This window comes from Balaenoptera acutorostrata, chromosome 2 (assembly GCF_949987535.1).
Source record: "Balaenoptera acutorostrata chromosome 2, mBalAcu1.1, whole genome shotgun sequence".
Classification (NCBI taxonomy): domain Eukaryota; kingdom Metazoa; phylum Chordata; class Mammalia; order Artiodactyla; family Balaenopteridae; genus Balaenoptera; species Balaenoptera acutorostrata.
Genome location: NC_080065.1, coordinates 135,795,262 through 135,848,906, shown reverse-complemented (window position 1 = coordinate 135,848,906; position 53,645 = coordinate 135,795,262). Strand labels below are relative to the sequence as shown.

The 53,645-nt window shown below is 51.8% G+C and overlaps 1 protein-coding gene and 1 long non-coding RNA gene across 10 annotated transcripts; one reads left to right on the top strand and one right to left on the bottom strand.

Moving 5' to 3' along the window:
- The first annotated feature begins 1,103 nt into the window (after positions 1-1,103).
- On the top strand, positions 1,104-53,375 carry TNIP1 (TNFAIP3 interacting protein 1). 9 transcript variants are annotated; one of them, XM_057539946.1, is made up of 18 exons: positions 1,104-1,241; positions 22,515-22,686; positions 23,871-24,005; positions 25,685-25,770; positions 27,519-27,599; positions 30,252-30,443; positions 34,962-35,056; positions 36,687-36,807; positions 40,524-40,613; positions 42,273-42,338; positions 42,501-42,644; positions 44,996-45,124; positions 47,341-47,472; positions 48,640-48,765; positions 49,312-49,377; positions 49,761-49,952; positions 50,808-50,898; positions 52,594-53,375. In XM_057539946.1, the coding sequence occupies exons 2-18, from the start codon at positions 22,551-22,553 to the stop codon at positions 52,626-52,628; spliced, it is 1,917 nt and encodes a 638-aa protein (XP_057395929.1). In that variant the 5' UTR covers positions 1,104-1,241; positions 22,515-22,550; the 3' UTR covers positions 52,629-53,375. The 9 variants fall into 9 exon arrangements, with proteins under 9 accessions (XP_057395929.1, XP_057395935.1, XP_057395932.1 ...); XM_057539949.1 differs by lacking the exon at positions 1,104-1,241 and adding an exon at positions 7,129-7,286 and having other exon boundaries at positions 42,501-42,632; positions 50,812-50,898; XM_007188627.2 differs by lacking the exon at positions 1,104-1,241 and adding an exon at positions 7,129-7,286 and having other exon boundaries at positions 42,501-42,632.
- Positions 8,265-19,067, bottom strand: LOC103012441 (uncharacterized). Its single transcript, XR_451576.2, has 3 exons — positions 18,534-19,067; positions 11,020-11,117; positions 8,265-10,706 (listed from the first exon to the last, which is right to left on the bottom strand). It is a non-coding gene; the product is annotated as an uncharacterized LOC103012441 (long non-coding RNA).
- Positions 53,376-53,645: the final 270 nt, after the last annotated feature.

Here is a 53,645-nt window from a genome sequence, read left to right as displayed (position 1 = left end):
ACACTTGACTGTAGTTACCTATTGATTTGCCTGCAGCCCCCAGAGCAATGCTATCCAATAGAACTTTCTGTGGTGATGGAAATATTCTATACATGTGCAGTCTAAGGTGGAAGCCACACGTGGCTCTTGAGCACTTGCAGTGTGGCTAGTGCCACTGGGGAACTGAATTATTAATTTTATTAATTTCAACTAATTTATATTTAAATAGCCATGTACTGCTAATGGCTACTGTACTGGACAGCGCAGCCCAGAGCCTGTGAGCTCTGAGTGGGCAGAAAGTGGGTCTGACTTGTCCACTCCTAGGTCTTCAGTGGTCTATAATGTTGTGCAAGAATGACGAAACTCCAGAACTGGGAATGATGGAGAAAGGCCAGCTCATCCAGATGGTCCCCATCCATCTCCTCCTTAGGCATCTTTTCAGCAGATAATGAACTGAGACCTTACGTTTGTAAAGGAATCAATAGTTTACAAAGAATGTCTGTAAACTATCATTTTATTTTAATTACCATCGCAGGAGGTGGGCAAAGCAGGACTCATTATTCCCATTTTACAGCAGGGGATCACTGAGGCTCAGGATGGGGAAGTGAGCCTCAGGAGTTAGTGCAGAGCTGGGCTGCTCATTGGTGGGTAGGTCTCTAAGGCCCCACTCAACATCCCAATGAGATCCGGCACAGAGGGAAGGAGTGGGCTTTTTCCTACCCTGTGGAGAAGAAACTAAGTGGAAACAGATGGGAGAGGAACGGGGAGGGGGGATGGGCAAGAGGATGTGCGCTGGGCGGCTGGTGATTTCAGCCAGGACCCTGGGCGCTGGAATCCCCCCACCTTAGGCAAAGGAAGAGATCGAGGTCCTCGGGAGAACCCCACACTGGGGCAGGGTGGGCCGGCCGGGTTGCCTCTGCCCCTGGGCCAGTTCTCAGTCCAGCCACAGAATCATCAGGCTTCCGGGCGGGCTCTTACCCAGAGCCCCCTCCCTGCCCTGGAATTCACAGCAAGCGACAGCCCGTCTGGGAAGTGACAGGTGGGGAACTGACAAAGAAGGGCCCTGTGCTCTGCCAGGGGGCGGGATGGGCCTCAGTCGAGTCTGCGGGGCTGCCTGCGTCTCCGTCGTCGTGGGGAATTCCCCTCCTGCCTAAAAGTCAGCCTGGCCCAGCTCTCCTTCCTGCAGAAGCGCAGCGAGCCGAGGAGCCTTCTCGGGTGGCAGCCCCGCTGCACAGACCCCGTCCTCCCCTGCCCTTCCCCAGGTGAGTGACCCGGCACGGGGGCCGTGAGCCAAGACAGGGCAAGGGCTCACCGCACAAGACTGCCGGGGCCACCAGACCCTCCTGGCTGAGCCACGAGCCACCTGGCCCCCCTCCGCTTTCCTGCCAGCTGGGATCTGTGTCTGCCCCGGCCCAGCTCCCTCTCCCCCAACGGGCCTGGGCTCTGGGCCTCTACCTCCTTGCCCGGCCTCGCTCTCCTCTAGCGTCTCTCCCTCCATTTCTTATTTCCTCTTCCTGCCCTCCTCTTCTTGCTCTGCCTTCTCAGCCAGTCTTTTTCTCTCTAGTCGCTGCCAGTTTTTCCAAAGGGAAGGAAAAGAAAGGTCTGTTTTTGTCTTATCCTTCTCCCAAGAAAAGGGGGTGGGTAGGTTTGCAAGTGTGAAGGCAGGTGTGTGTGTGTGCATGTGTGAGAACGTGTGTCTATGTTTGTGAGCGTGTGTCACGTCTCCCGAGGTGCCTGTGTGTACGACTGTGTGAGCAAAAGCGTGTGAGCATGTCTATGTGTGTGTGTGTGTGTCCGTGGGCATCTGTGTCTGGGTCATTACATGATTATGCGTCTGTGAGTTTTTGAGGGTAAGTGTTTGGGCATGTGTTGGGCACTTCAGTGGTCTAAAGCTAGATAGGAAGAGACCAGGTGGGAGTCTGGCCCCGCCTCCCTTGGGAACATGGTGGAAGGCTAGGGCCCTCCTTAACACCGGGGAGAAAGGACGTCTGGAGGGCTCTCCCACCTGCTCTCCTCCAGGGTCAGCTGGACCTTTATGTGGTTGAGCCTTTAACACAGAGAGAGCCCGAGGCACTAGGAGTGGGTGATGGGCTGGCAGACAGTGGTGATGCGGCCTCGTCTTTCATCACAGTCAGTCCAGATTTTCCAAAGCTGGGCAGAGGCCCAGCCCAGGGAAGTCCCTGGCTAGGAGGGGCAAGGAGTGGAGGCCAAGTTGCTGTCACAGTGGCTTCTGGGCTGGAGAAGAATGGAGGGAGAAGTGGGAGGGGCCCTAGAAGAGGGTGCATGGGAGAGGACTTGGGGCGAGGCTGAACAGCACCATCAGGGCTTCCCAGGATTAGGAAATGCTCTGGTTCCCATGGGTCTGCCTCATTCAGGGGCTGGGCTGAGCCTGGCTGACCTCTTCCCACTTCCAGGAGGATGACAAGGGGCAAACTTGGATCCAAACCCAGATCCACTTGACATTCTGAGCTGGAGACAGGAAGGCCAGAGGGAGAGGAGCTGGCCTGGGGCTCCTAGGAACTGTGGGAGGGGCCTGGCTAGGCCACGTCTGCTACAGGCGGGAATTTCCCCCACTGTCACTTTGCCCTTTCCTCTCCTCCAGCGTGTGCCCTAGAAAGCCTAGAGTAAGAGGCAAGCCCAGGGACGCAGCGGAAACAGTTGGGATGAAAAAAAGAGGAAAACAGGAAAGACCCTGGAGAAAAAGGAGAAATGCCTTCTAGGCCTGGTGTTTCCGAGAACACTTTGTGAAGTCTAGGGCAAGTTCCTCCACAGCTCTGGGCCCTGAGGTCCTCACTGGAAAGAGTAGATGAATAATCCCTGCCTACCCTATAGGGCTGATCATAAGTATCATTGTTGCCTCTCACTGATGCCAGGTTCTGTGACGTTTCATTCTTTCTACCCTGTGCATTGGGCACTGTTTTAGCCTTCTTGTTATTGATGAGGAATCTGGAGGAGAGTCATCACAAGGTGTAAGTGGCAGGACTGTGATCTAAGTCAGGGTCTATCAGACTCCAGAGTCCACCTCCTAACCCTTGCATGACATGCCTCTTGGAAGTGGGGCAAACTGTTAATATGAAACGGTTTAATTCACTTTAAAGTGCTGAATGAATGTGAAAAGTTATGGATTTTTTTAAATAAATTTATTTGCATTTATTTATTTATTTTTGGCTACGTTGGGTCTTCGTTGCTGCGCGCGGGCTTTCTCTAGTTGCGGCGAGTGGTGCTACTCCTTGTTGCGGTGCACGGGCTTCTCATTGCGGTGACTTCTCTTGTTGCAGAGCACAGGCTCTAGGCGCGCAGGCTTCAGTAGTTGTGGCGCGGGCTCAGTAGTTGTGGCTCAGGGGCTCTAGAGCGCAGGCTCAGTAGTTGTGGCGCACGGGCTTAGTTGCTCCACGGCATGTGGGATCTTCCCGGACCAGGACCCGAACCCGTATCCCCTGCATTGGCGGGCAGATTCTTAACCTCTGCGCCACCAGGGAAGCCCAAAAGTTATGGATTTCTTAGCGCCATTGTATCCATCCTCTCATGCAGTTATTTGGGATGTAGATAGAACTAAAAATGCTTTCTGGGGCTTAGGGTGGGAAGCAGACACCATAAACTCTGCTCATTTATTTACTCTTTACCCCCAAATACGATTACCTAATACAATTTCAGCCAACACCACGTGCTTGACATGCATTTCTCATTTATCACTGAAATCTCCCTCTCATATACACACACACACCCAACACCAGAAAGCACCTAGAATCCATCGTAGGATTTTCCATTCCTGAGATTGCCTCCGGCTATGGAGACGTGGGACTGGATCTAAGGAAGGGACCCAGACCCAGGACTGCTCCTTTCTTAGTTCATTAGCTGCTCATCACCCCTAGTGAAGGCCCAGACTCACTAATTCACCTATCAGAGTGAGGCACATGTTCATTTGTCTTAGAAGCTCTGTTTCCCATGACTGAGGTGTGTGGAAATAGCATTGCTCCGGGAGCAGGAGACTTAAGTGCTATCCCAAACTTGCTGTAAGACTTGTGACAAGTCCCTGGCCCTCCCTGGCCCTCAGTGGCTTCATCCCTATAAGAAAAAGGCTGGGTTTGATCCTTTCTAAGGACTCTTTAAGGACTGGCATTTTGAGTTCTGTGCCTTGCTAGCTGGCAAGACTCCACAGCATAATGCTCAAGAGCGTGAAGGGTTTAAGAGCCGGGATCTTCATGTTCCAGTGATCTGTTGCTGCTGAAGACCTTGTGGAAGTCACCTAACGCCTCAGAGCCCCAGTTTCATCTGTGAAGTGGGGGTGATAATGGTTCTGACCTCAGAGGCTGGTTGGGAGATATGTGAAAGTGCAGACCTAGCACACAGCAAATATGCCATAAATATTACCTTCTAATGTTTTTAATATGCAGCTTTCACTCCTTTTTAGGCCCTTGATTTAGAGCTCAGTCACTTATAAGTTGAGGGTTTTTTGGTATGTTTTTCATATCCCTCAAATGTGGATTTAGGTGTTAACTTTGGAGCAGCCTTGGTGGAGGTGGTGGAAGGGGGCGGGGGAGTGGTAGAAAGGAGACTGGGAAACCGCCTGCCTTAAAACAAAACAAAACGAAACAACGAAACAACGCACAGGCCTTTTGATTCTCCTGCCAGGTGGGGCTTTGCACGGGTGCTTGTCCTCACTCTGGAAGAGCAAGAGGTTCCCAGCTGACTGAGTCACTCAGTTCTCAGTGTCAGGCCCAGCTTCCCAGCTTGGAAATTTCCTTCCAGGGCTGTGGGGAGAAGGGGGTGCCAGGCTAGGGGGCCCATCTCCTACCCTGCCTAGCCCCCAGAGTCTAGGGTCCCAGAGAGTTTGTGGATGGTGGGACGGAGCCTGGGGAGGTTGCATTCCTGGGTTTAACAGTGAAGTTCTACTCAATGCATGCAATCCACATCTACAAACCACTATCTTTTCTTGAATGCTTACTGTGTGCCAAGCTTTGGGCTTTACTTGCATTATCTCATTTATCCTCATGATCACCTAAGGGGTAGGTAATCATTATCTCCATTTTTCAGAGAGGAACAGAGACTTAACCCAGGAAGGCAGTGGTTGAGTGGTTAGAACCCCATTAGTTAGGTCCATAGCCTACGTTCATCATGAGTGTTGAGTTTCTGTAAGCAAGAAAAATCAGGACACTGTAAAGACAACATGATGCAGTGGAAAGAGCACATATGACCGGGAGCCAAGGACCTGGGTTCCAACCCTGGTTTCATCACTCCATGTGCGTGGCCTTAAGTAAGTTATTTACTACATTGAGGACTCAGTTTACCAATCTGCCAAATAGGGGATTGTGATCAACGGTCCCATGGCCCCTAACATGGAATGTTTAGAACTCAAACAGACTGAAATGGATGGAAGAGGTGGATGTGGTCATGACTTTGAAGAGATGCATCTTCTCACACATTGCAATTGTTAAGAAAAATTATCCAAAAGGAGGGAATCAGGCAAAAAGATGACTGTGTGACCTTTTTGTACCATACTAGAGCATTGTCCAACAAGCCCACCTCTAGGAGTCACCTGGCACTTTGGGGAATGAAACCATTTGCCTAATTCTCTAAGGTCAACATTTACAAAAACAGCTGAAATAGTCTGGAAACAAAATGCAAACAGTTGGAGACTCTTCATTTTTTAAAGTAAATTTCAGTGTTCATGAGAAGGACTTTGGTTGGGATTAGGAAGAGTGCATTCCAGGAAAAGGCAAACTGGGAATTACAGACAAGAGCAGGAAGAAAACCAGACAGGGCAGGGGCGGTGCACAAATGGGTGAGGTGATGCCTGAGAGCTGTGGTATGAACCAGTCCAAGATCGTAATCTCCCGGTGATTGGTGACACTCAGTGGTGCTTTGTTTGGTGTTCGCATCCCTCTCTCCCTCCCCCTCTTCGAAATATGTGTACTTATTTTCATAATTAAAATGAACTAGAATTAATATCGTTTTGAGACTTTGATAACCCCTTTGAAGTAACTAAAAGCATCCCAGGATGTCACAAAGCCTGAAAGGAGAGTTCTTGGATTAGGCATATAGTTGGGTAGGTTGTGTGTGTGTGTGTGTGTGTCTGTGTGTGTGTGTGTGTTTTCACACAGAGTCACAGTTAATTTACAGAGCTCTCCTGTAAAATGAGGGCCTGTATGAAATAATTCCCCAAATCCTTTCTGAGGATGAGGGCCTGTCAATGACTAAGTTTTCAATAGTTCCGGTGAAACGAATCTTTTGGAATAAGTTTTTCATAAAGCTATATTAACCCAATTTAAAGAGCTGTCCTATATTCCAAGGTTAGGACTTCCCACTTTTTGAAATTAAAATTTACCCTCTTTTAAATAAAATGGTGGGCTTAAAAAAACAAGTGTTCCCAACCTTAAACCAAGTTACTGCTCCTTCCTGGTCTGGGAAATCTCACAGCCTGTTTGCATGATCTGGCCCACATATAGGTAGACAGTGTAGAAAGTGGGCTACGGATTTGCTCACTTGGGTTTCAGTCTTGGTTCAGCCACTTACTGAGGTCATCTAACCTCCATGCGCCTTGTACATTAATTTATTTATGGTAAGAAAAAAAAGGGGGGGATAAAAACCATCTCACTAGGGTGACTGACCGAATTGAATAAATAAAGCATGCAAAGTGCTTACCAAGTTTGGGGCAGTTAGTATGCAAAAAATGTCAGCTGTGACAATAAGATTCTTTAAAGGTACTTTCACCTCAGAATTTCTGTGAGCTCTGTAAGAAGTCCGGGGGAGCCCTGGACCGAACTCTAGCTCTGGCTCAGCTACAAGTGCTTACATGCCTTTTGGCAAGTCCCCTCCCCGCGCTCCGGCCCCTGTGCCCCTCGGCGCAAGGAAAGGGTGGGTGGTCTCTTCGGCTCGTCTCTACTCTGAAATTCCGGCTTTCAGGGTGGCCCCAGCCTCATTCCGGCGCCCGGAGTTTCCGCAGCAGGGAGGGCCCCGAGGGACTGCCCAAACCTGCAAAGGCTGCAGCCCTAGGCAAAGGCTACCCAGGGACCGGCCTGCTCCGGCGGCGGCTGTTTACCTCTCTGCGTCCCACCCCGTTGGCTGCGGACCCGCCCAGATGGCGCAGCGTGATTGGGCGAGCGGCCTGTCAATCGCTGGGGACTTTCCCAGGGGGTGGGGCGGCCCGGCCCCCAGCACTTCCTAGTCCCCGGCCCTGTTTCCTTGCCCCGACCCGGGATCCTGTGCAGTGCTGCGGGGCCAGAGTCTGGCCCAGGCCTCTACCGCGTCCCTGGACTCGGGCTGGACGCGGAGAGCGGGGCGCGGTCTCCCAGGATCCCCACCCTCAGGTAAGCCGGCCGGGCAGAGCGGGGATGGAAAGGAAGGGAGTCTGGGGCTGGGCCGGTCCCAGCCTCGGTAGTCCACCGGGCGTGGCTGGGGGGAGGTCAGGCCCGGACTGGTGGCCTGGGCTTCTTGGCTCCTGGGCTCCGGCGCCCGAGGTCCCCGGGCGCAGGGCACCTCCAGGGGCGGCCGGGTCCGGCCGAGTGGGGAAATCCCTGACCTGCGCGGAGGGTGGTGGGCGCGCGTGCGCACTGAGTGGGCAAGCGTGTCTGGGTACTGCAGGCGGGCTGTGTGCTGGGTGTGCGGACCCGCGGGTTGGAGGGTGTGTGTGCGGGCGTGGGTCCGTTTATAGTGTGGGAGACCAGTTTTGGAAGCCGTGTGCACACGTATTGAAGAGGAAAATAACTCTTATTGGGCGCTTTCCAAGTGCTGAACTAAGCTCTTTACATGTATTAAACTCGTTTAATTGTCACTTCCATCCTCAAAACGAGTATGATTATTATTATCCACATTTTACCGGTTAGGAAACCGAGGCCCTTGGAGATTGGGGTCATACAGTTAGAGAGTTGCAAAGTCAGGGTTTGAACTCTGGCGTTTGACTCGACTCTGTGCTATACTGTTTCTGTTGAACATATTTTGCCCACTGTCGGAGACAACATTTGGGTGCATTTGCAGGGTAGCTGTAGTGAATTTTGGGGAGCGATTTGGGGTGTGGAGTTTCTACATATGCGTGAGTTTTCTGCTGTAGAACATTTGTCTGCAAGAGTGTGTGAAGTTGTGTGTACATGAAAGTGATTGTATTATATATTCATTAATTGTATGGGAATTTTGTGGGTGGGAATTTTGTGCAACTGAGTGAGACTTCGTGTTTTGGTTGGAGGGGGGGACTTTTGTGGATGATGCAGAAGAATCAGCAACGTTTATCCCCACCCCCTTGCAGAATGACAGTGCAGAGAAATCTGTGGATTCCTAATGCATCATTTTTATTTCACAGCATTGTCAAAATAGAATTTAATCATCTCTTACTCATTTTCCAAACAATGCGGTAGGGTAGAGGGGAATTCAGCACCTGATGAAAGATTCGGAAAGAGGACTCTCAATTTTTTTTTCATTCCTGACAATGGATATTGCATTAGGAGGCTGGAATATTTATTAGCACAAACTCATAGCAATCCTATGATGTATTAATATCACTATTTTACAGCAGAGAGAACTGAGGCAGTGAAAAACCAATAATGGTAATAATAACAGCTTCCAGTTATCAGCACTTTCTGTGTGCCAGGCACAGTGCTTTATGTTTAGTATCTCATTTACTCTTTTCAGCAACCCTAAGAGAGAGTCACTAGTAGTAGCCTCAATTTTGAGGTGAGGAAACTGAACCCCCAAAAGGTTAAGACTTGCCCAAGACTAGTAAGCCTTGAACCCTGGGCCTTGTCTCCTTTCCACTATCCTGGCTGTGTCCTGGAAAGATAATGTGATCAGGGCCTGGCACTTCACTGAAGCACTTGATCATGTCCTTCTGGAGGCTGCAGCCGTGAGTGTCTTGTGTTCTACATACTTATGTGACCCTGTTTTCTCCCACCCATGTGTGTCCGTGGGTATGGCATGGCACTCATGCTGAGGGTTGCTGCCTGCCCCTATTCCCACCCCAGGGCCTTTGGGGCCCCAGGAAGCCGTGGGGTCTGACTCATACGCTAACCCCCAGTGCTGCCTGTGCCTTGGGCCCCGGATGTTCTGGGTTGGGTTGGCCAACCTGATTTGAACACCTCAGAATTGTAGGAGGTCGGTTGTCTGCCCCCCTCTCTGGGTACTACTGGGTAATATTTTATTCTTGCACTCACTGTGATTTAACCACAGCAACCTGCTTTTTTTCCCCTTGGACAGGCCAAGTTTATTCTTGCCTGAGGCCTTTGTATGTACTGTTCCTTCTGCCTGGAACACCTCTCCCCAGCTCTTTTCATGGCTGGTTCTTCCTTATCTGTCAAGTCTCAGCTCAAATGTCACCTCCTCAGAGGGGCCTTCCCTGACCTTTCTATGCAAAGTAACCCCTTTTTTCACTTTCTGTCATATTACTATTATATGTATTTTTTAATACATTCATCATGCCCTGAAATGATCTTGCTTATTTGCAATTGAGAACGTATGTGTGTAGATACTGTATGTGTCAGGCATACAGTAATTTTTACTGCTTGCTTGTTTGTTGTCTTCCTCTTTTCCTAGAATAGAAGGGAGAGAGCAGGGACCTCTTTAGTCTTCACGTGTGCGTTCCTGATACCAGATAAAGAGTGTCTGGGGTAAGGCTTTGCTGGGTTTGTTCAGCAGATGAGTAGAATAGAAGCAACTAGAATAACGGTGCATTTCACAGATGAGAAAACTGAGTCCTAGAGATAGGAAGGCTCTTGTCCCAGAGAGGTAGTGGCAGAGTCAGGGTGAGAGCCAGAACTTGCTTCCCAAGGCATTTGTCTTTTCTTCTGATAGTCAGCAAACACTTCCTGACAGCCCTCTGGCCTGGTGTTGTGTGGAGTGGCATGGTACTCAGGTGAATAAGGTACTGGCTCTGCCCTCCAGGAACTCGTTGTGGACTGGGCAGAAATGTGCCATGAGCGCTAGCTGGAAGGCATCGTGTGCCAGCAAGTGCCCGGTAGTAAGTCTGACTGGGGTGTGGAGCAATTTGGGGGTGCCAGATGGTCAGGGGGGCTTCTGGAAGGAGGTGACTTCAAGGCCGGGCCCAGGCAAGATGCTGAGGTGCAGAGCGGGGCCTGGGCCCCTTCTGCAACTTAGGGTAAGAGGATTTGGGCTAAGGCTCTGCTGCACTGGGGGAGCTGACCAGCTGGGCTAGGAAAAACCCTATGGTCTTGACTACCAGGCAGAGAAGTGTCAGTTTTTCCCCGTCAGCAGCACTGGGAAGCGATCAGAGCATTGGCAAACCCAAGCGTGCATGAGAATCCCCTGGGTGGCTTGTAAAATAGATTGCAGGGCCGCGCCCCCAAGCGTGTCTGATCCAGCTGGTGGCAGCGGTGCTGATGCCGCCGGCCCAGCTGCTCTCTGAGAACCTGTGGTGTAGTGTGCCTGATTTAGGGTTCAGCACACCTGGGTGGGTGCTGCGTCTGCTTCCTCTTCTATAGGATTACGTGACATAAGTGCTACTTCCAGGGTGGTGTGAATTAATGAGACAGTGTGTGTCAAGCACTCAGCACAGGGCTGGCGTGGGGTAAGTGATCCATCGCTGCTGGCTGCCGAACATCGTTAAATCTTATTAATGATGCTGATCATGAGGCTGTTGAAGGGATTTCAGTGGGAGATGATGCAGATGGTCTGATTTTTCATGCTTCGGGATAACTTGCCTTGAATCCTCTGCCACCTCTGGACCATGCTGTGTCCTCTCTGGATGGGTCATCCTTTGTTTTGTCTCAGATGTCTTTCCATCCCTGTTTGGAATAGTGGCAGTAGACGTGTGGGAGGGCCGCAGAGGACATCTGGCCCGAATTTCCTCAACAGCACCCAGCACCCCAGCAGGTGATCAGCCAGCCTCCGCTTGTTGACCACCCCCAGTGCAGCGTCAGGAGTGAACTGCCTTGTAGGCGGCCCCTTCCAGTGTTGTTACAGGTGGCTCCCCGTTGTGGGCCCACCTCCTCTCTCATCCCTCTTTTTTCCCTCACTGCTCACCTGACCACTTGGAGGGAGGGAAGCGGGACGAGAGAGAGGGAGGGCAGTAGGAGGTGTGATGAAAAGAGCACGCACCTGGCCACCAGAAGACTGGGTTTGCTTCCCCTCTGTGTCACCGCTGTCCCTGCAGCCTTGGGCAGGTCCTCCTCCCTTTGCTGGCTTTGGTGTCCCAGCTGCAAAATGAAGGGATTGCAGTGGCAGGCGTCTTAGGGCGTTCTCTTCCAGAAAACTGTAGCCCGGTGACTGGGCCGCCCTCCCTGGCTCCAGTAGTTGCCGAGTTCTTGCCACTGGGCCAGGCCTTTCTGTGCCCACCCTCCCGGCTTCTTGCTGCTGCCCCCCACCCCCGCCTGCCCCTCCTCTTCCTGTTCCTCTTTGGAGAGTGTCTGGAGCCCCCTGGAGAGTGCCCAGAAGGAAGGCACAGGGAAGCAGGGAGAAGCACCCCTCATCCTGTGGGAAGCAAGGCTCCCTGGGCCGCAGAGACAGACCTGGGCGGCCGCCACGGCCTGGCCTGGCCGCTTGCAGGAGGAAGTCCTTGATGTTTTTCCCCGTGACCGGCCCCGGACAGTCGCTCTTCCGATAGGAACGGATGACTGGGCTGAGGAGCTCTGGGCTGAGGGGCGGCTGGCTCTTTGTCTGGGGGCTGTCCCCGGGCGGGGCTGAGCTCTCCTCTCCCCAAGGAGCCCACCCCGAGGCTGTTGCCTGTGTCCTTGAGCACCTGTGGGGTGGAGAGACCCGGTGGCCCAGGCAGATGTGTGAGTGTGTGTGTGTGTGTCGGGGGGGAGGGGGCTGGGGGCTGGGGTGTCGTGTCACCAGGGAGTCATCTACTCAGAGACCAGAGCTGGTGCTTTTAGGGCAGGCGTGGGGGTGTCCCATGAGTCAGGGGCCCTTGGTTTGGTCTCCACCCGCAATGGAGGACGCCTGTACCGCTCTCACGCTCTCAGCTGGCCAGCACACCCTGGTCCTGTGCCTTCCTCACGGCCAGCTTCATCTCAGTGGTCTGAGGGACCCCAGTTCCTGCCACACCCCCACTGCTGCCTCTGAGGTGCTGCCACCCCCCACCCCCAACCTCTGGGAAGAGGAATGGGGGTCTGAGGACGGCAGCCCTGACTTCTAGAAAACACGAAGGAATCTTTCAGACACAGAGGGTAACACGCAGACACTTGGGCATCCACCCATCCAGCTTAAGAAGGAACGTATTTTCTGTTCATGTGAAATTTCTCCCCGATCATCTCCTTCCCCACCCCTCCAGAAGCAAACAAGTGTTCTAAATTTAGAGCTTATTCTCTTGTATTTCTCTACAGTTTTATTATTATAAACGTATACATATGTATTCAATATTTAGTATTGTTTTGTTTGTTTTCAAATGTTATTTAGATGCCATCATACTGCCTGTGTTCTTCTGCAACTTGCTTGTTTCGCTTAGTGTTATATCTGTGAGATTCATCACTGTTTGTGTCTCTAGCTCTGGCCTATTTGTTTTGCACAGCTGTATAGTATTAGCATTCCCTGGTGTGAAATGGCTTCGATGTCTTTATTCATTTTCTTCTTCATTAGGTTGTTTCCAGCCTTTGCTATTAAAATAGGACATCTCCGGCTTTTATCTGGGCGGTCTTGCCCCCGGAAGCTCTCTTCCTAACCACTGTGGCTCCTGTTGGGATAGTCTACAGAGTGTTCTCTGGCTCCCAGTGGGTCCTCACAGCATTTCCACAGGGAGAAGAAACCAGGAAAGTGAGGACTGCTCAGGCTCACTTGGTGAGGGAGCAGAACCAGGAGTTGAACCCATTAAACCCTCTTTTCACCATATTTGGTACGAGGGGAATTCTCAGAAGTTGTCATCTTCCCCCTTGGAGGAGGGAGTTACGGGGCTGGAGAAAGCCTTTGTTGGATAAACCAGCTTTGGGCATTTTGGGGTCAGGTAGACAGGAGGACAGTCGAGTCTCCCTTCCCTTTTGTCCCAAGGTTGGGCCTAGTGCCCTTTGTCCCTGTGGCTGATAGTGGATGTGCTCCTCCTAGGTTAAGAGAGTCACAGCTGCTGGGAGGGAAGCCGGGCTTCTAGGCGCGGAGTATTTGCACCTGTGGATCCCAGGAGCTGTGAGGAGGCGAAAGAAAGCGGGCTGGGGTTGCTTGGGCTGCCTTGTCAGCCCTTCTTAGGGGGCTGTTGGCAGTGGGGAGTACAGGCTGGGGACTGATGATCAGGTGGGGCTGTTCTCCTTTGTCCCTTGGGAACCTTGCCACCTTGAGCCCAGCTCTGCACCTGTCTTGACTCGGCTTCCCCTCCAGCAAAACAGGTATAAGGCCCCGTGTGAGGGCCCACAGGCAATGGGCGGGAAGCTTCGCCCTTGTTTCCAGCACCAAAGTCTGGTGCTTTTCTTCCCGCCTTTGTCACCTCAAGCCCAGCCCTGACCTTCCTGAAGCCAGATCCTTTCTGGCAGGTTCCAGGTTGAAACTCTCCTTTACAGTTGCCAAGTCTCCATCTACCGAAGTCCTTGATGAGAAAACTTGTCCCTGGACTTTTCCTCCTTATTTATGATTCTGTCCCTATAGCCTGTCTGTCCACGTGAAGCAGATTCATAAGGAGGCTCCCATCCCTGCCTGCAGCCCTCCAGCCTCATTTGGTGCCAGAACAATAGCCCTTTCCTATTGTTCTGGCCCTGTCAAGCCACTTAAATTAAAAACAAACAAACAAAAAATTAAACTCTCCCTTTAAAAGTGTTACAAAATAACATGTATTCATTAGAGAAAACACTCCAAAAACTCAAGCAATACTAAAGGTATAACGTAAAAAATGAAAGTTGTGTTCTTTTCTCCTTCTCTCCTGCCTGTATTTTAAAATTAATTTTAAAAATAGAACAGGACTAGATTCCGTTGTAAAGAGTTAAAAAACTGTAGGTAAAATAAAAGTTTCTTTTGATTCCAGTCCCCTAGCCCAAGTCCTTCTCTAGATGTGTCTACTGGCAGCAGTTTGGTGTGGATCTTTCCAGACCTTTTTCTGTGCATATTTAAGATTTCATACATATATGTATATACACACACACACACATATATACACACATAGTTGTGTGTTGTTTAAAAAATAGTATCCTAGGGCTTCCCTGGTGGCGCAGTGGTTGAGAATCTGCCTGCTAATGCAGGGGACACGGGTTCGAGCCCTGGTCTGGGAAGATCCCACATGCCACGGAGCAGCTGGGCCCGTGAGCCACAATTGCTGAGCCTGCGCGTCTGGAGCCTGTGCCCCGCGACGGGAGGGGCCGCGATAGAGAAAGGCCCGCGCACCGCGATGAAGAGCGGTCCCCGCACCGCGATGAAGAGTGGCCCCCGCTTGCCGCAACTGGAGAAAGCCCTCGCACGAACCGAAGACCCAACACAGCCAAAAATAAATAAATAAATAAATAGATAAATAAATAAATAAGAAAATCGTTAAAAAAAAAAAAAAAAAAAAAAAAAATAGTATCCTATTATACATATAAATCTATACTTTGGTTTTTTCCTTAACAATTTTTTTTTATATAAATAAATTTATTTATTTATTTATTTTTGGCTGCTTTGGGTCTTTGTTGCTGCGCATGGGCTTTCTCTGGTTGTGGCAAGCGGGGGCTACTCTTCATTGTGGTGCGCGAGCTTCTCATTGCAGTGGCTTCTCTTGTCGCGGAGCATGGGCTCTAGGCACACGGGGTTCAGTAGTTGTGGCGCACGGGCTCAGTTGCTCCGCGGCATGTGGGCTCTTCCCGAACCAGGGCTCGAACCCGTGTCCCCTGCATTGGCAGGCAGATTCTTAACCACTGTGCCACCAGGGAAGTCCCCATAACAATATTTTATGGGCACCTTTCTGTCATTGCAAAGCAGTCTGCCCCATTCTTTTTGATGGCTGTATAGTAGTCCATTGAATGAATGCACCATAGTTTATTAAACTAGTCCCCACTTGATGAACATTCAGGACATTTTTGCTGTTACAAAGTGTGTGGCAGTGCACATCTTTGTCCAGTCTCTGTGTACAGTGATACAGAGATTCCTAGCTTACTTAAATAGGCAATTACCCCAATCAGTTACCTCTGACTCTTTAGATAGTTGAAACCTCCTCAAGCATACTTTTCTACAAGAGAACTTTCTTCTCAGCCAATCAGGCATACAAGCGTGATTGTTGATGTCATTGAGAAAGGACATTCTTTAGTGTGGGCAGCCAGCTATAAGAAAAGCAAATGTCCACAAGGCGGTGAAACTTCCTCTCTTTGGTCAGGCAAACCACACCTGGAGTGTTGTGTCCAGTTTCAAAGCCAGCTGCAGATAGGGTGGGGGTGGAGGGTTGAAGGGGTGGATGGGGAGGGGTCTGGAAGCCAGTCCCTACAAAGGGCGATGCAGGGAACAAGGGCTAATCTGCTTTGAGAGAATGCTGCAGGTTCCAAATCTCCTCAGGGCTGAGATGGAGAAGAGGGTCATCTTGTTCCTTATTCTAGGGGACCCCAGGAAGCAGAGCAAGGGTCAGTGGAAGCAGAACTGGGAATAGCCTAACTACAGCCAATGCTGGCTGCCCAGGGGAGGCTCCTTGAGGAGGAAGTTGGTCTGGGTCACTAAAGATGGTCAACCAGAGTCCCCTGGCTCCCCTGGGGACCAGATAAGCACAGGACCGAATTTCCCCTGAGCTTCCTTTCATCCTGAGAGTCTAAGCCTTGTTGACTGCTGGCAATCAAGAACAGACTGGTACCTGATGCAAAGTTAGCTATACATTGAGGTAGGCACCTAGAACCTGGGGCATATTCCAGATAGTGGGACAACAGGCAGGCCTGGTGTCCTCCTCATGAGGCACAGAGCCCTGTGCCTCTCAGTCAGTGCAGGCCAGTGGAGAGGGCACCGATGTTGGAGTCTGATAGATCAAGGCTGGATTCTTTGTTCTGCCACTAACTAACTAAGGCTGTGTGTCCTTCGGCAAGGGACTTAACCTCTCTGAGTCTGCTTCCTCATCTGAAAAATAGGGATTATGCTATCTAGCCGAGAGGATTGGTTTCCTTGCTGGAAAACAGGGATAAGAATTTTTATCTCTGTGTGGTGAGAAGAAAATGAGGTAATAATGTTGGTAATGATGCCAGCCTAGTGCCTGGCATATGGTAGCACACAACTGTCAGGCCCTCTCCCAGCTTTAGTTAGATGCTCTTTGGTTGACTTATGCAGCGTTTCCAGCCAGCTGATGGCCCTGGTCCTCCCCACTGTCCCTAGGCTGATAGTGTAGAGCCTGGGTCTTGGAGGCTAAGTGGGGGCAGTGGGACTCCCTCTGTGGGTGAGTCAGTGGAGGGGTGGGGGGAAAGAAGGACACAGAGACGTGTGCCGTGTTTGAAGGACACAGTTCTCAGGCTGAGCTGGAGAGCCTGGGTGCCGACCAGAGAGGAGGGCAGGATCTGGGGAAGGGCTGCAGACATCATCCAGGGGTTTCTCACTGCTCTTGGGGAGGCGACAGCACCCCTGATAGCACTGCAGGAGGATCGATGAGGCAGGGAAATCTGCTTGGGCATGGGGAGGGATTGGAGCTGGGGAGAGCAGGCTTTTCAAAGTCAGAAGGTTTTAGAAAGGGATGACAATAAATTGCAAGTTCTGGAATGTTAGAACTAGAAGAGGCCTTCAAGTTTGTCCAGTCTTCCCCCTTATGTCGTATTATTGCTATTGTTGCTAACCTCTCCTTTTAGAACACTGAGGCTGGGTGATGGAAGATATTTGCCTTGGTGTACCTTGACTGGATCCTATGATTCCTGAGCCCCACCTGTTCCTGATATTACGCCCCATGCCTGCAGCCTCTTTATTACTGAATTGGTTGGAAAGACTGATTAAATCTTTGGCTCCTCACTGGTGGGGATGCTAGGGCGGGCTCCCTGGGTACAAACCATCTAAAGTAGGTGCTGTCTCTTTGCTGACAGTCATCAAGAGGGCACCGCCTGCTCTTTGATGGTTGGACCTGGAGCCCCAGTTTCCCTGATTGTGAAATGGGTGAGGAGGACTGGTGGTCATCACGAAGTGCAGATGTGGACAGATTTTTGCTTTAGTTTGCGAGGTGCTTTCATGGTGCCTCACTTCCCGTTAGCCCTTGGGGGACTTGCAAGATATTCCCATTTGCAATTGAGGAAAATGAGACTCAGATGATTCCTAATCTTTCATGAGCATGGCCTTGGTCGATGGGCTTCTTGTAGCTTCAGCTTCACCAGCTATGGTGTTGTCCCAGTGTCCCTGCTTAACGATTATTTGCAGTTCACAGAAATTAAGTGGCTGCCACAACCAATCAGCTGGGCACAGTTATGGGGCTGCCTCAACCTTTTAGTAAGAACCTACTGAGTGCCAGGTACTTAGTGAGGTACTATTATTATTATTGTTTAGGAAATTTTATTACGAATTGAATACATTTCTTTGTTAAATAAACAATTGGGAAGTAGAAAGTGAGAACTCCCTTCCAATTATACATGTATTATTTCATTTAACTTCCTTAATCTGACGTGCAGTGGATTCTGTTATTATTCCTATTTTGCAGATGAGGCAGCTGAGGCTCAGCAAAGGTGAGGGGCTGGTGCAGTATCACACAGCCTGCTGGGGTGGGCAGGGGTGGGCAGAGCTTGACCAGGGGGAGGCAGGTGCAGGTGAGGCCCCAGGTGCAGCGTGTAAGGAGGGCTCCCGCTCAGGGTCGCTTGCGTGCACTTGGGCGCCCCCTTCTGTTTTGCACCCTGCGTGCCTCACCTGCTTACCCCCAGATCCCGCCCTACTGGGGCCCTTTCTTCCTGACTCCAAGGCTGTTTTATCTCCAGTGTGCTGGGTCCCCTCTCTTTCCTTGCCTTGTGGCTGGCTCCCAAGCCAAGGCTTGGGTCTCCATGGATCCTTAGGCCAGTTTTAAGTCATCACCCAGTTTCTCTCTGGTCCAGGCTCCTCCCTGTGCCTATGCGGGAACTGAGGTACAGAGAGTGGACAGCTTGCCCATGGCCATCCGAGCAGGCAACAGAGTAGACATCAGGACCTCTGATTTCCTGTCCTGTGCCTTCCTCCTGAAGACCCCTTCCCTTCACCACGCTGTCACCCCCACCCACCAGCATCCCTGCCAGCCCCTGCCTTTGCCTGGGGAGGAGGCTGCTGGCCACCGTGACCTCCCAACTCCCAGTACCAGAGATCTACTCAGGAGTTTTCCTCTGGTCCAGGGAGAACTTCACTTCCCCCAGAGCTGCAGGGTCTAGCTGACCTCAGGATGCAGCCAGTGCCCAGTGGCATTAGATCAGACTAAGTTCCCAAGTGGTCCTCAGTTTCCTCATCTGTCGAACAGACATCAGCCATGCCTTCTTTCCAAGGCTGTTGTGACAGAAAATCAATGCTTGGGAAACTCTAGGTATTTTGCAAATGTTACTGGCTATGCAAATTCATATCATTCATTCATACCTAGGAGCCCCTGCTTCTGGCACCAGCACATGGCTGATCGCAAGGCAGCTTCTGATGGGCTGAAGCATTTCAGTGCAGAAGCTGGCATGTAAATTTAATTCTGAATCTAGCCTTTTTCAACCGTCATCGTCCTCTTGGGTGGAGGTTGCGATTTGGGCCCATGTTCCCACCCCCCCATCCCCTTAGCTGCTCACCTGTCGTCCTGTCATGCTGGCTCCTCCTCCTCCTCTTTTGGGCTGGTGGCTCCTTCGGTTTCAACAGGATCACCTCCGTCTTTTCACTCTGTGGTCGTTGCCTGGCCTGCCATCTCTCTGGGCCCTTTTTTGCCCCTAAATTGGGACTTTCTGGTTCCAGTGGGCACCCCCAGGCCTCTCAGGGTGGGCTGTGGGATCCCACTCCCCTGCCCTGAGCCAAGATCTTGTCTTGGAAGAAGGTCAGAGCTGGCTGCCTCTTCCCCACCGACGGTTTCTGTTCTTGGAAGGCAGGTTGGTGTCCACTGCTGGTGGGTCACCTGATCTATAGCTTTAAATTTAAAGGAACCAGGCCCAGGTGGGTATGGAGTCTAGGCCAGACTTGGCAAGAATGTGGATGGGGCCTCTGCTTTGCAGTGGGATTGCAGCACAGGAGCAGAAATGGAGGGTGGGGGCAGTGGCAGACTGGAGAGAGAGCAGGCACCTTCCAGCTCCATCCGGACGTTTTGTGTGACCTTGGTCTTCCTGCTCTGGGGCCTGACTGCTGCCCTCATACCATGAGGGAGGGTCAGATGAGCTCATGCCCCGGGACGCCTAGGCGCTGAGCTACCCCGTGCAAGGCGTGTGGGTGGTCAGCGCCTCCTTCCCCTGTCCACACCCACTCCTGCGGTCTGTGACGGAGGGGAAATGTGCTGTCAGCCGGGGAGGCAGGACAGTGATGCAGCCTCGCGTTCCGACAGCTCTGGGGCGCCTGGTAACGGGCTTGGCCTTGTTGCCCTTGGAGATTCCTGTCCAGCTCTGTCATCCTGGGAATGAGTCCCCTCTCCAGGAAAGGCCTAAAAACCACACAGACCAGGAGGAGAGTTCCCATCTGCCCGACGGTCATCCTGGAACTGCCGCTGACCATCTGGGCATGAGGTCAGCAGAACGTGGAAATTCCCCATTCCTCTCTTTGTGTTTCTTTTCTCCAGAAGTCCAGACCCTCCCTGGGGCAGCTCCTCTGATCTCCAGAGAGGACTTTCTCACAGTAGACTGTTTGGTCTGGGCTCCCTCTGCCTGTAGCCTGTTTCTCCCCCTGCCCCCAAGCTGCCCAGGCTGGAGTCAGGAGAATAGCCCTGCCTGCCCCTCCGCTGCTTCCCGTGAGTCCGCTTCCCTGTTGGCTCCCCAGTGCTGAGGGAGAGCATGCGTGGTTTGGAGGATGTGGAGGCGGGGTTTCAGTTCCTGTATCCTGCATCCTGCTCTGTCGCTTGGCCTTACATCTGGGCATCTCTGAGAGATTTTGGCTGTGCCAGCCTCCATTCTAGAAGTATATGGTTGTCCAGGTGCTTCTGGCCCGTGGATCACGGTTAGGCTGTCAGGATGTTTGCACATGGCCTGTCAGGAGACAGGCGTAGGGTCAAGGGCTCCTCTGGCTCTTTCTGTCTCTCTGTTCTGATTAGAGATTTATTGGGGCTCTATTCTGGACCACTCTGAAGATACCCTGGTAGGCCAGGTGATCTCGGCCCCTGCTCTGATGGAGCTTCTAATCTATTGGGCAAGCCAGATGTGGAGTAAAAACATTCCCAAATCATCACATAATGTCAGCTGTGAGTTCCATGTAGGGTGAGTGTGGAGTGGTGAGCAGGAACCCAGACACCTGCTGTCATTTGTCACCAAAGGTGGCTACGGCCCCTCCGGCTCTTGGTCTCCCCATTTGTGAACTCCATTCAGCTCTTAATCACGGCTCACCTCCCAAGTGCCAGGCCTGTGCTGGCAACAGAGATGAGGAGAGCATGCTCCTGCCCCCAGGAGGTTCTCAGTCAGATGCACATAGGCTTACCCCAGTCATATATATTCCATACTGGGCATAAGGGCTTGCTGGAGAGGCACACAGGAGAAAGGGGAGCATAGAGGAAGGACGCCCCCAACGTCTACCAACGTTTCAAGCTCCTTGCTATATGCCAGTCATTGTGCCAAGTGCCTTACCCACACTGTCTTTTAATTCAGTGACCACTTCAAAGCTTTATTGCTCTGCTGTATAACATTGACCTTTCAAGTTAAAAATAAGTCCCCCCTAAGCTGACTGGTGACTTTTGTGTTGGGTGTGTGGGCAGCTGTCCTTTGCCTCTGTGGGGCTCAGCAGGGCGTGGGTGCCTCTCAAGTGTGTGATTCTCTTTTTCGTTCGTCTTTGGCGGAAAGGTCCCACTCGCCAGAACTTTGTTTTTCCTCCTGGCTCATGGCATCGCATGGTAATGTGGACCCTCTGGGCAAAATCCTTGTTTATCTCTTGTGCTGCAAGGCAGGGGAAACAGCCCAGAGGGTACCCGATTTATAGCCCCATGTTACCCTACAAACAGGCCTGAACTTGCATTTTGCCAGTCTGGCCTGAGTGTTGGCAGCTGTGTGAGGATAGCAGGTGATTAGCTCGGCTTTCTTAGGTGGAACTGGATTTTCATCTTGGCCCTTACTTGCTGGCTGTGTAATCCTGGCTGAGTTACTTAACCTCACCAAGCCTCCATTATAAAGTGAGGATAACTTACTATGTATTTTAGGGTTGTTGTGCAGTTTGAGATAATGCATCTGAAGGGCTTAATGCAGTGCCTGGCAAGTAGGTTAATGAATGGTGACTGTTATTATTAGTCCCTTTTTACTCTTTTCTTGCAGTGAGCACTTGTGGGTGCTCAAAGGGCCTTTGAGGACTCGTGACTGAAATCGTTTTGGCCCTGGGGGTGGTGATCTTGGGAGGGAGGTTTCGGGGCCTCAAGTCCTTCTGAAGTCCCCGGTGGAGGCCTTTGGAGCTCTTTCGTGGTTAGTAAGCTCTTTGTAGGGCTGGAGGCTGAATCAGTTTTTCAGCCTCAGGGCCTTTGCACTTACTAGTCTCTCTGCCTGAAATATTATTCCCCCAGATATCTGCATGGCTAGTTCCCTCACCTCCTTCTATAAAGTCCCTGCCTCAAACTTCCTGCTTAATTTTTGTCCATAGATGTTTTTATCACCCCTAATACTATGTTCATCTCTCTCACTATGTATCTATTTATCTACCTCCATTACTAGAATGTAAGCTCCAAGAAGGATTTTTGTCTCTTCTGTTTGCTGATAATTACCTAGCACCTAGACTAGCACCCAGCACAGAATAGATGCTCAATAAATAATTGTGGAATGAATGAATGCAAGAAAGAAGTTTCTCTGCTAAGTCACAGAACTCGGATTCTGAAATCACTTTGCCCAGTGGTTTCAAATGAAATAAAGCCGGTGAAATTGAACAGAGCACTTGCTGCACAAGTAGATGGTGCTTTGATGGAAAATCCATCTGTTCATTAGAACTGGAAGGAGGAGGTTGACAGTGTCAATTCGTGTAGTAAATATTAGTCAGGGGGTTTTCTTCTTGTTCTTTCTTTTAAAAAAGATAGTGCACATATAAATGGAACTTCGGATTGGATTGACTTGCTTATCCCTTTGGGCACAAGCATTTCATTTTAAAGATCACTGATTTAGTGTAAGACTTTCATTCCCCCTCCTCCGGGAGGGGAGGGGACTGCCCACAATTCCACAGTGAGTTAATAGCTAGACTATTTATTCATTTGATAAGTGTTTATTGGGCATTCCTGTCATAGCTAACACCATGCTGGACGCTGCGGATGCAGTGATGCAGGGTCCTCTTCTTCTGGACCCTGTCAACAGGACACGAGCTCAAGTGTTTTGACTCCAAGGCCCAGTGCTCTTTCTTGTACTCCACATTGCCCCTCACAGTTGACTGCTGTTCCAGATGAACCGGTGGTACAGTGAGGCTGCTAAAAGAAACTGATGCCGTTCTTAGGTTGCATTAATAGAGGCAAAGTTTCCAGATCAAAGGAGGTGACTGTTCTGCTCTGCTGTACTGTGGCCAGCCAGTCTGAAGTGCTGTGTTCTCTTCTGGGTTATGGTGACTGCCTTCTGGGGCACTGATTGACTAGGACGCCTCAGTGGCTTGGCCAGCCCCCTGACATACTGCTGTTGTCCTTACAGCCAGGCGGGCACCACGGCAGGGGCTGAGCCACCATCATGGAAGGGAGAGGACCATACCGGATCTACGACCCTGGGGGCGGCGTACCTCTGGGCGAGGCGTCCGCAGCTTTTGAGCGCCTAGTGGAGGAGAATTCCAGACTGAAGGAAAAAATGCAAGGGATAAAGATGTTAGGTAAAGCAGACCCTGCACTCTGCCTGCAAGCCTCCTCCCTGCAGCCTGCAGTGCCAGCTGGCATATGCTTCTGCCCAAGTCATCCCTCTCCCTCCTGCCCCACAGCTGTGTCTTTGTGTACTTCTGTAGCACGGTGGCAGTATTCCCAGCCCTGAATCCCTAGCACCCCAGAACCATGATGACAAGACTCAGAATACCTTGAGGGACTGAGGAGGAGGCCTGGGGTGGCGGAGAGGGAGCTGGCAGGCCCAGTTAGCAGACAGGGAAACAGAATGGCCCATCTTCCAGAAGGACCAGAAATGGGGAGAGCTGGCATCACCAGGGCAACCAGGGTACGATCTCCAAGTGTTAGAGCAGGGAGCTGAGCTTGGCTTGAAGCAAGGCGGGAGGAGGCCCCTTGGTTTCTCTGTTCCTGGCTTTTCCTCAACCTGTCGCCACTGCTCAGAACAAGCCTGCTTACCTCCACATGACTGACTGGTCCCCATCTGTCAGTACCCAGCTTAGATGCCATCTTTTCCTCCATGAGAGGCTTTCATTGATTTCCCCATCCAGAGGGGACTCTCTTTCCTCCAAACTCCTAAAACTCTTCCTTTGCCTTGCTGCAACATTCTCCGGGCCTAGGCTTTGGGGGTGAGCACAGCTCCCGATTTTCCAAATGCTTTCTCCTTGCTTGGCAGATCTCTCCTTGGAATGGCAGATTGGGGGAGGAGGGATGGAGTTTCCCTGTCTCCACTTACAAAAGAAGGCAAACGAGGCCCAGAGGGGTGGCTGATGTTATGGAGGGTCTCCTCCCTTCAGGCAGTCCCTGACTGCGGGCCGTAGGCTGTGGGTAGCCCCCCGGGACCATGATGGTGGGCCTAAAAGAGCCCCTGGCTTTGTGGAGTCCCCAGCCAGGTGCTATGGGAGTAGGGCAGGAAGAGGGTGCCAGGGACCAGGAGTTTGTTTTAGATTCCCCTCTGCTCCTTTTCCCCTGGTTGCAGGGCTCTTCCTTATCAGGCCTGTTTCTGGTTGTGGGCTAGAATGACGTGTGTCCCACTCAGCCCACAAGGTGATGCAGGGAGTGAAACCCAGGGCCTGCAGCTCCAGAACCCAGGTAGAAGCAGGCTTAGAGGCTTGGGATGGGAGAACGAGCACACTGAACTGAGTAATTCCTTTTGTTCCTCCTTGCCCCATTGTCTCCCCAGGGGAGCTTTTGGAAGAGTCTCAGATGGAAGCGTCCAGGCTGCGGCAGAAGGCAGAGGAGCTGGTCAAGGACACTGAGCTGCTCCCACCGCCGTCTCCCTCTTTGACCTCCTTCGACCACCTGGCTGAGCTCACAGGTACAAGAGGAGCCCAGGCGGTCCTCTGCCTTGCCCGTACTCCTTACTCTCTAATCCCTTAACCGTGGACTCCCTTCTTTTTTTTTTTTTTTTAATTTAATTTATTAATTAATTTATTTATTTATGGCTGTGTTGGGTCCTCGTTTCCGTGCGAGGGCTTTCTCTAGTTGTGGCAAGCGGGGGCCACTCTTCATCGTGGTGCGTGGGCCTCTCACTACCGCGGCCTCTCTTGTTGCGGAGCACAGGCTCCAGTTGCTCCGCGGCATGTGGGATATTCCCGGACCAGGGCTCGAACCCGCGTCCCCCGCAGTGGCAGGCAGATTCTCAACCACTGCACCACCAGGGAAGCCCTGGACTCCCTTCTTAATCAGAAATCCACCTCTCCTTCATTTACCCTTAGGCCGCAGGCCATTCTCCCAGTCATGTTCTGGCTATAGAATCCCCAGAAGGTCAGATTTGGAAAGGACTTCAGAATAACCTTGTCCAAAAATAGCTGGTGACTCAGGAGTCCTGAGGCCCTGGCAGACATTAGAAATGGATCACAACAATCCACTGCACCCAGGATGTGGACTCAGGATCTTTATCAGCGTAACTTATTCAGCAAATATTTAATGAGCAGCTACTATGTGCCAGGCATCGTGCTCCAGGCAGCCACTTCGGGTCACTAGAGTTGGCATCTGAGTCAGAAGCTCTCTGGTCTGGGCCCCCTCCTTCCATTTTACAGGTGAGGAAGCTGAGGCCTGTGGAAGGACTAGACTTGCCTATCAGCCTGCTGCAGTGTCTTTCAGATGTCAGGTCCATATGCTACCTATTAAAGGAAAGCGTTGACTATGACTTAGGGTTAAAGTCCTGTGTGTGATCACCGTGCATTCCTCTGGCATGTCTCCAAGTCCAGGACAAAGTCTGGGACTAGGGAGGAAAAAGTTCCGCCCCACATGGGGCTCAGATGCCTCCTGCTGCAACCCCACCTTACAGTCTCAGCCCAGGCCAGTGTGCCAGCCTTCCATTTGGCTGCTGGCTACATTTGCTGAATGGACACATGGAGGAAAGTGATGCTCGCAGAGTCCACTGTGCTGCAGGCAATGGATGTTTCCAGCTTCCACTTGTCCATTCAGTAGCGTTTTCTGAGTCCTGGATGGGTACCGGGCCCATCCCCAGAGGGAGCCGTGCAACTCCCCTCAAGGGGCCCCCTGTGGCCAGAGCCCCAGGAATTCGGGGAAGGAGAGCTAAGTTTGAGTCCTGGTTCTGCAGTTGCCAGCTGTGTGACCGTGGGCCAGTTGGTGACCTTTCCATGCCTCAGTTTTCTTACCTTTAAAATGGGGACACAGAGCCGTCTTGAGAATTGGCTGAGATAATAAATATAAAAACACTTTGTTAATTGTAAATTGTCATCCTTGTCATCATTGAGGCAGGTCCAAGGTAGCAAGGGGCAGTGGCCACCTTGGGATTTTCCCAGCAAATCCAGGGAAGATGGTCTCTCTGCCCAGGTTCTACTCCGTCATTCCAGAGCCAGTCGTTCTCCCAGGCTACTTTGCCCTGCTGGGACCACCTCCCATTTTCCCAGACTCGTGTAGGGAACTCTGTCTGAGAACTTTCCTGGCCAAGGCTGTCCTTAAGGGGGCAGCATCTGGGCTTTTCCCCTTTCCCTGCTGCTCACCCATGTTTTCTCAATTCTCCAGGAAAGGATGCAGATGTCCCAGCAACCCCCGCTGACCCTGCTCACCCCAGCGACAAGCCAGAGCCAGTCCCCAAACCTCCAGCAAGTGTAAGTTGCATTTGGAGTCATGGCTGAAAGTTGCCTGGATTTCAAGGTCCCATTGGCAGAACAGCAAGAGAGAGGTTTGGGGTCAGGAAACCTGGGTTCTGACTTGCTGGGTGATGTTGGCAAGTTGATCTCAATCTCTCTGGGGCCTCGGTTTATCCATTTTCAAATGAAGGTCGGAGTTAAATCTTACCAGGAAGACCCTGATATGTACAAGGAGTTCCTCCCATTTGCTAGGTTGCATAATGTTAAGCGTGTATCAGCTGCACAGTGCTCAGAAAGTAGGCAGATGTGACAGGGAACTCACCTTCTCAACAGGGGCTCAGAAACTGTCTTCTGCAGATTTGCCTTGAGAAGTTTTGCTTGGTATCCTAGGACTGTAAGGGACCCAGGTGGTCGTATCATTTATTTTTATTTTTAAATTTTTAAAAATATTTATTTATTTATTTATTTTTGGCTGCGTCCGGTCTTAGTTGCAGCCCGTGGGCTCTTTCGTTGGGGTGCGCGGGCTTCTCTCTAGCTGTGACGCATGGGCTCTGTAGGTGGCACGCGCGCACGCACGGGGGCTTAGTTGCCCTGCGTCATGTGGGATCTTAGTTCCCCAACCAGGGATTGAACCCGCGTCCCCTGCATTGGAAGGCGGATTCTCAACCACTGGACCACCAGGGAAGTCCCAGTCGTATCAGTTAGAGTCTCCATCCCACAGATCAGATCCAGAGAGAGAAGAACATTTTGTGAGGTCATGCAGACAGCTGAGGAAATGGAGAGGTGAAAGGGAAACTTTCTAGGGTGGCGCCGAGATCCACAGCTGGGCCCTTGGTGGCCATGGGGCTCAGCAGAACCTGAGCCCGGAGGTCCTCCCATCCCTGCCCTTTCCTGGGATGAAGGAAGGCTGAATTAGCCTTTGTTCGACCAGGTTTAACAGCAATCCCAGAGCCAGTTGCTGGTCCAGAGGGACGATTGGCCCGTCCTCTGGTGGCACAACCAGTACCTTCTACTTGGAGTGGCTGGGAGATGTGGGGGAGACTGGAGTCCTTGGCCTCCCTGGATTTGAGTGTGTCCTGAAAAAGTCTCTCCAAATTTGTGTTTGTCTTGTTGGGACTTACCCCATATCAGTCCACTCCCCTGGGATCTCAGGGGCTGGGTTGGCAAGGCAGGCACAGGACCACCATGGTTGTGGCCACACTAACTGTTGTCTGTGTTCTCCAGGTGACTAGTCAGAGACACCTAGGCCCAGGAGACAGCTCTGGTGCCATAGCAGGAATGTTGGATCTGCAGTCCTTGGAATGCAGTCCTACTTTTGCATTTATTAATGATATGCCTTCAGTTTCCTCATCTGCCCAATGGGGATATAACCTTCTGACCACTCCATGGGTTGCTTTGAGAAAAAATGGAGCTCATGAAAACATTTTAAAAGTGTAAAGCCATTAAGAAAGATACGATCCTAGAGTGCCAGCAGTTTAAAGTCAGCTAGTCCAGTATCCCTGTTTTACAGATGAGGAAACTGGCCACAGAGGGATGTGACCTTGAGTCACACAGTGGGTTGCGGGCTGACTTGCTGGGATTCATTCCTGCTTCGTGGTCCGTGAGCTCACCCTGGGCCGGCTCCCCTCCTGCCCAGAGGACTTGGACGTGAGAAGGGGTTTCCTCCTTCCATTCTCTGACCCCACTGTACTCTCAGCCATGGGGCCCCAGAGGAGGGGCGAGGTGTTTTTCTCTCAGGCAGCCCCTGACCCCCTTTTTCTGCACAGAGCACCTCCTCTGAATTTGAGGTGGTCCCTGCCGAGGGGCATTCTTCACCAGAGAGCGGCGGCCACACCAGAAATACCATGGTGAGTGGACGGCAGGTCCCTGGGCATGTCCCCCGTCTCCTCTCTGTTTCAGTCACCTGGCCCCGCGTGAGAGGCACGGGACCCGCTTATATCTCCTGGGCACCCCGGAGTCACTAGGGATACGCTTAAGGGGCCAGCACCAGGGGGTGCTTCTCGCTCACATATGCAAATCCGTGGCTGGTGACTTCCCTGTGAGCCACACGAGCACCCGACCATTGTGAAAGCCCGGGCACGTCGCCAGCCCCGCTGGCCTCCGCCAAGCACCGGGCACCTCCGCAGGCTCTGACTCAGCCTTTGGGCCTGTGGGCTCATAGCCTGGGTAGAGTAGAAAGGGTCAGAGAAACCCAGAGCAGCTTGAGGCGGGTGTGGCCCTTCTGTGCAGGCTCTTGGCTCCTCCCAGGCTCCCCTTTGGGGCATGCAGGTAGGAGGTTAAACCTTGCACTTACACACACACACACACACGCATGCACGCGTGCGCACACACACACACTCCCCTCCAGCTCTGGGGTGTCCACCTGGCATCCTCATTCTCTACTTTACCCTACTTGCTGCCTTTATTCCAACTATGTTGTCCTGTTCTCTCTTAAAATGGCAGACTTATTGGGGAACCACTGAGAAAGGTGTGGAACGTTCTTCAAAAGTCTTCAAGTCCTGCCCTCTCCTCCTGCTTCCTCCTTCCTCACTTTGAGATTTTTTGATTGTTATACAGGCAATAAGTGGTGTAACCCTTCACTGATACCTTGGTCTCCACTGCCTCATTCTACCAAGGATTTGGGGCACAAATGTTTCTCTTTACATGTAAAGTGAATGGCTTTGGGAAGTGGTAACTGGGACGTGGAGGGAAGTGAGACAGGAAACTGCTGGTTTCCATTACAAACGTTGTAAAACAATTTGACTTTTTAAGCTACAAATAGTTGATTAAAATGCTAAAATTTTAAGTTAAAAGCCAAACAATTATTAAAATGCAATTAAATGAAAAATATTGAATTAACAAGGCCAAAAAAATGTTGCTCTTTAGTTCACTGATTGCATCTTGTGTCTGTCAGTCCCCAGTGCAAGGTCCCCATCAAGTTGTCATGCAGCTTACACTAGCATGTCTTCAGTGATGAGGGGCTGCTCTGAGTATCAGAAATGTTCTGTGTTTTGTCCCCTGGGAACTTCTGTCCCCTTGTCCTGTTCTATCCCCAAGAGCTCTGAGAAGCTGGCTGAGGAGGCGAGACCCCCCTGCTCAGAAAGCATTTCACTCTATGACCTCGGACTTCATCTCGTTAATAGGTTCCCCCTTAGCCCCACCATGTGCCTAGTCTGTGCTGAGCAAAGACAAGACAGCCTCCCTGCTTTCTGGGAGCTTGTAGGCCAGTCGGAGAAGCCAGGGCGATGAAACAATTCACCAGCCTTCAGTAGAGCACCGTTCACCACCTCAAATCCTGTGTGGGAAGAGGCAGTGGGGGAATGAAAGCAGAATTGAAGAAGCAGCAGCATCTGATAGAATACGGTGCCAGGAGTATTATGGAGGCATTCGCTGGACGTCACGCTGTGGCTGTCAGGGCATTTCCGCTGCTGCAGAGTTCAGATGAGGGAAGTGGCCATAGATGGAGAGTCAGGAAGCCCGAGTTCCAGTCCTGGCTCTGCCACTGACTCACTGGGCAACTTTGAGCAACCTCCTTCCCCCTGAACCTTCGTTTCCAAACCTGAACCCTGAGGCTCCCCGTAGTTCTGACGGCCTGTGACTGCCATAAATGGTAGGGGAGGCCTGCTAGAGCAGCTGAAACACGGGGGCGCTGGCAAGGATGAACAGAGGGGACACCGCAGGAATGAAGCCCGAAGAGGCGTGGGGCCTGATGGGTAGGGGCTCAGGCAGGGGAAGGGGGGGACTCGGACGCCTGGCAGGAGCTTGATGCAGTCAGCCGTCAGCTACCCCTGTGGATCCTTGGACGTGGTGTTGGCATAGCTAAGGCACTGTCTTTGCCAAGAGTGTTCTAGACAGAGGAAAGAGAGAGAGAGAGAGACAGGGAGTGATAGATTCTGAGACTGGACTGTATTGCCCACGGTTTGCTTCCTATCTCATCTCTCTGCTAGATCGGGATTCTTTGAACTATCTATGATTCCTAATGTGTTTTGAGTCTTGGGTCCTCTGAAAAGTTGATGAATGCTTGGACCACTCCCCAGAAGACACATGTATAGACATAATAGACAGTTTTGATGTCTGCTGGTCAAGCCTTCCTGAGCTGGAGAAGCAGTACTGTGTATTGAGTGATACCCCTTTCCTGGGCTTGCTGCTTTCATGTATCATTTCACCTGCATAAGAACCCTGTGGGGTAGAAGGGAAGAAAAGGGATGTGTACATGTAATAGATGAGGATTCTGAGGCCCTGTGGACGAGTGATTTACCCACAGGCACTCAGCAAGGCCCAATGTGTGGGAAGAAGGTGGCTCTAGCACTCGTAAGCCAGCCAGTGGCCCGGGAATCCCGGGTCTTGCCCTGTGAGTCAGCCCCAGACAGGGAACCTGTATAACTGGAGAATGTCCCTGGGCTGAGCTGGGATCAGAGGGGGGAGCTGAGTCATGAGGAATGGGGAAGCAGGGGGAGAAAGGCTGGCGGCACCTACTCAGACTGTGGTGAAGAGCGGTCCGCGTCCCCTCCCCCCGCCAGGAGCTGGGCCCCCTGCCCCACGAGGACAGCAACCTGATGCTGCACCTGCAGCGCCTGGAGACCACCCTGAGCGTGTGCGCCGAGGAGCCTGACCACAGCCAGCTCTTCACGCACCTGGGCCGCATGGCCCTCGAGTTCAACCGGCTGGCTTCCAAGGTGCACAAGAACGAGCAGCGCACCTCCATCCTGCAGGTGAGGCCGGGCCCGGGGAGGGTGGCCTGGGGTCTGCCGTGTGGCTCCCGCTCTGCTTCCTCCAGCTCTTCTGGGGAGTCCAGGGTACCACGGGGACTTCCGAGGGTGAGGATGGGGACCCAACTTGGGCTTCTTGTTCAAGGCAGTGAGCAGGGTAAGGAAGTTGTGAGAAGGGACGAGGAAGACGCAGGAAGCTGGGAAATAGTGGTGTGGGTGATGCAGATTTCATGGTTGGGGTTACTCTCGAGGCTGTGGATGTGGTAGGTTGGCAGCAGCCTTGCCTTTGTTCTTCACATACAGGTGGGGAAAGGGAGGGGACAGAGGCCGGCCCCTTGTATGTTACTGCCCCTGCCCCCTGAGCCAGGACCATCATTATCCGCACTTCACAGGTGGGGCCACAGCCCTTGAGAGGTGATTTTTTTTTTTTGCCTAAGGTCCCCCAGTTAGTAGATGGTGCAGCTGGGATTTGAACCTCGATCTGTCGTATTCCAGAGTCCATGCTCTTAACTCCCATCCCAACCTGCCTCCCCAGTGGAGGAGGCTTCCTTTTATAGCCCTTCCTGTGCTGTGGGAATGAAGTCAGATTTCCTTCCTAGGCCAGGCCAGGCCTTGGAACCATAGGGTCCTTGGTTCCAGGAGACTCTTTATTGCTCTCTGACCTTGGGCAAGTGACTTACCCTCCCGGTTCCTCACTGTCCCCATCAGTAACATGGGGCTGGAAATGCCTCCCTCGTAGAATTGCTCTGAGTATTAAATGAAGCCCCTTGTACAGTCTAGAACATAGTAAGCGCTCAAAAAGTGGTCACTGTTAAGATTTTATGGTGATGGCTCATCCATACTGGGCAGGGGATCTGAGCCTTGAGGGCTTGCGGGTAGGGAAGGATTCACAGATGGTGAAACTGAGGCTCCGAGAAGACCTGCTCAGGACCTGAGTGTCTGTCACCTTAGTGACAGAGCTGTAACTCCAAGTCTTCCTCCCTCCTAGACCCTCCTCTGGGCCAGTCACTGCCCTGTTGTCTCACTCATGTCAGCAAACATTCGAGGGCCCAGTTGACGGATGGGGTGCTGGGGTGTCCACTGTGTGCAGCTTTGGGAGGGGCCTGGGTTGACAAGAGCAGGAGGGGCGTCCAAGCTGGAGACAGGTGTGAGGAGAGACGGGGGAGCAGAGGATTCCCACCCCCACCTTGGGTGAGGCGCCACACTGGGAGGCTGGAGGAGTGATTGCAGCCTGGAGGGCCAGCCCGAGGGAGACAGCCTTCCGGTGTCAGCAAGGCCCAGAGATGTCAAGTGTCAAGGCTGAGCACTGGGGAGGCCTGGTGCGTTGCTTGTGGTGGGATCACTTTGAGTGTCAACTTTTCAGCTTTGTTGTTGTTGTTGTTGTTTTTAATTAATTAATTAATTTTTGGCTGCGTTGGGTCTTCGTTGCTGCACGCGGGCTTTTCTCTGGTTGCAGAGAGCAGGGGTTACTCTTCGTTGCGGTGGTTTCTCTTGTTGCGGAGCACAGGCTCTAGGTGTGTGCGCGTGGGCTTCAGTAGTTGTGGTTCGTGGGCTCTAGAGCGCAGTCTCAGTAGTTGTGGCACACGGGCTTAGTTGCTCCGCGGCATGTGGGATCTTCCCAGATCAGGGCTCGAACCCATGTCCCCTGCATTGGCAGGCGGATTCTTAACCACTGCGCCACCAGGGGAGTCCCAACGTTTCAGCTTTGAAATAAGGATTGATACTGGGCCTCATAAAAGGGGTCCTGCCAACCCTTGTTATTTAAAAAAAAAATTTTTTTATTGGCGTATAGTTGATTTACAATGTTGTGTTAGTTTTAGGTGTACAGCACAGTGATTCAGTTTTATATATAAATATATATACACATACACATATATTCTTTTTCAGATTTTCTTTTTTTTTTTTTTTTTTTGGGCTGTGCTGCACGGTGTGCGGGACCTTAGTTCTCTGACCAGGGATTGAACCCGTGCCCCCTGCAGTGGAAGTGTGGAGTCTTAACCACTGAACCACCAGGGAAGTGCCCCCACTGTTATTTTTTATCAGGCTCTTGTCTGTTTCCTTCTTAGCTCTTATCATAGTTTGTAATAATTTTATTAATTGGTTTCTTTACTTTGTGATTGGTTTTTTCCCTTGTGTTCCCTGCTAGAATGTAGGCCTCACAAGAGGGGCAGGTACCTTGTTGGTTATATTCACCACTGCATCCCAGTGTCTGGCACTTCATAGGTGCTGAATGTACATTTGGTGAATGAACTAATGAACTCACACATGAGCTCTCTTAACCCCTTTGATGGAAGGTGATGACTTTTGTGACGACCTCTCTCCGTCTGCTTTGTGCCCAGGGCGTTTGCCTCTTGCCTAGAAGGAAAGCACATGAGGCCTTGTCCTGGCCTTCCCTTAGAAACCACAGCAGGATGTTCTGTTCCCTGGAGGCCCCACTCAGGGCTGTTGCATCCTGGGTACTTGCCCAGCCTGTGGGTGGTGGTAGATTAATCTGGTTCCTCCTCATTCATTCACTGATTAGTTTCTCGGTTCACTCAGCATTTCCAAGGCCGGGTATGGCATGAGGCCTCTGCTGGGCATTGCAGCCAGTCATAATGGTTTTCTATTCCTCCATGTCTGACCACTCACCAGTTCCAGACTGTGTTCTCCATTCAGCCTTCTCAAGTCTTTCCTGGGTTAGTCAGAAAGGGCTCGGTTTTGCTGTGGAAACAAACAACTCTGAAATCTCCCTGGATAACATGAAAGTTTTCCCTCATATTCTGTGTGGCAGGGCCTTGTTTCTGCTCCACAATCACATTGAGGCCCCAGCCGTCTTGTGCCCTTTGGCAGCCATAGGGAAAAAAGAGACCAGAGAATTGTGCATGAGCCAGCCCAGAAGTGACACTTGTCACTGCCGCTCACCTTTCATCGGCCAGAACTGGTCACATGGTCACAGCAAGTCTGGGAAATGGACATGGAAGGGAGCAGGTAGAAGGTCTGGTGAATATCGCTCACTGTCTCTGCCCTCAGCCCAGCTCACAGCCTGCCACCTCCCTTCTCTGCTCTTTCATCACAGGCGAAAGAGGCACCATTTAGGATCTGCCAGATGAAGTTTAATCCCCTTGGTGATTCCCAAGAGCTGTACAACCTTATGCACATTATTTCACCTGCACTAGCCTACATTTTTTTTTTTTTTTTTGGCCACACCATGCAACTTGCGGGATCTTAGTTCTCTGACTGGGGATTGAACCTGGGGCCTCGGCAGTGGAAGCGTCGAGTCCTAAGCACTGGACTGCTAGGGAATCCCCTGGCCTACATTTAAAATAGAGATGAATTACGTAGCTTTGGGGAAGCTGTGAGGCTCCACCGAGGTGGTGAGTGGAAGAACACCTGGCCATTTACGGGTCATGGGTTAGGTGCTCACTAGGTATTTGTTGAGAGATTGAGTCACTTAGTACTGACCTGGTGCATCACCCTTACTAGTCAGAACCTCCCTTCCCGCCATCTGTGAGGCCCTGAGTCTGGCTGCCCATCTTCCATGCCCCCTCCACCTTGCAGCACTTCAAACACATGTCCTCAAAGGTGATCAAGTGCCTGGCAGCTCACGAGGCACTTGCACTCTCCCGGTCTCGTTTGTCCTCATAGCAGCCCTATAAAGGAGGCAGGGGAGGAGCAGTTGTCCCACTTTGTAGGGGGGGGGGAACTAACTGTGTCTCAGAAGTGAGGGAATCCTGAGCCACACTGGGAATTGGTGAGGTCTTGACCCGATGCCCTGTCTTCTGACTTGCCGGCTGACAACCTTGCACCCCGGCTGCCTTGAGTACTCTCCAGATCTCCTAAGCTCTAGGCCTACTACGACTCAGGTCCATTCAGCCAATCAGTCCTGCGTTCCTTCAACAAAGTGTCGAGCTGAGCTGGGCCCTGGGCTGAGGATCCTGCAGTGGACAAGAGAGCGGCGAGAGGATCCCAGCCGTCTGGGAATTCATGGACTAGTGGGGTGGGGGGGACATTAAGAAAGTAACGACACTGATGGTTCTTTAGCTCTAATTGTCACAGGTACCAGGAAGGGTGAGAGCAGGGGACTGTGAGTGAGGATAATGGAGGTGACCTAACTAACCTGAGATGTGGGAGTCAGGAAGGACTTCTCAGAGGAGGTGACGTTTAGGCTAAGACTTGAAGCAGGAGTAGAAGTCAGCCAGGGGAAGGCTGGTGGGGAAGAGCATTCTAGGCTGTGGGAACAGCGGTGAAGGAGGAGGAGGGATGGTGCTCTCTGCCTTGGAGGAACAGAAGGCGCTGTGGCTGATTCTTGGTCCGGTGTCCTCATGGCTGGCTCCTGAGGGAGAGGATGCAGAGAGGAGCCTGGGTGGGCCTTGTGGCTTGGCTCCTGCTGCCCCAAGAGGGCTTGGGTGAGGCCATTGCAAAGGGGATACCGTGTCGGGACCTGGTGTGGCTATAGCGCACCCCCCCGCCCCCCAGCATCAACCTGCATTTGGGGTGCACCCCTTCCCTTACCTTGCCCCCATCTCCCTCTCTGCCCTGCAGACCCTGTGTGAGCAGCTTCGGAAGGAGAATGAGGCCCTGAAGGCCAAGCTGGACAAGGGCCTGGAGCAGCGGGATCAGGCTGCTGAGAGGCTCCGGTAAGTCCAGGCTCCTCAGAGGAGGGGTGAGGAGTCGGATGGGCAGGAAGAGGGCGGTGGTGCATGGCACTGATTTCCGGGCTGAGCGCTCTGAGGCCTGTGCCCAGAGCCCTGCTTTGGATGTCAGGTCTCTTGGTCCTTCTCCTTGGGTGTTTCCTCTCTGGTCCTTTTAATACCTTGGGGAGTGTTTGTGTATAAAGTGCCTTGAGAGCTTCAGAAGAAGGTCTGTACAAAGTGCACTCCTTCCTTGGGAACTTACCCCTCCGCCTGTTAACAGCAGCTAGCTGGCTGTTGGAGAGAGGGCTCTGGACTTTGCTGCCCCCTGCTGGTCACCATCCTGACCTGCTCTGTTTCCTGAGAACAGTCAGGGGTTGCTCACCTGGGCTACTGCTGGGTCTCAGACTTAACTGTGCATCAGAATCACTGAGGGTCAGGAAAGGCATTGCAAGTTTACACTCCCACGCCTCTCTCCTGTGCTGAGATTCTGGTTCAGTGGGTCTGGGGTGAGACCTAGGCATCAGCATTTTCCAGTGGGCCTCTCTGATTACGATGTAGGTAGACCCAGGATCACACCTGAGAGGCACGGATCTTGACTGTCAGAACTCAAAGGGCCCTTTGAGATCATGTGGGCCAAACCCCTCACCCTGCAGAGGGAAACTGAGGTCCAGGGAGAGGCCTGTGAGGCCCAGAGGGAGTCAGGTGTGACTACTGCTCCACTGTGCCGTTTTGAATCAGCATATATTTACTGACTTCTGGATGGCCAAGCAGTTGGAGTTTTATAGCCATAATGACTCCATCCATGGATCCAAAAACCCAAGCTGGAGGAAAGACCCATGATTAGAAGGCGAGGATGCAAGTCCCCACTCTGTGACCTTGGGAAAGCCATTTTACTTCTGTTTTCCTATTATCACATGGAAACCAGCTGGCAAATAGAATACAAAGAAATAGTTTCCATATTTCAGTCATACCTGAGTCCACATCACCATTTTTCTTGTGTCCTGTATCACCTACCTTATTATGTACTTAAGAATTTAATTTGCATCATGTTTTTGCTTAAGATTATTATAATGAAAACTTGCACTAGAGTAACTGGAAAACAGCCTGACCTGGAATAAATAGAAGATACCTCCAATAATAAACACAACAAAAATGGAAGGATGTTAATTAATTTTGGCGAATTGCCCGCTCAAGGCTCTGAGGCTGAAGGCTGCTCTTTCTCTGTTAGCATGGGAGACTAGCAAGCACTAGAGAGGCACTCAGGACCTATCAGCACCAAACTGAGACTTTCCCCATGCTCCGCACAGGACGTCTGAGGATAATTGGAAAGGGTGGAATTTTCTCAGAGAGTGGGATCCAGGGTTCTTTAATGCAGTATGGATGTATCCTGAAGATCTCATGTATACAGATGTCTCACAGTTGGGGAAACCCTGTTGGTGAGCATCAGAGACTTCTAGGGAAGCCGAGCAAAGTGGCGTAAGGATGCCCTATGTGGTTACACCTGAGGGCAGGTCTCAGGGACTCGCCTTACTCCCCACGTCTCAGCTGCAACTCAGATGAGTAGCAGGTCTGAGGTCCCCAGGATCCTCGACCCAGGGCCAGCAATATGACCTCTCTCTTTGCCTCCAACCAGGGAGGAAAACCTGGAGCTCAGGAAGTTGTTGATGAGCAGCGGCAAAGATGGTGCCTCCAGATGGCCAGGCTCACCAAAGACGGAAGGCACGGGCAAGAAGGGGGCAGCCGCACAGCAGCAGGTATGTGGTCAGAAACTCCTTCCCCAGCACTGCAGTGGCTGGTGCCCAGCCTCCAGAGGCAGTGAGCCAGCCCCACTGCTGGAAGGTTCTAGTTGTTAGGCGGCGTTTCCTTGGCTTGTCCTGAGAGTCCACCTCCCTGTAGCTTCCACTCCTCAGCCCTTTTTCTGCCGCCAGCCACATGGAGCGTCCCATTCCCTGGGACACACGCTCAGCCTGCTGCCTGTGACTCTGGCCCCCTGGCTCCCACATGCCTTCTCTTCTCCAGGCTGAATACCTGCAGTTCCTTTGGTCATTTCTCATAAAGGTGGTGTCGTGTCATTTGTGCAGTCTGGGCATATCCCCTAAACACATTCCAGTTTGTCAAAGTCTCTCTTATAGGGTGGCTCCCAAAAATCAGTTTAATGTCTCAGATACCCCTAGTGGTATTAGGGTGTTAGGTTGAGAAAGCCCCTAAAGGGACTCTGTTAAGCTCCTACCTGGGAGCCTCTGACATGCAGAGAACAGGGTGTGGGCTGATGCAGCAAGGCCTGCTAATGCCCTGGGCTGGCCCACCTGCCCCCTTCCCACCACAGCTCCCAGCGCTGGCTCACATCCAGTTCCCAGCTAGGAGCTGGCTGGCCCCTTGCCTGGTCTGTACTGTGCTGCGGAGCTGAGTCCCAACTTTTTACTGACATGTTTTTCCTCTTTAATGGGGTTTAATGGTTGTACAGCAGGACTCAGTGTCTTTAACAAACCCCACACTTGTGTAATAGTAATAATTATCCTAATAACTTAATTCCTTATTACTATGTGGCAATGTAGAGTTTACCCGGGATTTGCAAACTCATTATGTGATTTGGATGTCCTCTCTACATGTCAGGGAGGCAGGGCTGGGACTATTACTCTGTGAGACAGCTATGGCAGGAGGTTTGGAGAGGTCCTGTGACATCACATCATCTAGATTCCTGCATCCACCTGTTATTAGGCAGACGTGGGGTGTGAGAGGGCAACATGCCGACGAATGGCCTTCTGAATCCCAGCCCATGAAGCCCCTCTCTTCTTCCATTTACCCCTCAAGTCAGAGCCTGCCTTGTCTGCCCTCTTGAGGAAGTGACTTGTGGACTCTCCCGATCTCCCCTGGGTTCTCAGAAGTGTGTGGGCAGGCCTCTTCACTTTTCCAAAGCCCTTAACATCATTGACTTCTCGAAAGGCCAGATGCCCTTATTGCCCTGCCGGGGAGGGAGGTCCCGTAGGAGGCGTGCGTTCTGGGCAGTGGTGAAGCCTGTGCCCTGGAGTTGCATGTGGGTTGAATGCTGACTCTACCTCTGGTCAGTGCTGCCACCTTGGACAAGTTGCATAACCTCTCTGACCTCAGTTTCCTCCTCTATGAAATGGAGATAATGACACCTACCTCAGAGGGTCATTGGAGGATTCAGTGATGTGACGCCTGTACAGTAGGTTTAGCACTTGGCACATGGTAAACAGTGAACATTGGCTGTCACTCTTAATGGCAGATTTGGTGCCTCTCTTCTCTGTGGAGGTTAAGGATGCACCCAGGAGCACGGCACCCCCCTTCCTCCTTCCCCAGTACGGGCAGGCCCATCTCTCACTTTTCCTAAAGGAGGTGAGACCATCCCTGGAGGGCTCCCCCAGCCTTCTCCCCTTACTCCCGGGCTCTATGGTGTACTTACAGACCTTAGGCTGTAGGGGCGCTTGAGCCTCACAAGTTCACTCAGCACCGTCCCCCCGCCCCCCACCCCCCAACCAGCCACAGGGGAGTGTGGACGAGAATGGGAAGGCAAGGAACAGAGAGAATGTGGGCAACGACTCCAGGACAAATGCTGTCGGACCCACAGGATGTCAGAAGTTGGGGCCCATCCTGTTTGATCTCTTTGTACCGAGGCCCAGAAAGGGTGTGGGTCTTGGCCTATATCAAGCAGGGCCTTGGAGATAGAGCTGGTGTTCAATTTCTGAATTGCTAGCATCATGCAGTGGGATCCTAGTTACCTGACCAGGGTTCGAACCCGCACCCCCTGCAGTGGAAGCGCAGAGTCCTAACCACTGGACCGCCAGGGAATTCCCAACACTTCCTATGTATAAAAAAATTTTTTTTTAAATTTTTAATTTTGAGATAATTTTAGACTTACAGAAGAGTAGCTAAATAGTCCAGAGAGTGTCCCTCTCCCCATCGCCTTAACATCTCACCTAACCGTGGTTCAGTGATGAAAACCAGGAAATGAACATTGGCACAATACTATTAACTGAACTACAGACTTTGTTCAGATTTCACCAGTTTTTCACTCATGTCCTTTTTCTGTACCAGGATCGAATCCAGGATCCCACATTGCATTTATCAATAGCTGTCCTGTCTCCTTAGTTTCCTCTGTCTGTGACAGCGCCCAGTGGTTCTTGTCTTTCATGAGCTTGAGGCTTTTGAGTTATACTGGCCAGTTATTTTGTAGAATGTCCCTCAACTTGGGTTTCTCTGATGTTTTCTTATGATAAGACTGATGTTATGGATTTGGACAAGAAGATCACTGGAGTGACATCTTGCATCATGTCAAGGGTACATGATATCGATGTGTCTATTTACATTCAATCTTGATCATTTGGCTAAAGGGGTGTCTGTCAGCTTTCTCCATAATAAAGGGACTAATTTTCCCTTTGTAGTTAATAAATATTTACTTTTGAGGAGACACTTTGAGACTGCAGATGTCCTGTTTCTCCTTATACTAATTTTAGTATCCACTGGCTGATCTCACCTGCAGTGATTATTGCTATAGTCTTCTAATGGTGATTTTGTGCTTCCCTCATTCCTTCTCTATTTACTAATTGGAATTTTTCTTCTCCCCCATCTATTTATTTATTTATTCATTTATTTTTTTCTATTAATAGGGACTCAAGGATATTTATTTTATTCTTTGGCTTATAATCCAGCACTATTGCGATTTGTTTTCTTGTTCAAATTGTTCCAGCTTTGGTCGTAGGAAGCTCTTTCAAGTTGTCTCCTATGCCCATTTGACATGCCCTTCTTCTTCTTATTATTATTATGATTGAGCACTTCCTTACTTTCTGGCACCACAAGTCGCTCCATAATCACCTTATATTTTCCCTGCCCCAGGCCTGAAATTAACCATTTCTCCAAGGAGTCCTGTTTCTTTTTGTTAGAGAATGGTATTCAGAAACCAAGATCTGTGCTCACTGCTATTGGAGTGACACTGCTTTAGGCCCTCTCAGAGGTCAGAGCTAGGAAATACATGTACTAATCACACATGCACACAAATCTTTATTTGTGTATCTTTTAAAAAACATTTTAAAAATAAACATTTTATAAAATGTTAAAAAAAAATGTGTAACTCTTGCCTTCCAGGCTGGAGCATTTTTGGCTGATGGGTGGGGGAGGAGGGGGCAGCTGGCAGTGCCTTAGAGATAGAGCCTGAGCAGGAAAAGAAGTGGCCATGGAGGTGGCGGCGGGGGAGGGAGAGGGAAGGGTCTGGGAGCCACTGAGGGTCTGGGAGCCACTGAGGGTCAGGGAGAGGGAATAATGATCTCCATGGACTTCCCGAAGGGACTCAGTCATAGCTGGGACAAGTAGCAGTGTCCTGGTGGGTGGGAGGGTAGAGAGGCAAGAGACGGAGGGCTGGGTCTCATGGGTGAGCAGCCTTAGAGGAGCCCTGAGTAGGGAAGAGAATTTTTACTTGAGGCTCTGCTGAAGGCCCCTCTGTGTTTCTCCTCAGGCTGGTGTGACAGCAGGTAAAGTCCCAGAGGTGGGAGCCTTGGGTGCGGCTGAGAAGAAGGTGAGGATGCTGGAGCAGCAGCGCACGGAGGTAGGTGGCTGGAGGGAGCGGTGGTGGTTGGAGAAGACCCCTCCTCACTCCCGGGACCAGCAGGACAAAGACCCTCCCTGGCCCCCTGGCTCCGGCTAGGCCCAGGTCTCTGTGATGCATTGCCATGGTGACTACTGAACCATCTGCCCATGGGTGAGAGATGCTGCTTTGCCCTGGCTCTTGTCTCCTGATCAGTTCCCCTACCCACAGGAGTCACTCTGAGGAGGTGGCATTTGGGGTATGGCCTAAAATTGCTGCAGGGGGTAGTTTAGGAAGGCTCCCATGGTAGACCCTGGATGGTGGAGAGAGGTTGTGATAAGGGGCAAGTTTTAGCATCAGGAATGGGGAGTCTGGGGTTCATCTGTCACCACGCAGCTGGTTCAGGGAGGGACTGTCACAGAAGGAGAGATCCCATACCTGCTTGCAGCACTGCTTCTAATCAGTTGAGAGTCTCCAGAAGTTGAGGCTCTTTCCTTGTGTCTCGTGCATAGTCTTCCTCCGTCCCCCACCCCCGGTATGTCTGGACCAGAGGTGGGAGCCCCACCCTCTCTGTTCTCTGAGCCCCTCCTCTCCACACAGCCCGGTCCTTGTCCCAGACCCTGGGCCTTTCTGCCCTCCCTGGTCCTCCAGCACATTTGAGAGTCAGGTTCTCTTGGTCTTTTGTTTATATGCATATTCATTTTAGTTTTCTTTTTGTATTGCTGTAAGGTTTTTGTGTTTTTTTTTCTGATTACAGAAGTTATATAATGCTCATTATAAAAAGATCGAGACTCTCACCTCCTGGAGATGACCACAGTTGATAACAGTTCATTGCATATTCCTCAATTTTGTCTATGTACTTACTAATGTATGATGTTTGTAAAAATGATATCATACATACCACATTGCAGATTGCTTTTTTTCTTTCTTTCCTTAAAATTAACTATATCTTTGAGGGTATTTATTTATATGTAAAACATACCCTATGTTTCTTTACTTCTGAGTACTTTTTATCATATTTTAATGTTTTTGAACTTGGGATGCCCTTTCCATTGTTAATTTAATGATGTTGGATTGTTTTTCTTCCTCAAATTGTCATTACATCAAGATTATGGCAAATAATTAGTATCATCTCAGAACGGAGGCAATGTATTACGCACCTGAATTTCTGAAGGGCTGTGCAGTTCTCCATTTTCTGTTTATTCTATCATTTCCTTAACCTGTTTCTGATGCTCAGGTTGGCCTCTAGATTTTTTTGCAATATGAACATTGTTGAGCTGATCAACAGTACACATAGTTTTTACACACCTGTGCAAGTGCTTCTTTTGGTTACATTTTTCGGAGTGGAATTATTTGGTTAAAGAGAACGAGAATTTGAAATTTAAATACAGAGTCCCAAATTGCCCTCCACGTGGGTGTGTGTTCCATAATTCTACAATAACAATTGTATGCTCTTTCTGTGTCTTGGCGTTAGTCTTGCCTTCCCGGCAAGGGTAAAATGTGGCGGTTGATAAAGGTGATTTGCTTTGAGGAACGTTTTTGAGAAGCGCAGGATCGAGGCAGTGTGTGTAGCTGCCGTCCGCGCACGCTGCACACGCCTGCGAAGCTGGTGTTGGAGGAGTTGGCTCTCTCTGGTCGTTCTCTGCTTATCTCCTGCCCACCCCAATCTCTCCCCCGCAGCTGCTGGAAGTGAACAAGCAATGGGACCAGCATTTCCGGTCCATGAAGCAGCAGTATGAGCAGAAGGTACTGTGGGGGTGATGGGAACTCAAGGCTGGAGCCCTGCTTCACAGCTGGGCTCTCCGGGCATCCCCAGCATCCTGCATGCTGCTTCCCTCGCAGCATCCTTGAACCTTGGATGTTCACCCCCGGCCCTCACACACTCCCTTTCTCTGCCTCTGAACTCAGATCACTGAGCTGCGCCAGAAGCTGGCGGACCTGCAGAAGCAGGTGACGGACCTGGAGGCCGAGCGGGAGCAGAAGCAGCGCGACTTTGACCGCAAGCTCCTCCTGGCCAAGTCCAAGATAGAAATGGAGGAGGCAAGTGTGACGGTTGGTCCCACAGCTTCAGCTCCGGGGCGCCAGCCCTCTCCTCCCCAGCAGTCTGGAGCTAGTAAACAAGCAGGGGTGGGACTCAGGAGACGCGGGTTCCATCTCTGACTCCAGTACTCAAGGGCTGTGTGGCCGGAGGCAAAAGCACTTTCCTTGCCCGTGCCTCAGTTTCCCATCTGAAAATCGAGATTGGATTAGTTATTCTTTTCATTTTTTTCTTGTTTTTATACCGAAGAGCTTTTGGTTCAGTTAAAATCTTACGATCTAGGGAACTGCACAGGGAAGCACAGAATGTAAAAGAGATGCCGCGGGCCTGCCCTAGTACACTTGATGGGCTGGATGCTGCTGAATGTGTACAGCGGTGATGGCTGTTTGTGGGCGAGGGGCTCCAGCATTAGACAGAGCTTCCTTCAGTCCTTCCTCTGGTCACTGTTCAACAGATCATGCCCTGGGCACCGTGCTGGGCACATAGACTCAGCAGTGAACAGTCAACCCCGCCCTCGGGGGAAGAGACGCGGGACATCTAATTACAGAGGCAAATGAGTAGACCTGTGTTAAGTACGACACAGGAGAAGTTACAGGGATCAGGGCGAGAGCATAAAGGGGGTCTGGATTCATTCTGGGGGGGCCCGGGAACAGGTCCCCTGAAGAAGTAGCATCTGATCTGTCATGTGTGTGACTGACACCGGCCAAGGCCCTTCAGGATCCTGGAGCAGCTTAAAGAGGAAAGGCCATTTGACCCCCAGGCTCTCTGGAGATTTTATTTCTGTCACCATGCCTTCTCCTTCATGAGAACTGGGTACGGGCTGCTTTTGCCTGACTTAGAAATGGCCATTTCCAGCAGAGTTCCTTCCCATCAGTATGCGACACCCAGGGGCCTTCTCCGAGCGGTCAGCCTGCCTTGGCGACCGCCCCGTACCTTGGAGATGTGTGTTAGGGAGGACACTGCCTGTCTTTTCTGGTGAGTGCACAGTCACAGCTTGGGACTGTCAGCCAGACCCTGGCTCACGTTAGTGGGTGGGATAAGTTCCTGGCATCTGACACTCTTCCCTGTCAGCTGGGGGAAAGGCGGGATGTTTCAAGACAGAAGCATGGCCCTGTGGTTAGGGACACCTGGCCATAGAGGCCGTGCTGACCCGGGAGCCTCTTAAACCGGGAGTCCGCAACAACTCCCACAAGATCCAACCAAGGCTGCCCTCGGCCATCTTTGGCTGAAAGCAGCTCACCAGCTAGTTTGTAGGATATTGACATGTTCACATGATACAGATACAGTGAGTTTTCCTGGACCGTCTCCTCTCACCACCCCCACCCCCCAATTCCAGGCCCTTCCCAGTGGTAACCACGGTTACCATTTTGGTATATCTTTCCAGGCCTGTTATCACAAATAAACACACAGAAATAGACAGTTTAATGTGGGTGTGCCTGGTCTTTCCTCTGCACTGTGCTGCCCTCTTCTATTTCAAACACTCCCTTTGACTTTCGAGGGGACAGAGAGCACCAGAATTAGGAGACCTGGGTTCTAGTCTAGCCCCAGCTCACAGCGTGGCCTTGGGTAAGTCACCTCCCCTCTCTGGATAGTCATTTCCTGTCGTGTAAAGGGGCTAGGACTCGACGCTCTCTGAGGGCCATTCCAGATGTGGCTCTTTGCGATGAAGAACCTGGATTGTTCCATAGTAGGTATAGAAGCAGTGCTTCCACCTTGAAGCCTCCCCTGGTTTCTTTTCAGCTGTAGTATTCTTTCTTTTAACCTCACAGTAGTACTTTGTTTCTCCGTGGAGGAACCCTTTCTGCCTTATGCTGCATTTATTTCTATGAGGGTCTTATCTCCTCTGGGCTCAGAGACTGTAAGAGCTGAAAGGTCCTTTGGAGACTTTCAGTGGCTTATCGCTTTCTGTGCATCATAGAAGACCCCTGTGTGAATCTGGTGAAAACTGTGGCTTTTCTCTCTAGAAAGTTGCACAGTCAAAATTGTGTGCTCGGTTTGGGGGCTCACAGACCTCCTGAAGCCCACCTGTGACTCCTGTTACGAACCCCTTACCCATGGCAGATAGGAGAGCTTAGACCAGAGAGGGCTGGGTCAGTGCCCAAGGCCTCAGCTCACTGTTGGAGGAGCTGGTGGCAGAACCCGGGGCCTTTCATTCACCTGAGCCACCCCTTCCTTGAGGACAGGACCATGTAGACATTACCGTTCTCACCCGGGTGCCTCGCCTGGGGTCTTGTGCACGAGCATCGTGGGGCAGCAGAGTGAGAGCGAGAGGGGAGGCATGGCCGCGTGCAGGGCGGGGCGGGCAGTCAGGGAGTCTAGGCCTCCTGGAGAGGCTCCCTGCTTACCAGTCCTGTGTTCCCTGCAGACCGACAAGGAGCAGCTGACAGCAGAGGCCAAGGAGCTGCGCCAGAAGGTCAAATACCTGCAGGATCAGCTGAGCCCACTCACCCGGCAGCGGGAGTACCAGGAGAAGGAGATTCAGCGGCTCAACAAGGTGGGCGCCTCGGCTGTGGTCCGTTGGGCGGGCAGGGCTTCCCTGAGCCAGCCGCGGTGCCCGCCCTGTGGCCGGTGCCTCAGACCCTCAGCTCAGGAGGGGCGACTCCTGGGTCAGGGCGGAGGCACTGAGGCTCTCGGTGCTGCCCCGTGATTTCCGCCACCTCTGCCTTCCCCTCCCCGCACGTTGAGTGCCAGGCTGGGACGACCCCATGCTTGCTCCCCTGCGGCCCTTGGACGTGCTGTTTGCTCACACAGTGCCACCCCCTCATCGTTCAGGTTTAGCTTTAACACTGCTTCCTCAGTGAGGCCTTCCCAGCCCAAGTCTCCTTTGAGCTCCCTATTCTGTGTGTCTAAAGTACCGGCAGCTTCTTTCACACCCCTTCTGGCATTTTCTTGTCATTACTTATCGATGACCTGTCTTCCCATCTGACTGTGGGGGGTGTGCGTCTTCACCAGGGTACGTATCCCCCAGCACCTGGCGCCAAGCCCGTCCGTGTTCAGGAAAAACTCACTGAAGGGAGTGGATGATCACTGGCCTGAGGTTCCTGCCCTCGAGCAGGGGGATCCAGGGAGATGGGGCTCGGGGTGGGGGTGGGAGAGCCCAGGTAAAGCGGGAGCCCTTTGCTCTGAGCCACGGTGAGAGGCGGTGGGCCGGGCTGTTTCTGGTCCCAGGTTATAACCCCTGCCTGCCTTCCAGTGCAGGGGCTAAAGGAACAAGCTGACAGGAGGGGCTTTGAAAGGAAACTTTCTCCTAAGGCTCAGCTTTTCCTGCTGTGGAGCCTGTGCTCAGCGTTTCCTCCTGTCCTGTCTGTCTGCCTGCCTTTCCCTTCTGCCTGCTCTCCTGCTCACAGCAGGCTCTGCTGTGAATTTGCATTCACTAGGCCCCGGGGGTGACCCTTTCTGTTTGGTTTTGGTGTTTGGTAAGCGCTGATGATGCTGAGTGTGGGGCCCTGGGACCTGTTCTGTGGGAAGAGAACGATCTGTCCTGAGCTGTGGGAATTGGGGGTCTAAATCCAGGCAGAATGTCGTGCCTGCTGCTGGTTGTAGCAATGACTCAGACAGGGTCGCTGCCCTCCAGGTTTCTGTGGCGTAGCTGGGGACAGACACCGGTGGGGATGATTAACGCGAGGCTCTCCCTGTCCCTGGACTTCAGCCTGCTCATCTGAAAAATGGGGCAGACGGAGGAGGAGGGTGAAGTGCAGCCGTAGCCGCCCCTTGCGCATCCTGAATTTACTCTCGGCTCAGCAGTTTCCTCATGTTTCTGGGGGAGTCCTGGAGACCAAGTGGGGCCCAAGTCCAAGCTGGGGAAGGTTTCCTTTATCTCCCCAAGGTCCAGGGAGGCACTGTGAGCAGTGCTGACGCATGGCCAGCAGAGGCCCTGCTGTCTAGGAGCTAAAGTCCAGGTGGTGATGAGGGTGTCCAGTCTCGAGAGGTGTCCCAAAGTTCTCACGCAACACGTTAACAGGGTTGAAGGAGAAAACCAGTTAATGGCAAACTTTTAAGAGAATGTGAGCACACTGTTTACGTAAGAAAAGGTATCTTGTGGACATGGTAAAACAGGGGTGCTTTTTAAATTTTCAAAATGCTATTTGGTGATGTGTCAGCCCATTTTCAGGGTTGGAAAGCTAAAATATTAATTAAGTCAAAATTAAAATCCAGGCTGATCTAATACAGAAGAGCTGGGGATGGAGAGGTTGGTTTGGTGGGAATGGGTTATGGAAGCTGAAGAATCACAGGGCACGCAGTTGTCGAGGAGGCTGAAATTTCTTCCCCCAAAGGACTTAGTGTTCTTTCTAGGTCTGGGTGCTAAGAATTGAGCCACTCATCCTCAGGGAAGGAGATTTCTCCCTTCTACATAAAGACCACAGGTTAGGCTGCTGGTTAAGAGCACACGCTGGCTTTGAGTCCCTGCTTTGCCACTTACTAGCTGTGTGAGTTTGGACAAATCACTTCAGGTCTCTGAACCTCAGTTTTCACGTCCATAAAATGGGGATCATGGTCACAATCTTTTCTTCATAGGACTGTGGCGAGGATTCAGTGAAATGATGTGTATAGTGTTCATAAATAAGATAGCACTTATTAAATAGTGGTGGTTATTATTATTATTATTGTTATCAGGAAAGGGGCCTTTCAATGGGGCCTCACCCTTCCAATGAGGCCTGACTTCCAGGGGCTTTCTGCTGATGGGCCCGTCTCCTCTGTTCCTCATTCCAGGCCCTGGAGGAAGCACTGAGTATCCAGGCCTCCCCATCATCTCCAGCAACAGCATTCGGGAGCCCGGAAGGAGCTGGAGGCCTGCTAAGGAAACAGGAGCTGGTCACGCAGAATGAACTGCTGAAACAGCAGGTGAGGCTAGGGGGAAGAGGTCAGGTAGGAGGTGCCCAGTGGGAGCTGGAGCATTCCTGAGGGTCCAGGATGGGCCTTGAACCATGTGGAAGCTGTAATCTGTAGTCGACTTTCTGGCCATTGACCAGGACCCCTGTCTGGATATAGGTTTATCCTCACCACCAGTGTATCCCTATCTAGGTCATTCCTCTACCACCATCATGGCTTAAACATTTCTGTGCCCCAGCTGTGCTATTATTTACCTAATGTTTTGAAAACAAATTTTAAAATAAATTCAATGAATATATTTAAAAGGGAACTTCAGATTTCTACTATAAATGGGAAAACCTGTTTATTATTTGCCATAAATAGAAAGTAACTGTAAGCAATAAATACAGTAAAAGGTAAAATAGTGTTGTTGAACTCTAGCTAGACACTGTTGCCTGATGAAGACTCTTGAGCTTGAGTCCTCTCTCCCTTTATTTAAGGGAAGTTCAGTACTAGAAACCTGTTAAAGACACAGTAGCATAAAATGCAGACTTTGTTCTTGAGGGACACAGAGAATTGAAAGGAAGTTGAAAAGGTTTTGGTTCTCTCCCGTGTTTCTGTGCTGTTTGGTGCCATGCTTTCGATCCTTCTAAATCATTTTGAGCCTGGTCGGCTTCTCACTGATCTGCAGTAAGGTTGTGAAACTTCAGAGGCAGAGACAGGGCCCCACCCCGTCCCTTCCTTGCCAGTGCACCCCAGAGCCTTGGGAGAGTGTGTAGGCCCTCTGCTCTCGGAGCCAGGAGACTGGAACTCCAGTCCTCCACTCATATTCTTTTTCTGTGGCCTCCACCTCTCTGTGGGCCTCAGCAGAAGGAAAGGATGGGACTGGTTGATGGCTGTCAGCCTGTTGTTTTCTTTTTTGGCATGGATCCTTTTTTTCAAATAAAGCCTATGTTGAAGCCCAGAATATAAGATAGACAGACCCAGAGCTATCTGTTTGAACTTGCGGGTGGGGGGCCAGAGGTACACCTGTTCCCCTCCCCACGGGGATTTTTGAGATGCGGTGAAACCAGTTTTGATGTCTGACTCCCATCAGGAGGCCCGGGGTTCTAGGCCCGAGCAGGTCTGAGTCTCCACTCAAACTGCCCCTCCTGCCTCATCCCTTTCTCACCATCTCCCCACCCCTTCCCACCCCTTCAGGTGAAGATTTTTGAGGAGGACTTCCAGAGGGAGCGCAGCGACCGTGAGCGCATGAATGAGGAGAAGGAAGAGCTGAAGAAGCAGGTGGAGAAACTGCAAGCCCAGGTCACCCTGTCACATGCCCAGGTGAGAAGAGCTGGACCAAGGAGGGGGCAGCTGGCTGTCCTCATGGGGAGGGTGCAGGGATTGGAGGGTCCCTGGTGAGACTGGATGTCAGGACACTCACTGATCCTCCTTTCAGCTCTGCTGCCACATTTCTGTGGCCCTCAGAAAGGCCCTTCCCTTCTCTGACCTCTAGCTCTGATTGTCCACAATCAGTTTTCATGCCTTAAAAGAGCAAATTTAGGAGTTAGCTCTGAGCCATCCACTCTCTCCCACATTGTAACTAAAAGGTGTTAATGCGGAAGCACAGAAGCAGTGAGACTCACGCAACCCTCCTGACCTGTGTTCAGACCACCCCCAGTGATGGGTGAGCAGGCCTTACCTGCAGCCTGCAGCCTGGGCTGTGCTGTGTCTCATAGGGCCCTTTCCCGGGGCTGGGCCAGGCAGGACAGCCCAGAGCGGTGCCTCATGCATTGGCTGGTCAACCCTGTGGTTGGTTAGGCCCTGAATCCAGGCCTGCCCAGGAAGCACCCAGCCTAACAGTCTTCTCTCCTTCCCTCCTTCTCTCAGCTAAAAGCCTTCAAAGATGAGGAAAGGGCGAAAGATGCCCTGAGACAGCAGAAGAGGAAAGCAAAGGTGAGGAGGCTTGAGGGAGGAAGCAGCACTTACTGCATTTTACCTCCTTCAGGGTGCTGCAGTCACTGGGGGGGGGGGGCATCGTTTGCTCAGGTGCCCAGCTAATTAATGAGGTAATGTGGGTGGAGCATTCATAACAGTACTTGGTACAGCATAAGTGCTCAGGACACACTAACCGTTATCATAGTTGATATTCTGTGCCCGTGTACCAGTTTTCCATGCCCATATGCCACTCTTGTGTGCATGTGCCAGCCTTCCGTGGCCACCTGCCAGTCTTCAGAGAACTGAGATTCTAAGTGGAGAACGGGAGATGGGATGGGTGTCACTGGGACGGCCCATGCAGCCTGTCACAGGCCAGAGCCAGATGTCAGCCTTTCTTGCAGACCTCGGCAGACCGCTACCACGTGGAGCCCCACCCGGAGCATCTCTTCGGGGCCTACCCCTACGCCTACCCGCCCATGCCCCCCGTTGTGCCGCACCGTGGCTTTGAGGACTGGTCCCAGGTCCGCTACCCGCCTCCCCCCACGGCCATGGAGCACCCACCCCCGCTTCCCAACTCGCGCCTCTTCCACCTGGTGAGTCTGTGCCCCTCTTTCACTCCAGGACACACACACAGGCCACCCAGACACATTCCAGAGGGCAAGGTCAAGTGAGGGAGTCAGAAGCTGCATCCTTGGCCCCTTCTGAACAGCACTGTGGTGTGCAGCCTGCTGTCTCAGGGGCAGGACCTTCTAGCCCAGGGCTGCTCAGGGTCACTGGTGTAGGACAGAAAAGGCCAAGTAAGGGAATGGGCCCAGAAGGAGGGCTTTCTCCCGCCCACCAGGCCAGGGGTACTGGAGTTTGGGTTTGACCTTCTTTATAACCTCCACATGGAATCAGGTACCAGATCCTCACCATGCATTCTCTCCCTTTGCTTTTCTTTCTCTTTTCCCTTTTCAGTTTCCTTTCCTTTTCTCTTTTCTTCCATTTTTTTTTGGCTGCTTTTTTCTTCCCTTGCTTATCATTCTGTCTCCAAAGAGCTGCTGTCACCTGTCCCATCCTCTCCAGTGCCTCTGCCACAGCCCCCTCAGGCACCCCTGCTCTCACCTGGTGACAGCTGCCTTCCATCCAGCTTTTCTCCCATGACCGTTCCTTACATGCATCTTTAAACACTGGAGTGTACTGTGGGGCTTAAGAGATTAGCTCCAGGATTATAGAGACCTGGGCTCAAATCAAAGCTTGGCCACTTGCCTAACTGGACGACCTTCAACAAGTTGCTTAACCCATCTGAGCCTCAGTTTGCTAACCTGTAAAAAGGGGGTGGCAACCTGGGTAGTTGTAAGGATTCAGTTATACTCGATTAATATGAACTTAGTATTATCCCGGCACGGTAGCTGCTACTGTAATTTTCGAGTGTGGTTATTGATTACTAAGCACCAGTGTTGTTGCAGCCAGAATACACCTGGCGGCTGCCCTGTGGAGGGATACGCAGTCAGAGCTCCCAAGTGATGGGCTCACCCACGGCCAGGCCTACGGAACCAGGTGAGCACGATCCTCTGGTAATGGGCCTTGTCTTCCATGGGGGGAGATAACTTATTATCTGCCAGGATCACCCCCGTTTGGGGACGACGACGTTGCTACCTTCTGATCTAGGTGGAGGAGGAGGCCCAGCTTTCTGAAACAGTGTTGAGAAGAAAGGGATGGTGACTGCATCATGAGGGGGTTGAAACCATTCCTTCCTTCATTACAGTTTAGGGTCTAAATGCTGTGTGCTGTACGAGGTTCTGGGGAAGCTCGGATATGGTCCCAGCCCTCTGACCTTACTGTCTAGTGAGGCGGGCAGAAATGAATGGTTAAAATCACACCAGTGGGCATACAACTGCACTCAAGTGCCCTGAAGGAAGAAGAGCAGGTTTCTATGAGAGCAGACAGCAGAGGGACCTGACCCAGCCTGGGGGCCATGGTGTTTGAGTTGAGACCCTCAGAATGAGTGGCATTAACGAGGTAAAGAGACAGAAGGCACGGGTGTTCTTGCAGAGAAAGGACAAATGCAAAGGCCTTGGTGGGAGGGGATGAAGAACTGTGGCCAACTTGAGGATTGAGAGAAGGCTGGCGTGGCTGGAGCCAGGAACAAGGTGGGGAAGGGGGGATGGGCAAGGCGAGGTCAGGGAGGTTGGCGGGTCCTGGCCGAGAGGGCCTTGCAGGCCACGGCAGGAGGGCTGGTCTTTATCCTAAGGATGATGTGCAGTCCTTGGACATTTTAAAATCAGAGTGGCATGGGAATTCCCTGGCGGTCCAGTGGTTAGGACTCTGTGCTTCCACTGCAGGGGGCCCAGGTTCGATCCCTGGTCGGGGAACTAAGATCCCACAAGCCCTGCCGTGCGGCCAAAAAAATAAATAAATAAAAAATAAAATAAAATCAGAGCAGCATGAGAGATTAGATTTGCATTTTGTAAAGCTCCCTTTGGCCACGGTGTCCGCCATAAACAGTTGGGGACTGGAGGTCCGTTCGCTAGTCACAAGAGCACCCTGGGACCTTGGTCACTCCCTCACTTTCTGTGAGGCTCTCATGGGGCAGAAGGCACTGCCTTGCCTGTGGGGCTTCTGGGAGCAGAATTGCAACTAAGGGGAGCAATAGGGAGGCCAAGTCCATCTCAGCACGAAGAGGAGTTTTCTAAGGGTCACAGCTGTGCCAGGAGGTCGAGTGCCCCTCTGCAGAAGGAGTGGGAGCAGAGACTACAGAGTGACTTAGAGGAGTGTGGTTTGGAGGATCTCGTGGTTGGAAGGAGGAGGTATTGGGCTGGTCATTTTCTGATGTTTCCCTGCGGAGCCCTAGAGGTTCTGTGGAGCCCCTCGGAGCCTGTTTTGATGAGGGCAGAGGGTGGCCAAGTGGGCAGGACTGTCCCCTCCCCCAGAACTACTCCATTTCTGGGATCTGAAACCAGACTGACTAGGCGCCAGCACCTCCTAGACCTGGGACTTTGAGCGAGTTTTTACAAACCTCTCTGTGTCCCAGTTCCCTCCCCCCCATAAAGGGATAATAATCTGTCTGCTTCATAGGGCTGGGCAAGGACTGAATGACAAATATACCTAAGGCACTCAGCCCAGGGCCTGGCACTTGGTAATACCCAACAACCCTAACTGGTTTTTTCCACTCTTACTATATTGGTTTCCATAGGACTTTGAAACCTACTGTAGCACCTCATCTTCAAATCCTCAAAATTTTTGTTTATTTAGAGTCCACCAAAAATGACCGTGAGGGACCTCAGTGAAACCAGTCCCTTGGCTCCAGCTTCGTCTTGCAGAGCCAGCTGACTTCAGCTTACTGGAAAACTAGAGGCCACGGGCTCTCCGAGCCTCAGCCACTCGGGAGGCTGAGATGGATGGCCAGCTTGAGCCCTGGCCCCAACCTGAACCGTTTAGAGACTCGGGAGGCTCCATCCAGAAGGCGTCCATCTGGGCCTTTCCTTTGGAGTGACTGGGAAAAACTCACTACTCTGCCACTGAGCGGAGAGAGGCGTCATCCGGCCTTGACCCGCCATCCTCTGCAGAAAGTGCTGGCAGATGTTAATCTGGCAGATGTTAATCTCAAGTGGGGTGCAGTCAAGACCCCTTCCTTTCACAACTTCCCCAGAAGTGGTTCAGCAGCCCCTCTGGGGACCACAGTCAGTTCATGTGTGTGTTTAGTTTTTGCTTCAAGCTCTGCAGTAGCAGGACCTGCCCCACGCACATCCCCTCCCCCTCTGAGGAGCTGCGGGAAGAGCGGGTTTGCCTCTGGGAGCAGAAGAGACAGGATGCTCTACTCCTGGGCCCTCCACTTCGGCCCACGGCAGCCTTGCTGGCACCACTGCAGCCTGGGATGAAGCCCATGCCGGCCACATCGGCTGAGGGGCCCCAGCCTGAAGCTGCCAGGCCCTCAGCTGGAGGCTTGTGGTGCTGGAGGCCCGGATCGGGGTGGCTGTTGATCCCCGGACAGCTGTTTGCACGAATCTTGGACATAAATCCAAGTTGAAGATTAACATTTTGTGACTGGTATTCTTTTATGCCCTGATGAATGTTCCCCTCCTGGTCAACCAGAGTGCTGCTTTCCTGGCCCCCTCCCTCCGTACCCCATTCCTCCCAGACACCCCCGGGAGCATCACCGTTACTCTTGGCAGATATCCCCTGGGGCCCTGCTCAGAGCCTCCGTGAGGGTCATCCAGGGGCTGGGGGTCAGGCAACCTGGGTTTACATTCTCGTCCTGCCCCTCACTTGTCAGGAGACATTGGGCAAGGCCTGGACCTTCTGTG

Bases quoted from the DNA above. Each gene is read 5' to 3' on its own strand.
- TNIP1 (XM_057539946.1), top strand. From the start codon at position 22,551: ATGGAAGGGAGAGGACCATACCGGATCTACGACCCTGGGGGCGGCGTA. The intron at 30,444-34,961 runs GTGAGGCCGGGC...TCTGCCCTGCAG, and splicing joins AGCGCACCTCCATCCTGCAG to ACCCTGTGTGAGCAGCTTCG. The intron at 47,473-48,639 runs GTGAGGCTAGGG...CCACCCCTTCAG, and splicing joins ATGAACTGCTGAAACAGCAG to GTGAAGATTTTTGAGGAGGA.